The sequence below is a fragment of the Microcaecilia unicolor genome, chromosome 4 (genome assembly GCF_901765095.1).
Source record: "Microcaecilia unicolor chromosome 4, aMicUni1.1, whole genome shotgun sequence".
Lineage (NCBI taxonomy): Eukaryota > Metazoa > Chordata > Amphibia > Gymnophiona > Siphonopidae > Microcaecilia > Microcaecilia unicolor.
This window is the reverse complement of record NC_044034.1, coordinates 323,606,988-323,679,076: the sequence shown is the minus strand read 5'-3', so window position 1 is coordinate 323,679,076 and position 72,089 is coordinate 323,606,988. Positions and strand designations below refer to the sequence as shown.

Sequence of the window (72,089 nt, the reverse complement as noted above, 5' to 3'; positions counted from 1 at the left end):
GGCATTGAGCTCTGCTCTGTGGGCTGGGGGTGGAGGGGGCTCCTCTTCCAGCTCATCTGGGGCCTCTTCTGGTGGTGGCTGTGGCTCCTCTGGGAGAGGCTGTCCTCTGCGCTGGGCCAAATTGTGTAACATGCAGCACGCCACAAAGATCTTGGCCACCTTTTCTGGACTGTAGAGCAGCTCTCCTCCAGACCGGTCCAGACAGCGGAACCGGTTTTTCAAGAAACCAAAGGTGTGCTCAATGATCCCCCGGGTGCTGCGATGTCTCCTGTTGTAGGTTTCTTCTGCCCCTGGTTGTGGGTGGATCGGGGGGTCATGAGCCATGTCCTCTGCGGGTAGCCTCGGTCACCTTTGGAGAAAAGCAGAATGAGATAGATGAGTGTGTATTGCTTGGAGCAGGTACACTGGGGGCGGGGGGATTTGGATAGTGGGTTGTGGAGTGAGGTGGAGGAAGCCAGGGCGGAGGGTTGCCCAGTGGAGGAGGTATAGTATGGGTACATGCATGTTGCACTTACCTAGTAGCCATCCACCAATGAACTCTCCTCGCTCGAACCTGCGGAAGATGCCTGAGTGCTGTAGGATGTAGGCATCGTGGGTGGAGCCGGGGTACCTGGCACACACGTCTAATATCTCCCCCTGGGCATCAAATACAACTTGCATGTTCATAGAATGAAATGCCTTCCTATTTCTGTAGGTGGCTTCGTGTGCCCGGGGGGGTCTGAAGGCTACGTGTGTGCAGTCTATCACACCGATGACCGAGGGGAATCTAGCAAGAGCATAGAAGGCGGCCATGTTGTTGTGCAGGGCCTGGGGGGTGGTGGGGAAAGTGATGTAGTGTGAGGTGTGAGTTATAAAGGCATCCAGGAACTGGGTGAGACAGTGTGAAATAGAAGCCTGGGTGAGGCCTGTGTTAGCAGCTAATACGGATTGAAAACTGCCAGTGGCCAGGACAGAGAGAGAGGAAGTGATTTTGAGGTGGGCAGGGATGGGGTTATTCCTACATGTCTGGGGCTGAAGGAGGGGTTTCAGCTGCTCACACAGCTGACGAATGGTGGCCCTATCAAACCTGAACCTTGTTAGACACTGCTGGTCAGTGAGTTGTAGGAAGGTGGTGCGGGGCCTAAACACTCGGGGCCGTGAATACCTCCTGCGGTGGGTGGCCTCTTCTTGTAGCATGCATGCCACAAGTGCATTAAGTGCATCCATATCCCCACCACCAGTGCAAGTATTAGGACTAGTAGTCAAACACCAACACACACAGATCTGTCACTTCCAGCCACCACGCCCTCTGGCCACTCACTCGCCAAACAGTACAGGAACACAGAGACAAACGGAGGTCAGGGAATAGAGTATACACGTGGGAAGAGTGAATGGGGAGGGATAGGGGGAGGGGAAGGGGGCGATGGAGCAAAGGAGTAGGAGTAAGGAAAGGTCAAAGGGTAAGACACAAAAAGAGGCAGGGCACACAGACGAACATCACAGGTACTCTACACGCTCGGCTTTCTCTCTGCAACCACCACTTCAACTCTTCCACCAACGATGTCGCCACTCTCCAACTACGCACAATCGCTAATGGGTCTAAAGACGATTTCCCCCTTGCTCTGGTCGCTTTTATTTCGGGTCCATCATATTACGCCCATCTTCCCGCTCAACCAGAGCCATTTCGCTATTCGTTATACGTTGTACACGTCCACGTCATATCACCACCCCAACACGCCCCCGACACGCCTCTTATTTGGACGTTTTTACGTGAACATACGAGTGACACGGACGCACTGAAACATTCGTTTACATTATATTGATTTACTCATTTTTGTGAGATAAACGTCTATCTCCCGATTTAGGTCGTAATATAGGCGTTTTTGTCTTTCGATTTTAAGCTGGATAGTCTACCCAATTTGCCCATCCATTCCAGCTACTAAACTATACAATCCCTTCCTCTCCCTCAGAGATCCTCTGTGTTTGTCCCATGCCTTCTTGAATCCAGACATTGTGCCCAACTCCATCCACTATCCTTTCTAAAAAGAAATATTTCTTTATATTACCCCTTTCATCTTCATCTTATGACTCCTCATCCTAGAGCTTCCTTTCCATTGAAAAAGACCCATCTCTTAGGTATTTACAGTCCGTTCTCAGTATTTGCGTATTCGGCAGTCACAATCACGTCACTTATCCATGGAGGTGCAAATAGAGGCAGCCATTCGCCATTTATGGCATTGTGTTCGCGTATTCGCAAATATGCACCTTTCACTTTCGCTTTCGCATTTTTGGCATTTGCTTCTGGAAACTGCCACCAAGCATCCTAGAGTAGCTAAGAAGGATTTTCTTCATTGCCTCCAAAACTTACTTGCATTTATTTGCTTGAAACCCTTTTCTGCTAGTTCTGGCTGGCTTGTGAATTTTAAAAGGCGATATGCACTTAAAAATGTAAGTCTTTGTGAAGAGGCAGGTTTAGCTGACAATGAAGCTGCAGAATAATGAAAATGGCAGCCAAAGCCCCTGGTTTTAAGGCATTTAACCCTAGAACGCATATTGGGGGCCTTTTAGGCCCCCATGCTTACATTTTTGCTATTATCTGCAAAATTACTTTAGTTAGAATTTTGAAACTCAAGGTATTCCTCAAGTATGTCATTGTTGATAATATCCAGTTGTTCATATAATTTTTTTTCATAGGCATTATGGTGTAACAATGCTTGTTTGGTGAAAACTACATCTGTACGAATTGGGGGCCTTTTAGGCCCCCGCTGTTTTTATCATGTTCTCAGAAGTGTTTGTGTCTCAAGTTACTTTATTTGTACTCAGTAATGCTGGTGGAGGGGCCAGGGTGTGGATAATAACATGTGAGGATGTCATGTGATTTTTGGAGGGAGTGATAAGGCCATGACATCACCTCAGGTCCTCTGAACACTGAGGACAGTATACACTGTGAGCTAATTGCTGAAGGACCTGTGATAAGATAAGCTGTTGAGAGGAAATCTGTTTCATTTTCTAACATCTAGTCAGCAATGGCACAGTCTTCCTCCAAGTGTCTGACTGACCAAGAGATTGAAGCGATTATGTTTCAAAGCGATGATGAAAGTGAACTATCTTTGTCTGATGAAGAATATCTGCCACCAGCTAATCAAACATCCTCATCCAGTGATTCTTCTGATGATGAAGAAGTGAATCTAGTGGATCCTCAAGAAGTGATAAGTAGAACATCCAAAACGAATGTTTTTTGGGACAGTAATCCTACATTAGTCGGACGTACTCCAATACACAATATTGTGAGACAGGCTCAAGGAGCTGTGGGAAGTCCCAGTTACTTTACCCCTAAAGATGTATTCTGTACTTATTTTTCTGACAATATTGCAGAAGAGGTCCTATTATGTTCAAACCTAGAAGGAAGATGTATCGCTTCAGCAAAAAATAAGTCCTGGAAAAATATCTCAAAAGAGGAACTTTATGCATATATTGGACTTTTCCTGCTGGCAGGGAGTCAAAAATCGTATGATGTCCCAATACGAGAATTATTTCTGGACCCACTTTCTGATCCACACTATAAGGCGACAATGTCAGTGGGCAGATATGAGGAAATTAGAAGGATCATTCGCTTTGATGATAAGCGAACTCGTGCAGCGAGGTTTGAAACAGACAAATTAGCCCCTATCAGTTATATCTGGAACATATTTATCAAAAATTGCACAAAACTTTACAATCCTAGTACTAATGTTACTGTAGATGAGCAACTTGTACCGTTCAGAGGACGCTGCAAATTCATACAATACATGCCCAGCAAGCCAGCCAAGTACGGTATAAAAATCTTCTGGATGTGTGATTCTGCAAATTATTATGGCATAAATGGCGTAATCTACTGTGGCAAAGAGGTTGGTGCACCAGTACAGAAGGATCTGGGGTCTGAAATAGTCAAAACTCTTGCTGTTCCAATATTCAATTCAGGTAGAAACATCACCATGGACAATTATTTCACCAATGTTGAACTAGGCAATTTTCTGCTTGCAAAAGCTATTACACTTGTTGGTACTATAAAGCAAAACAGACGAGAAATTCCAGCAGCACTCAAACACAATCGTCAGCGAGCACTTTATGAGAGTGTCTTTGGATTCAATAACAAAGCGACTTTGGTATCTTACAAGGCAAAGAAGGAGAAATCTGTAATTTTACTCAGTACCATGCATCACGATTGCAGTGTTGACAGCAATAACCAAAAATTGAAACCAGAAATCATCCTGCATTACAATGCAACAAAAGGAGGTGTAGATAAAATGGATGAGATGGTGGGAGAATATTCGTGTAAGAGGCAAACAAAACGATGGCCTGTAGTACTATTTTCAAATATGCTTGATGTAGCAGCCCTAAATTCATTCATTATTTATACAGAAACTCATCCTGAATTTCATGCACAGAGGAAGGACAGGAGACGCTTATTCTTGAAGGACCTTTGTCATGAACTTGTAATACCTCACATGACAGAGCGAAGCGACTTGAAATGCTTGCCAAGAAAACTAAAGAAGCAATGAAACGGTGTGGCGTACAGTTTCAGATTACTCCAGAGCCAGGAGAAAGAAAACGAAAGCGTTGTTTCATGTGTCCAAGAAACATAGAGAGGAAAACTGAGCGATATTGTTCCACTTGTAAGGAAACTGTTTGCAAAGAACACTCTTCTGAAAAAATAACATGTCAGAATTGTTTGGAAGACTAATATAATAGAAAAGAAAGTTAGAATAAAATGTAGTTGCAGCTAATTTGCTATAGATTTCTATGCATTTTTGTGTGTTTTCATGTCTTTGCGTGAAATTTGGGAAAAAAAAGATTTTTTGGTGTTTTCTGTGAAAAATTATAATTAAAATGTTGTCCACTATTCATATTTTATTGAGCAATTTTGAAATAAACTTGTGAAAGTTATTTAAGTGTGTTTTTCTACATTATGTGCATGGGGGCCTAAAAGGCCCCCATGACGTTAATATGTATATTTTTAACGTCATGCGTTCTAGGGTTAAAGATTGGGCCACCCTGTTATTGTGCACAAATGCCAAGGGTGGTTTCAAATGTAAGCCTCTTATGGTGTACAGAGCCCAAAACCCTCATGCTCTTAAAGAAAAGAACCTGAACTGCATGCCAATCCATTGGAGATAGAACCGCAAAGCTTGGGTAACATCAGAATTGTTCTGGAATTGATTCAACAACTGTTTCGTTCCAGAAGTTCAATGGTATCTCCACCATAAGAACCTTGCCTTTAAGGTACTACTGATATTGGATAATGCACCAGTACACTGTCGTGCAGACCTCGAAAATGCACACCCTGAAGTTGAGGTTCTCTTTATTCCCTTGAATACAATGTGCATCATCCAGCCCCTCGGTCAGGGAATAATAAAGGCTTTCAAATGCCACAACATATGGGAGCTTTACAGCAAGGCTTGTGAAGCTCTAGATGCTGACGAGGAAACCACTATGCTGGACTACTGGAAGACAGGGACAATACACAATGTAATTGACTATGTTGGGATAGCCTGGAATGGCACCACACAGGCTACTATAAACAACTGTTGGAAAAAAAACTTGGCTGGACTGCGTAATGAGGCAGTGGCTATATGTGAGAAAACTATTTGCATGAGAGATGCTTCACACTATATGCACTGCCTTGTGAAACCCAATATTTGCATTGTACTAGATTAATTATACACTCATCCTGTTACTATACACTCATCCCATTTTTGCGCTGTCCATCTAGCATTGCAATTGATAAGAGTTTGTATGGACCCCTGATACAGGTGGACCAACTGCTGAAATTTGGCCCCGTGTTGGGTCTTGATTTGGTTCTTCAATAAAGATCTTCTGTTCTCCATTCACGTATGGAAGCCATGAGTAATTCTCTACTTCTCTAGTATTTCATATGGTACAGTACCATTTCTGTAACTTCTGCAAGGACTGGAAAATATGGTGGCAAAACCCATGGTACACTATTAATTTTCCAGCACTGTTCTTTAACTTAAAAATGTTACTACATACAGTATGTTCTATAAGTGGTTCAACAAATAAAAACATATAGTGGCAAAAACCATAATACAGTAATTGCTTACTGTTGTGCAATACTGTATAGTATTTTTTAATTTGAGAGTGTTACTACAATACTGTAATGGTTCAGCAAATAAAAATATATATTTTTTGCAACACAATCCAGCTCATTTTCGAAAGTGATCGCCGCCCATCTTCCCACACAAATCGGGAGATGGGCAGCGATCTCCTGAATCCGCCCAAATCGGCATAATCGAAAGCCAATTTTGGGCAGCTTCAACTGCGTTCCGTCGCGGGCCCGGTGAAAGTTGAAAGGGGGCGTGTCGTCATGGTAGCAAAGGTGGGATGTGGGCGGGATGGGGCGTGCGTTGAGATAGCTGGCTTCGCCCGATAATGGAAAAAGAAAGCCAGCCATCAGGAGAATTTGGTCCATTTTATTTGGACCCTTTTTTTTTAGGTCCAAGTCCCAAAAAAGTGCCCCAACTGACCAGATGACCACCAGAGGGAAGCGGGGATGACCTCCCCTTACTCCCCCAATGGTCACCCCCCCCCCCCCCCACACACACACACACACACACACACACACATAAAAAAACAGACATTTTTTGCCAGCCTGTATGCCAGCCTCAAATGTCATACCCAGCTCCCTGACAGCAATATGCAGGTCCCTGGAGCAGTTTGTAGTGGGTGCAGTGCATTTGAGGCAGGTGGACCCAGGCTCATCCCCCCCCTACTTGTTACACTTGTGCTGGTAAATGGGAGCCCCCCAAAACCCACTGTATCCACATGTAGGTGCCCCCCTTCACCCCTTTGGGGCTATGGTAATAGTGTAGAGTTGTGGGCAGTGGGTTTTGGGGGGGATTTGGGGGGCTCAGCACACAAGGGAAGGGTGCTATGCACCTGGAAGTAATTGTGTTTTTTTATTAATTTTTTAAGTGCCCCCTAGGGTGCCCGGTTGGTGTCCTGGCATCTCAGGGGGGCCAGTGCACTAGAAATGCTGGCTTCTCCCATGCTCAAATGCTTTACATTTCGCCGGATTTGAGATGGCTGGCTCCGGTTTCCATTATGGCTGAAAATCAGAGTTGGCCATCTCATCTAACCCCGGCGAGCGATTTGGCCGGCGCCAAGCGTATTTCGAAAATATGCTTGGCTCCGCCCCTTTGCGGAGCCAGCCCCGAAGATGGCCGCCCATCGATTTGGCTGGTGCCATTCGATTATGCCCTTCAATGTGTTTCTTTGGTTTTTGTTATGTGTTGTCCGATGCAGGAACCAAACCCTTTATTTCCAATAGGGATACGTGTTCACTTTTCACGGTTTTGAGGACAAGTTGGTATAGCTGGAACCTAACCTCTCTTTCCCAAAAGTACACTCTTCCAGTATTCATGGTTTTACAGTTTGTGATAGGGAACCATACCATTGCGAATACAGAGAACGGACTGTGTATCTTGGAGGTATTTGAGTATCTCTATCTTAGGGGCCCTTTTACTAAGCCACGTAGATGCCTATGCGCACCCAATAAACGTCATTGTTGAGTTACCGGCTGGCTACTGCGTGGCCCTTGCGGTAATTTCATTTTTGACACCCGTCCGCAAGGTGCTCCAGAAAATATTTTTATTTTCTGGCATGCGGGTGGTAATTGGGCGGTAATCGTCATTCTACATATGTAAACTATTACTGCCTGGTTACTGCATGAGACCTTAACGTTAGCTCAATGGCTGGCGGTAAGGTCTCAGACCCAAAATGGACGTGCGGCAATTATCATTTTGCCACACGTCCATTTTCTGCAAATATTAAAAATGATTCTGCGCACACCCAAAACACACGTCTACACTACCATAGGCCATTTTTCAGCACGCCTTTGTAACAGGCCCCCATAGTTCCCTACCACACATTTCTTTCAAAGTATACATATTTACATCTTTAAGTCTATCCCCATATGCTATATGAGAAACACCTTTGAACATTTTAATAGTGATTCCAGTGCAGCAAATGCGACATAGGAATTGAATGGGCTTTGTCACACTTGCCGCATCTGAATCACTAGTGCAGCTTTGAAAAAGGAGCCTATAGTGAGCCTATTCTATAAGGACCCTTGGGTGTTAAAGTGTCCTTATATAATACTAATGTAAACCAGGGGCTTAGCTACGGGGGGGCCAAATTTCATCCGGGCCCCTGGTTTGGCTGGCAGAGGTCCCCAAGCCCCGCCAGCCGAAGCCTATTTCAGTGCGGTCTCTGGCGCAGCCGTGTTCGCTGCCTGCCCCCTGCTCTTCTTTCTTCTTGCTCCTCTTGTGCACGCTGTCCCTGTCCCTATACCCCCTTCATGCCCAACATCTCTTATCTGTCTCCCTGTCTCTTCTCTCTCTCCTCCTTCCATATCCCATACCCTGGGGCAAGTATCTCTCCCTCTTGGATCCAGTATCTTTCCCCCTCTTTCCCTCTAGGATACAGTACCTTTCCCCCATCTTCTTCTCCATCTCAGTCTCTCTCTCTCTCTCTCTCCCTCTCTTCTACTCCCTCTTGCCTCACTGGTCCAGCATCTATTCCTCTCCCTCCAACTCTTAGGTCTAGCACCTCTCCCTGTCTGTCTGCCCCTTCCTCCCATGTCCAGTAGAGCAGCACCTTCTATATCTCTCTATCCCTAGGTCCAGCATCTCTCTTTCTCCCTCCATTTTGTAGGTCCAGCGTCTCTTCCCTTTCTTTCCCCCTCCTCTCAGTTCCAGCATCTGTCCCTCTCCCTCCCTTCCTACCCTTGGTCCCTCTAACTTATTTCAATTGCTGTCAGTTACAACATTGCATCAACTAAATCAGCTTCCTCAGGGCTTCAGACCAGTGATGCGTCCCACTCTCACAGAAGCAGGAAGTTGCATCAGAGAGGGCAGGATGTGTCACAGGGAAGGCTGAAAGCCCAAGGAAGGCTAATTTAGCTGATAAAATGTCACTACCGGCAGCAATTGAAATAAGTTAGAGGGACCACGGAGAAGGAGAGAAAGGGACAAACGCTGGAACCAGGAAGGATGGGGGGGGGGGGGGAGGAAAGGGGAGAGATGCAGGCATTTACCACTTCTCTTTGTCTTCTCCTACTCAGTTTCTAACCTAGTAAGTCACTTTGGTACTCATGTCAATGGCTCAGTTTATGTTACCTATGTCAAAGGCTTTGCAGAAATCTAAGAACACTGTATCTAGTGCTCCCCCCCCCCCCCCCCCAGTCCAACATTCTGGTCAACCGGTCAAAGAAAGTAATCTGATTCATCTGACAAAAGCTACTGAAATCTTAGTGCCCTGGTCTCATAGCTTTCTGCTTTATTCTCTCATCCAGTTTGTTGCCCCTGTCTCCCTTTGGTAACATATTTGTAGGATGTCTGAAACACCTCTGATGCAAAAGAATTAAAATAGATGTTTATTGGATAAAAATCACTTCCTCTAATACTTCCTTAACCTTCTCCTAGCTTGTCTTATATCCCCCTCAGTTTTTGTGCCTTTTCTGCACTGATATTTTAAGTGATACAGATGTACATAGCTACCTATTTTTTATATTATTTTATTTATTTGCATTTATACCCCACCTTTTCCTACCTACTGATAGGTTCATTGTGGCTTACATGTGGCAAGCGTAGATTGGTTACACTTTATTTCATATAAATGGGTTGAGAGTTGTCTTTCATGGTGGAAGTCTTTTTGTTGTCTTGTTTATGTAGTATTTTCCGGTGATCTGCTAGGTTGGGTCAGGTCAGCGGGAAGGAATGTTCTGAATAGATGGGCTTTCAGGTGTTTTTGGAAGGTTAGGTAATTGTTCATGAATTTTAGATCTTTTGGAAGTGTGTTCCAGAGTTTGGTGCACATATATGAAAATCTGGAAGTGTAAGCTGATTTGTAATTTAATGCCTTGGCATCTCAGGAAGTAGAGGGTAAGGTAGGATCTCGTGGACATAATGGTGTTTCGGATTGGTCTTTCTATTAGTTTGATCATGTAGCCTGGTGCCAAAGATTATTCCGTAGACCATACAGCATATCTTGAAGGATATGCATGCTTTGACTGGTAGCCAATGTAATTTTTGGAGTAACGGTTTAGCGCTTTCGAATCTGGTTTTTCCGAAGATGAGTCTAGCAGCTGTATTTTGTGCTGTTTGTAATTTTTTAAAGATTTGGTCCTTGCATCCTGCAAAGACTCCATTGCAGTAGTCCGCGTGTAAAATGAATCCTTAATTTACTGGAAAATAAATGCCTAATGTTACAGCTTATAAACCCTGGGAATAAAAGTTTTTGCTGTGTATCCTCCTAGGGCATTCATTGAATCAACTTATTGTGGGCCAAGTTATCATATCTGCATTTGTGCAGCCCTTGGATAATCTCTTTTGTAAGTGGATTTCATTATCCTATGAGAACATAAATTTTTGGCCTGTGCTTCCAGTGTAACAGCTGGCCCCATGCACTTCAAATCAGTGCAGAGGGAATGCCAGCACATCAGGGCCATTGCATTAAATAGGAGAGGGGGAGAGATACAATCATAACTCAGACAATACAAGAAATCCAAGTCTTCTAATATACCCTAATACTAATATTTTCTTCTGTGGTGACAAGATATACCACAAGAAAGGCCCAATTGGATCTCTTCTTCCATGTGCTGGGATAGAATTCAGTAATAAATATTGGTGCATGGGGAATACCCCCACTGTGCATGGAGGGCACATCCCCTTCAGAAGCAAAGAGGTATGATCATGGGAACCACCTTTTCAAAATTATTGGTGGTGCTAAATCTAATGGAAATTACCCCTTCCTTGTCACAGACAAAAGATTTGTTCAATATTGGGGGTGCTGACACCCCACAGCACTCACAGAGTTGGCGTCTATGGGTGTGATAAATAACTTTGTGCCAGTGCAATACTTTGCTGAACTGGCCCTATGCTATGTGTCTCTTTTGTGGCTTTCAGATGTTCAACTGTTGTTTGCATTTTCCTCCTCTGGCAGCTGCAGTTGTGGGGGACACAGCACTAATGTGAGTCTCCACCACCCAGACACATTCTAAACAAAAACAGACATCCAGGAAGTGGTCATTGCATGCCAAGAAAAAAACAAATCAGGCAGTCATTTGGGTGTCTGTACAACAAATGCCTTTCTTCTTTTCTTTTCTCTTACATCATGCTCTTATCTTTTGGAAGTTATTCATGTCCATGTCCTGTTTTCTTGGGGAGGAGGAGTTTGTGTGTGTGTATTAAGTGATAAATTTTATTACAGCAGCTTGTGCTCAGTGTAAATCACTTCTCTACTCTGATTTATATACGCCTGTGTTAATGGGAAGTAGGTAGTCCGATTTTGCCGGCTTTACAAATTAGTACACTAATCCCTGAATAGTGTACTAATCAGAGATACAATATGGTATCTGCCTCTACAACTGTCCTACCACCCCGCAAACTGTCCCAACTCAAAACTGTCCCTCCACCCCAAAAACTGCCACCGGATAATCATTAATAGCACACTACTAGCCATACAAAGTGCTGTACAGTGAGGACAGGTGTTCAGGTCCAATATCTCCCTGCCTTAAAGAGCTTACATCTAAGTAGGTACCTGAGGCAATGGGAAATAAAGCGACTTCCCCAAGGAGCCCACCAGCTTGCAAACTTCCCCACCCCCAAAATACTACCCTCTGCAATTGCCCCATCACCATGCACACTATCCCAACCCTAGAAACACCACCTGCCACTTCTCAGCAAATTACTTCACCCCAAAAAGAACTCCTCCCCTACAATTGCCTCCACTACCCCACAAACTAAACCAACCATAAATACTATTCCCCTGCAACTGTTCCACCATTCCACAAACTGCCTCCACTCCCCAAAACTACTTCCCCCATCAACCTGCAAATTGCCCCTACTCTAAAAACTATACCATGCAACTGCCCCACTACCCTCACATCCAGGTTACCCCAATGCAATTACTCTATCATCCTTCACACACCCCCATCCCTCCATCACCCCCCCCCACACACACACACACACACACATACACACACACACATACACACACACACAGGCCAAAACAACTCTCTTCTGCTACTATCACATCATCCCCAAAACTTCTCCCACCACTAGGAGTGGCCTAGTGGTTAGAGTGGTGGACTTTGGTCCTGGGGAAGTGGGTTCAATTCCCTCTGCAGGCACAGGCAGCTCCTTGTGACTCTGGGCAAGTCACTTAACCCTCCATTGCCCCAGGTACAAATAAGTACCTGTATATAATATGTAAGCTGCATTGAACCTGCTATGAGTGGGAAAGCACAGGGTACAAATGTAAGAAAAATAAAATAAAAAATTTCCTAACAACTACCTCACCACCCCCAAAATGTTTCATCTGCCAAATTACCCCCAACAGATATACTGTAACACATGCAAACCACACACATGGGTGGACTGTAAATAATTTCCTATCATTCTGATGTATATTTCATATTCTTTGTTGTTACTGCTACTATGAAAACTACTGTCTTATTAGCTGTTATGTATCGCTATTAGATGGAAGGTCAGATTAGGGCACTATAGGATGTGTTCAGGACTTAGAGCTGATGCTGAAAAGTGGTAGAATCCAACTGTACTCCAAAATCAGCGCAAACAAATTGCCGTGGTATGCTCAAACTAGTGGACATGCAAATTGCTGCTACATTAAAATCGCAACAGTAACCTAAGGCTTAGCGCAAAATGTTAACTTTCCTGTCAGTGCCTGAGTTCTTGACATTTATTTTTTTTAAACACAAGCATGGGGGAGGCAAGTTGGCGTCTGAGTAGGACATGTGGGGAACACGCTTCTGACTCTTTCCTTACTATTGAGAAGGATCGCTAATTTTATGCCGAAACGATGGGGCAAGGTTAAGGGTTCTCTTCCCCCTTCAGTACCTCTTTCCTCCACACACCAGACCGCAATTACCTCCACAAGCTCCATGCATGGCTGCTGTTGGAGTAAGGAAGTACTGCAACTTGGCATGTGATTGGTTGCTGAGTCTCTTAGGTCCTGAACCGTCTCCTCAACCCAAGGACCCTGCACTGCAGCTGCCACGATTGAAAGAGGCAGGATTAGTTTCTAGCAATGCTGGCCAGGCAGTGCTGCAGATCTCCGATCCAGTTGATCACACACTGATATCGACAGTGTTGGGTGAGCTGACTATAGAGTTGTCTAACGTCAGTGTCCAGGGTCCAACGGACATCATGATGCAGGCTTTGTGCGTTGTAATTCATGCCTTAGCTATTCAATGGCTGGATTACTGTAATGTTCTATCTAGGAGCATAGGTCAGAGAGAGAGAGAGACCAGGCGACTGCAACTGATGCAGAATATAGCTGTAAAGCTACTTTTTCATGCTACAAAATATGACCATGTGACTCCCTTTCTTGAAGCTGAACACTGGTTACCGGTGGAGCATCACATTACCTATAAAATATTGCTTCTGGTTTCAAGATTTTTTTATACAAAGCTGCCTGCTTTCTTGTTGCCTAGTTTGCAGCCTTATATGCCTGGATGGCTTCTCCGCTTTAACCAACAATCACTACTGTCAGTTCCTTCGTTGAGCACCATACCATCTTCTATAGTTCGGAAGATGATGTTCAGTGTGGTGGGATCAACACTCTGGAACAATCTACCCAGTGCTCCTTTGTAGAAAAAAAGGTGCCAGTACTCATACAGTGTCAACCTTAAGGACAGGATGCCTATCTATGACTCCACCCCTACAGTAGCCACACCCCCACAATAGCCACACCCATTTTACCAACCATGGAGCATATAAAAAGGTATCATTTGAAAATAGTACACGTCCCTAGGCCCAACAAAACTAATAAAATATGTAGACAAAAAAACATCAGCTGAAATCCCACAAAATCAGACTCTGGCGTGCAGGATAACACCAGAAAAACAAAAATATTTTCCCCGTGCTATAAAAATAGAAGACATAAATTTCAAATATTCCATTCACTATATTACAAATTAACGACTACACATAAAACAAAAAAAATTAGCACAGCTACCACACTACTTTAACTTAAAATAAAAATAAAATTCTTTTTTCTACCTTTGTTGTCTGGCCATGTACTTCTTTTCATTTGTGTTGGTCCCAGTCTGTAGTTTCTATTTTCCTCATCTTCTCTTAACTCTATTGCCAGGATTTCCTGTTTGTCATTTTTCTCTCCTCCTTTTCCTTTCAGCTTTCGTAGATTTTATTTTCTGCCTTTATCCTCATTTAGTTCTTTCTTACTATCCAGTCTTCCAGCATTTCTCCCCTTGCCCTCTCTCTCCAATCAGCATTTCTTTCCTTGTCCCTTTCCTCCCCATTAGCATTTCTCCCCTTGCCCCCTCTCTCTCCCCATCCAGCATCTCTCTTCTTGCCCCTTTTCTCCTCATTAGCATTTTCCCCTTGTCCCCTCTCTCCACATCCAGTATTTCTCCCCTTGTCCCCTCTCTCCACATCCAGTATTTCTCCCCTTGTCCCCTCTCTCATCCAATATTTCTCCACCTGCCTCCTCTCACCCCATCCAGCAACTCTCCTACGGCTGCTGCTGCTTCTTCCAATCAGCAGCAGTGGTGGGAAAATCAAGAAGTAAAAGGCATGAGGCCACAGTGCTCAGAGTGTGCTGTTGGCTCTGCTGATCCTTTGTCCTTCTGACATCAGCTTCCTGTTCCAGTGCAGGGGATCAGCGGAGACAACAGCATGTGTCCCAGCACTGCAGTCCTGTGCCTGCTATTCCTTGCTGTGCCTGCGGCGCTGATGCTGTTCATTGGGAAAAGCAGCTGTGGCCACAGGAGAGAGGCGGGAGCTGGAGGAGATAAGCGGGGATGGGGAAAAAAAGATGACAGTAAGCTCTGGCACAAAAAAAGCCCTGAATCTACCCATACTCTTACGTACAGAGATTTCTCTTCCTTAAAACCCACTTCTTCCAGTTGGCTTTCCCTAACTAAATTTTGTTTCTTTAACGGTTGATCTGCCTCAGCCATAGGAAGGCAAAAGAGAAAACTGATCCATTGGATGTCTCGGCAATTTTTGAGTTTTCTTCAGAAGAAATTAAAAATAGACCTACTTTGCTGGTCTCTTTTGTCTTTTTACAAGACAAAGAGGCAGTTTTGAAACTCTGTTATCATGATAGAGACTAATTTTTACGGTGTTAAAGTCTCAGTTTTTCCAGATGTTTCTAAGTGGACTCAGCATAGGAGAAGGCAATTCCTTGAATTGAAACAGCATGTTTTGTCTATAGGAGCCACCTTCCAATTGTGATTCCTTGTAAATATTTAATTTCCTTACAAAATACTCATTATGGGGCCAATATTCAGCAAGCCTGGCAACCTCCCACAGTTGGTGGTCAGCCCGGATATTCAATGCTGGACCGTTTCTGGTGTCCAGCATTGAATATCCAGTTTATTTTTAGCAGGTTTAAAGTTAACTGGCTATGTCAATATTTGAAGATAACCAGTTAACTTTAAACCGGCTAAAGATATAGCAGCTATTTAAGCAGCCCCATGTAGCCGCTTACAATAGCTGGATATGAATTGTATATTCGGGGATAGTCGGATATATAACACACTATAGCCAGTTATCTCTTAGGCACTAACCAGGAATATTTCATGGAATGTGGTGTATATTTTTTTTATGAACCTGAACATCTGTCTGCTTTAGTGTCCTCAAAATCTCTTGAGCTGCAAGTAGCTACTTCCCCTGCTGAAATTGCTGCAGCTAGCTTACCTCTAGGTTAGGTTGCTTGTAAATTGTATTCAAAATATTGTTTGTTCTGCTGACTATGAATATAATATTTTTCTTCATTTAATTGCCCTGTAAATTGTGAAATGGATCTTTTATATTTGAGGACTAGTGATTAGAAGTTATTATTTGAATATCAAACAAATTTTTCTTCTGTATATATGGTGAACTTTAACTTCTTTGCTGCAGCAAGTTTTATTTGCTTGTGAATTTATTAAAACTTTTCAATATAAATTTTAAAAAATAATAATTGTATATATTGAAATTTCTAGGAGTGGCCTAGTGGTTAGAGCATGGGTCTTGACATCCAGAGGTGGCTGGTTCAAATCCCACTGCTGCTTCTTGTGATCTTGGGCAAGTCATTTAACCCTCCATTGCCTCAGGTATAAACTTAGATTGTGAGCCCTCTAGGAACAGGGAAATACCCAATGTACCTGAATGTAATTCACCTTGAGCTATTACTGAAAAAGGTGTCAGCAAAAATCCAATCCAAAAAATAATAATAATTGACCAGTTATCTTGTACTGTAATTCACAATGAGCTGTATGGTATTTAGCAGAATTCAAGTAATAATATTGTATTGTACAAAGAGAGACACTTCCATGTAAAAATATAATCCTATATAATAATTCTCACCTCCAACGTTCTGAGGCTGCCTGGAACCGTGGATCTCTCGAAGGTGGTCTGGTAGATGGAGTAGATCATCCCACTGATTGGCTGTGTCTCGGATGACGTCACCAGCCCGATGCACAGCAACAAACCGTGACCCAGGCAGGGGGAGCCCTACTCCTCCCCCTGCCAACTGCCCTAAAAAAGCCACCGCCTCCCTCCCTCTCCTCTCCTCTCCCGAACCGCTGCCGCTCTCCCGAAACTCCCCCCAGCTGACGAAAAAAACGCCGCCCCTAGGAGCCTCAGTTGTGCCTGCCTGCCTCCCGTTTCATTTCCATCAGAAACGGGTGCGCTATAGCGATGTGGGTAAGCAAAAGTGAAAGATGATGCATGTCACTGTACAGCTATGCAACCATGCTTGGAAGGAATGGAACTTGGAGGGATGGAGGGGGGGATGAGGACCCTGGGAGGGAGTGGGGGGAGGACCCTGGGATGGAGGGAGGGAGGGGGGTGAGGACCCAAGGAGGGAGGGAGGATGAGGACCCAGGGAGGGAGGGAGGATGAGGACCCTGGAACTGGAAGGGAGGGAGGGGAGGCCCTGGCACACACTCTCATTCTCACACACACACTCTCGCACCCAGTCTCAATCTCTCTGTCACACACACTCACACATTCACTCTCTCTCTCTATCACACACTCATTCTCACACACACTCTGTGATACACACACATAAGTACATAAGTACATAAGTAATGCCATACTGGGAAAAGACCAAAGGTCCATCAAGCCCAGCATCTTGTCCATGACAGCGGCCAATCCAGGCCAAGGGCACCTGGCAAGCTTCCCAAACATACACACATTCTATACATGTTATTCCTGGGATTTTGGATTTTTCCAAGTCCGTTTAGTAGCGGTTTATGGACTTGTCCTTTAGGAAACCGTCCAACCCTTTTTTAAACTCTGCTAAGCTAACCGCCTTCACCACATTTCCCGGCAATGAATTCCAGAGTTTAATTACACGTTGGGTGAAGAAAACTTTTCTCCGATTTGTTTTAAATTTACTACACTGTAGTTTAATCGCATGCCCCCTAGTCCTAGTATTTTTGGAAAGCGTGAACAGACGCTTCACATCCACCTGTTCCACTCCACTCATTATTTTATATACCTCTATCATGTCTCCCCTCAGCCGTCTCTTCTCCAAGCTGAATAGCCCTAGCCTCCTTAGTCTTTCTTCATAGGGAAGTCGTCCCATCCCCGCTATCATTTTAGTCGCCCTTCGCTGCACCTTTTCCAATTCTACTATATCTTTCTTGAGATGCGGCGACCAGAACTGAACACAATACTCAAGGTGCGGTCGCACCATGGAGCGATACAACGGCATTATAACATCTTCACACCTGTTTTCCATACCTTTCCTAATAATACCCAACATTCTATTCGCTTTCCTAGCCGCAGCAGCACACTGAGCAGAAGGTTTCAGCGTGTTATCGACGACGACACCCAGATCCCTTTCTTGGTTCGTAACTCCTAACGTGGAACCTTGCATGACGTAGCTATAATTCGGGTTCTTTTTTCCCACATGCATCACCTTGCACTTGCTCACATTAAACGTCATCTGCCATTTAGCTGCCCAGTCTCGTAAGGTCCTCTTGTAATTTTTCACAATCCTGTCGCGAGTTAACGACTTTGAATAACTTTGTGTCATCAGCAAATTTAATTACCTCGCTAGTTACTCCCATCTCAAAATCATTTATAAATATATTTAAAAAGCAGCGGTCCTAGCACAGACCCCTGAGGAACCCCACTAACTACCCTTCTCCATTGTGAATACTGCCCATTTAACCCCACTCTCTGTTTCCTATCCTTCAACCAGTTTTTAATCCTCCTATCCCATGACCCTCCAATTTCCTCTGTAGCCTTTCATGAGGTACCTTGTCAAACGCCTTTTGAAAATCCAGATACACAATATCAACCGGCTCCCCTTTGTCCACATGTTTGTTTACTCCTTCAAAGAATTGAAGTAAATTGGTCAGGCAAGATTTCCCCACACAAAAGCCGTGCTGACTCGGTCTCAGTAATCCATGTCCTCGGATGTGCTCTGTAATTTTGTTTTTAATAATAGCCTCTACCATTTTCCCCGGCACCGACGTCAGACTCACCGGTCTATAATTTCGAGGAAATCCTTTCTAGCGCCCGTTTCCTTTCAAACAGAAACGGGCCTTTTTTACTAGTAATAATAACAATTCACTCCCTAAATTTTTGGGCCTCAGGAATGGGGAAGTAGAATCCTTATTAACTCCACCCATGCCACAGTGAGGAACCTGGATATAGTCCAATGCATCTGAAAAAAATATTGCATCTTATAATTTATAACAGCTATAGAATTCAGTCTTATTGCTCTCAGTTTTCAGAGTTAGGGTCCTTTCCACAAAGAGCTTAAAGCCTTTGCTAATACACAGAAAGGTCAAAGGGCTTCCCAAAGGAACTGAAGTATTGGGATCCAACCAAATTTTATTTATTTATTTGTTACATTTGTACCCCACACTTTCCCACTCATAGCAGGTTCAATGCGGCTTACATAGTAGTAAGATTAAAAAAGTATAATGGAGAGAATACAGTCTAAGCTTAACAGAGTAAAGGAGATGTGTAGATAGGTAACATTATAAGGGAGAAGGGTATAAGAGGTAGGAGGAGGAGCTAGTTTTAGGCTAGATTGAGATAATAAGGTGATAGGGTTGGATAAAACATAGGGAAAAATTGGAGGAGGTGTGGTCTGAGACATTGACATTGTCACAGGGTCAGGTGAAGAATAGGTGGGTACATAAAGTTAGGTCATGGCGTTTGGCTAAGCTTCCTTGAATAGATGGGTTTTCAGCGATTTTCTGAAGGGTAGGTAGTCTTTGATAAAGCAAATGGGTCTGGGTAGGACATTCCAGAGTTGACTACCTTTGAAGGAGAGGTTCACCAGCTCCAGTTGATTCAGAATGCAGCAGCAAGACTCATAGAAGGTTGCAAGTGACGTGACCACATCACACCATTTTTGCAAAAACTTCATTGGCTACCAATACAATACAGGGCTAACTTTAAAACTCTATACCTGATCTTCAAGGACCTGAAAGGAAATGGCCCCAAGTATCTGAAGAATAGGATGATCCTGCACACACCGCCAAGGACACTAAGGTCCTCCCAAGGACTTTCACTAACTACACCCTCTCCAAAAGACATTACGCAATGTGATACCGGCAAGCGAGCCTTCTCCGGAGTAGCCCCCACACTCTGGAATGCATTGCCTGAAAGGCTCCGCTTAACACAAGACTATCTCTACTTCAGGAAGCAGGTGAAAGCTTGGCTCTTCAACCAAGCCTTTAATGGAAGAAGTAACTAACTTGATAGTCTACCTCACACACAAAAGGATTGACTCGGGCTGCACATACTGCAGCGGGACATGTTTATCTACTCCTAGCCTAACTGAGATAATATTTAACCATCTGTCTGACCTCATGTGCAACTTTCTTCAAATCAGTCACCTTACTTTCAAATTCTTCCTACTTTCTTACTCATCTATATGTTACAACTTTGCCTTACCCTTCACTACCAGTTATAATGTTCTATTATGTATTGTGTTGTCATTGCAAGTAGTATACCATGCCATATTTTGTATTGTTACTTGAATATTTTTACTGCTGTAATTGCCTATTGCTCATGTTTGATCTATTCTTACTGTACACCACCTTGAGTGAATTCCTTCAAAAAGGCGGTAAATAAAGCCTAATAAATAAATAAATAAATAAATCCTATTAATTAATTAATTAAGGTTGCAGGTCTTTTAAAGTAACCCCCAAATCTCTCTACCAGCCCTCCTGCAGATGAGTGCTCTGTGTTGCACCAAACATTCCTGGCCTGGCTTTGATTGTTTCCTTGTCTTTCCTTCTAGTTACCCTGCCTTCCAGGAAGAGGAAGGAGGGAAGGAAAAATTCCAAACCCAACCTGTTCCTGTGCACTTGATTGTGGAACAGATGCCAGTGGAGGAATGCAGATGAAAACTGAGAGGATGCAGCAGCACTCAAAGGAAGCACCGACTCCAGTTTGAGTTATAGGCTGTTATTATAAACATTGGGAGGAGGTTGTCTAAAAACTTTCCACGAGTTTCTATTGTTAAACAGTTTGCTACATTATTGTATGTATGCTTGCTGGAACAGACAGAATCATATAGTCCAGGTACATTATTGATAAAGGGGGGTGGGGGTGGGGAGGGAGATGAAGGGAGAATTATTTTGTGCCTATGCAAAAACTCTGGGATAAGTTTGGTCTTATTTAAGACCAAGACTATTGATTTGCTGGGTTATGCTTCATGTACTTTTCATTTCTGGTTAGATTAATTTTCCTTTGCTGTTCTGTCACTAATTAAATATATATGTACCGTAATCAATAAGCACTTTCAAGAAACAAAGTATCCTGCATAAAGAGAGAAGGAGAGAAAGGGAAACTATAACAAGAAACATATATCACCAATTATACATTACACCTACAAGGGGATCTAACAAACATCGTCCACCTAAGATAACAAAAGCCTTTCTAACTGATCTGGTTTATAAAAAACATAACTAGTATTTGAAAAGGTAATTAAACACATTAAAGGAATTTTTTTTTTTTAAAGTAGCTCTTAGACAACACCCTACCCTTCAATTGCAAAAACTGTCCAAGTTGTGTAGCCCTAGAAACATCTGGAAATATTTGTAACTTCTTCCACAAAATAAGTAACCTTTCTTCTTGAACTAATTTTTCAAAACTAAGGCGTCCTTTTACAAAGGTGCACTGAAAAATGGCCTGCAGTAGTGTAGACGCGGGTTTGGGGCGCACACAGAATCATTTTTCAGAACACCTACAAAAAATGCCTTTTTAACATTTTTGCTGAAAATGGACGTGCGACAAAATGAAAATTGCCGTGCGTCTATTTTGGGTCTGAGATCTTACTGCCAGCCATTGACCTAGCGGTAAAGTCTCACAGGGTAACTGGGCAGGAATGACTTATGCAAGCCAAATGCCACTTGGCGCATCCGATACGTGCGGCCAAAAATAAAAATTATTTTCCAGATGCGCGTATCGGACACACGCCAAAAATGAAATTACTTCAAGAGCCACGCAGTAACTCCCTTTTTGGCATGCATTGGGTGCGCTTTAGACTCTTACGCGGCTTAGTAAAAGGGCCCTTAAAAGTTTTTCAAAATAAATGATACCAGTAGAGTGTTCAGGAAAGTTGTCTTGAGTTGTTGCTAAAAAAGCTGTTAAATCTGAAATCTCATTTCTCTTAACACTACTTACTACTATTTAACATTTTTTTAGCGCTACAAAGTGTACGCAGCGCTGCACAAACATAGAAGAAAGACAGTCCCTGCTCAAAGAGCTTACAATCTAATAGACAAAAAATAAAGCAAGCAAATCAAATAATGTGTAGAGGAAAGAGGAGAGGAGGGTAGGTGGAGGCGAGTGCCTCCCTCAACCTGACTTATCTTAAGGACCTTCTTTGGCAAATAATAACATTTTATAACACCAATAGTACCCGCATTAGTCAGAACCACAATTCCCTGAAATATTTTCTCAATAAAATCACAGCAGATAAGGCACAAAACGTGAAAATTCAAAAATCTCAGATTAGAAGACCTAATCTGATTTTCCAACACCTCTAGCTGTCTATGCAACAAAAAGACTATCTGTTGTACAGACCCAATCGGGGTTTCAGATTTTTTAATAGCATTGTCCAGTTACTGAGTTTGCTGTTCAAATAATTCCATTTTTGTAACAACTTCCTGGGAAAAATGACAGAGCTTCTGTACCAGGCCCTGTAGCAATGCTTCAGTCCGTTTCACCACTCTCCAAACATCTAACAAAGATATTTAAGAAGGTTCCACTTCACCAGTAGGGACTTCCTTATGCGCTTACAAATTAGAACTACTGCCTGGCTACCACGTGCCCCTGGCGGTAATTCTAATTTCTATGTGCGTCCAAAACGCACGGCAGAAAATAATTTCTATTTTCTACCGCATGGCGTTAACTGGGCGGTAATCAGCAGTGTACGCATGCTGACAATTACCACCCGGTTAACGTGTGAAACCTTACCACTATGTTAATGGGTGGCAGTAAGGTCTCAGGCCCAAAATGGACGCGCACTGATTTTTATTTTGCCACACATCCATTTTCGGCAAAAAAGACCTTTTTTGCAGGTGCGCTAAAAATTGGCCTGCGCCTGTCCAATACACATGTCTACACCAGCACAGGCCGAATTTACCGCACCTTAGTAAAGGGCCCCATAACTGGGTGTGGCTGTTCAGTGGAGGACCCTTTACAAAGCATCGTTAAGCTCAACATGAGCTTACCGCACACTAACTCAGGACTACCGCTGGTCCAACACGGCTGCCGGTGGTAGTTCCGCCTCGAGCACCCCATTTTTGGCCTGCCAGAAAAAAATGTTTATAGCATGGCACTAACCTGGTGGTAATCAGGCATCGCCACATACTGCCTGGTTACCGCCAGGTTACCGTAGGACCCCTTACCGCCACCTGAATGGATGGATGGCGGTAAGTGCTCCCCGCCGCATGGCCATACAGTAAAAGTTATCATGCCGCATAGCCATTTTTGAGGGGAGGGCTTTTTACCCGCTGCAGTAAAAACATCCTGGCATACGGCAAAAATGACCCCTGCCTCTACTGCAGGGCCCTTTTTCCCCGCAGCTTATTAAAAGGACTCCTAGATGTTGCAAAGTGGGTATAGGCAACTGTGGCATAGCTGAAACTCCCTCAAAGGAGGAAAAATCTTCTCTGGACAAATCCCTTGATGGGGACAGATTGGAAGAATTAGGCAGGTCAGGGCAACGCCTTTCCCCTGACCTCTACTGCTTATTTCTATGGTGCTACAAGACATATGCAGTGCTGTACACATTATACATTGTACTTTCTCTGTCTCTTGTGGGCTCACAATCTGAGGTGTTGTTTTTTTGGGGTGGTTTATACCTGGGACAATGGAGGGTTAAGTGACATGCCCAAGGTCACAAGGAGCTACAATGGGAATCAAAACCAGTTCCCTATGATGTCAGCTAACTTCATTAAGGGAAAGGGAAAAGGAATGGGACTTGATATTCTACCTTTCTGTGGTTTTTGCAACTACATTCAAAGTGGTTTACATAGTATATATAGGTACTTATTTGTACCTGGAGCAATGGAGGTTTAAGTGACTTGCCCATAGTCACAAGGACCTGCAGTGAGAATTGAACCCAGTTCCCCAGGATCAATCTCTGCAGCACTAACCATTAAGCTACTCCTCCACTCAAGCAGAGTCAAGATTTCATGTTTATAATAGATGATTATTGCATCTTGATATTCCCTACTTACAAAGTGCAACCAGGTCACATGTTAGAAACATAGAAACATGACGGTAGATAAAGGCCATGTGACCCATCCAGTCTGCCCATCCTCTGTAACCCCTAATTCTTCCTGTTCCTAAGCGATCCCACATGCTTATCCCCTGCCTTTTAAAATTCTGGAGTACAGAAAGTGGGAGGACGACCAAGGATCCCAAAGACTAAGAAGATGTATAATAAAAGCGAAGTTTATTGTGGTACGGAGACTCGACACAACGTCGTGTTTCGGCCGTTAGGCCTGCATCAGGAGTCTGTAGCCAAATTTAAAAACATAAGAAAATAAGGAACAATACAACAAATAAAAAACATATCAAAATGTACAGGGATGTATATGTGAGATAATAAAGGTACATTACATTTTAATTCTGGAACGGATGTAAAAATAGACAAAGATTAAAAACTAAACAATGAAATAATGGCACCAATTGTATAAAAACAAAATCATATGCATTTTAAATAATAATACAACAGATAATATATTTTTTAAAAAACAAGAAATTATGTTTTCTGTAAAAAATATATATATGTGTATAAACGATATTAAAAGCACTCTATATTTTTATTCAAGAAACAAGCATAAAATGAAAAATTAAGAGTGGCGTTTAAATTTGAACGAAATGGAATAAAACCTAATAGATAAAAGACAAAAACGTATACATTATTAAAATAAAATACACCAGGAAATATATATTAATATCTTTTGTTAAAAAGTTATATGACAGATGGTAGATGTGCATGTACAAGATAAGTTTTATGTTAAAATGCAAACTATATCAACAGCAAATACAAATCATAATACAAAACATGTATATGGAAATTTGAAAGTAGTCTTTGAAATCTGAAAATGATATACTGTGAATAAAAAATAGACTAACACTATGTAAAGAATAGAATAAAACAAGAAATATTGGCAGAGAATAATGAATGGCAAACTCAATGGTATGATTGAGGCAGAAAGGGCCATGGATATAGATGTATGTTAATTTAATGACACTGACCTTAATCGTAGATAACACTTGAACAGATGATGATTAAAAATCTTCTTATAAGATAGTCTGATCAGAAAATAAAATAATGAGTGGAGGAGTGGTTAGAGTGGTGGACTTTGGTCCGGGGGAACTGGGTTCAACTCCCACTTCAAGCACAGGCAGCTCCTTGTGACTCTGGGCAAATCACTTAACCCTCCATTGCCCCAGGTACAAATAAGTACCTGTATATAATATGTAAGCCACACTGAACCTGCTATGAGTGGGAAAGCATGGGGTACAAATGTAAGAAAAAAATGTGTCTGAGTGTATATTGATAAAGCATATTTGAAAAATACCATATAAAAAATATATGTAAAAAATCCTCCAAATACTAGTTTAAAAAACTTTTGAGAATATAAATTGAAAAATATATAAATAAAAAAATTATAAATTAAAGAATACAAAATAAAAAATAGAAAAATAATGTTACATAAACAAGGTGGCACGGAATGGGAACAAAAACAACAATAAAAATATAAAAATATTGCAAATCAAATATTACAAAAAACTAGAAATGTATTAGCAGCGTAGATAATGTATAGAAAACTAAAATATAGTGCCTTAAAAAGACGGTTATGGGTGTGAGCGTGCTAATCTGATTTATTGGACTACACTCTTACAGAGAAATGCTTTGCAAGAACAGCAGAGCATTTTAAACAGGCACAAAAAAGCGTAAAAGAATATAAAAAATACCATATGAGATAAAAGACAAACTAAAAGGACTAGCAATGAAACAAATAAGAACAAATGTTAAAATATTAGACAAACCAAAATGCTGTAAAAGTGAAAACGACAACAGCAAAAAACGTGAAACAAAAGAAGGTGTGTGATATGTAATAGAATCCAAGTGCTCTTTTTAAATTCTGGAACAGTCCTCGACTCCACCACCTCCACCAGGAGGCCATTCCACGCCTCCACCACCTTTTCTGTGAAATAATACTTCCTTAGGTTGCTGCTAAGCCTATTCCCTCTTAACTTTGTCATATGCCTCCTCATTCCAGAGCTCTCCTTCATTTGAAAAAGGCTCTCTTCCTGTACATAAATGCCCTTGAGATATTTAAACGTTTCTATCAGGTCTCCTCTCTCCCTCCTCTCTTCCAGTGTATACATGTTGAGGTTCATAAGCCTGTCCCTATAATTTTTGCATTCAAGACCGCTTACTAATTTCGTAGCCACCCTCTGGACCGACTCCATCCTGTTTATATCTTTCCTTAGGTGCAGTCTCCAGAACTGCACGCAGTACTCCAAATGGGGCCTCACTAGAGACTTATACAACGGCACTATCACCTCCTTGTTCCTGCTGGTCATGCCTCTCTTTATGCACTCAAGCATCCTTCTGGCTTTGACCGTCGCTTTTTCTACCTGTTTGGAAGCTTTGAGGTCATCAGACACAATCACCCCCAAGTCCCGCTCGTCCTTCATACACTGTTAAATATACAACTATAATTCAGCTCACTGTCAACAATTTAGAAACAGTTACCCTGCACATTCTGCATGGAGCAGCAAATACCACTCTAAGCCATCTTACTGGGCAGACTCGAAGGACCATGCTAGCCCTTAGCTGCCATTGGTTACTATGTTACTCTGTCTGTTCGCAACTTGCTCTCAAAGTCATGCAACAACAGAGAAATGAATTAGAGAATGACACAGGGACAGGGACCCACGGTAATCTTGAGGAGGGGGACAGGGACAAAGCCCATGGGGACAGGGTGGGGACAGATTCCATGGGGATGGGGCAAGGACGGGGATGGGGACAGAGCCCATGGGTTTGTCCCTGTGTCATTTTGAACTTTGAAGCCTGTTAATGAACTGGACTGTTATTTATGTTTGAGTGATGCAGACCATGATATTTTGATGTTTGGAAAAACATGCAAACATGCTGGCCATAACTAGCAAAATTTGCATGAGGGAACCTGTACATTCCTGCTACCAGCACATCTTCTGAGAAGACATTTTCTATTGCAGGAAGGATTGTAGAAGACAGGAGAGCTAGACTGAATCCTAAGATTATTGATGCCTTTTATTCATTCACAGATTAATAAATCAAACCAGTGCTTCATAGGGCATATTTCTCCCCCATTAAGACATACAAAAAGGGTTGTGTTTTGTACCCCTGGACATTTTAACAGGGTGGATTAGGGTTCCTTGAGGTAGTAGAAGTCAGCTATTGTTGGGGTTGGAAGGGTAGAGGGTGATGGTTGTGGGGGTTATTATAGTTGTTTGTTGTTGTTATTATTGTTTTCTATTTGTGATTTATAAACAACAGTTGCACAGCATATTGCTCCTTTTTATACTTTAACAAAAAGATTTAAATATAAAATCATAAGTATTCAAGGCTTCTGCAGATGAGGACAGAAGCCACGGGGATGAGATGGGGACGGGGACAGAACCTGCAGGGACAGGTCATGGACAGAAACAGAGCCTCTGGGGAGGGGAGGGGGACGGAGACAGAATCTGCTGGGATGGGGTGGGGATGGAGACAGAACCCATGAGGATGGGGCAAGAATGGGGACAAACTTTGTCCCCTTGTCATTCTCTAAGATGAATCTCTGACTACACAGGAAGTGTTGTTTCAGCTGAGGTACTGTGTTTTATACAGTATCCCAGCAACAGAAAGATATGGATTTTACATTGCTCTTTGAAAAAATCCACACACGTCTGTGTCTCAGTCATTGGGAATGCAACCCGAGAGATGGGAGAAAAGTAAACAGTTACCAATCTGAGGAATAAATGATTCAGACACTGTGAAGCAGGCTCAAATTGTCTGGATTCTCCTGAAAAGATTATTATTATTATTATTATTATTTATTGCATTTGTATCCCACATTATCCCACCTATTTGCAGGCTCAATGTGGCTTACGTGATAGTTTTGTTAACATAGTCAGTTGCAGATTCAATGTGGCTTACATATTTTGTTAGCAAAGTCATTGCAGGGTGACAGATACATTTAATATTATGTCGAGGTTAGGTAAGGGTAGAAGGAAGTAGAAAGGGGTGATTAGGTAGTTATAGTGATTGGTAGTTATAGTAGGTGAGTGTCAGGCGGATTTGTGTGGCCGTTAGTTCTCATTGTATGCCTTGTTGAAGAGATATGTCTTTAGAGATCTGCGAAAAATGTTTCGTTGATTGTTCTCAGGTCTGTAGGCAGTGCATTCCACAATTTCGTGCCCAAGTACAAGAATGTGGTATCGTGCATCTGCTTGTACTTTAGTCCTTTACAACTGGGGAAGTGCAGGTCGAGGAACTTGCGGGATGCTCATGTGGCGTTTCTTGGAGGTACGTCTACAAGGTTTAGAATGTAGATTGGGGCGTCTGCGTGAATGATTTTGTGTATAATCGTGCAGATCTTGAACGTAATGCGCTCCCTAAGTGGGAGCCAGTGAAGCTTCTCTCTTAAGGGTTTTGCATTTTCATATTTAGTTTTTCTAAAAATGAGTCTTCAGTTTTCTGTGCCAGCCTCATCAAAGCTTCCTTTAAGGAGCTCATTAGTCCATGCATAATTTTTTGGTGTGCGTTTGCTGTAATTCCCACCAGCCATGCTTTCTCCCAGATTTTACTGCTAATGGCTCGCTGTCTTCTTGGAAAAGCTTTTACCAGGTTTTGCCCATCTGCATGAGTGATTATGTTATTAAATCCTACTATGGAAGTTGTTGTGACATCATAGTGACCATGAAATTATTCACAGGCCAAAAACTGCACTTTTCATACATCCTTTAGCAAACACTTGTCAACCTGTTTTGACAATGACCAGTCCGTACTTCTGCTCCACTTTCCACCTATGGCCCAATGAGTTTAAACTTTCCAACACACAGATAAGTACAAGGACCTGTTCTCTTTTTTTGCCTAAGGCATTGTACATTATGCCCACAAACCAGTACATCTAACAATGTGATGCACTTCGGCTACACAATGCTCTTTGTAACCAGTCAACAAACTAATTTATTACACACCAGAGAGCCGAATGCTTCTTGTGTGTGGGAAATACAAGAGCAAAAATGAGTGCAGAGGAAGGACTATTGTTAGGATAGATGGGTGGACCATTCCTCAACCGGTTTTCAATTGTCTGGGGCCAAATTCTTTTTTTTTCTTTTTTTTTTAAGGTCCATTGCACATACTAGAAATATGTTGGGGTAGGAACTAGAAAGGAGCAGTGAGCTTTTCCCCTGCCACCCCCTCTCTCTGTATCCAACCCAACACAAAATTCAGAAGAAAGCCACATTTGGGAGATTAAGAGTAATTCAGGAAAGATTAGGCATGGAAACAAATGTTATCCAGTGCAGAAGCATTTTAACCACTTATGTTGCCCTGGAGAAAGTTTTGTGGATAGATCTTCTCTGACTTTTTCCAGATTTTCCCCCTCCCCCCCCCCCCCCCCCCCCCCCCCCCCCCCCCCCCCCCATACATACACATTCCACTCATGCCCCCAAATCATGTATACAGTAGAGTAGGAATCACTTACAGAGGCACAATTAATATTAATGCCTTTGCTTGGTCATATAAAAAATCATGAGATGATAGAAAACCAGACAAATATACCAAGAAGCATTAAGCACGTCACTTACTTTACATGAGAATGAACCCTGAGGTCTATGCAGAATCGGAGAGAACCTTAGTACAAACCCCGCAAATCCAGGTCTGTAAACTCCTCCCCCAATGTTAGTAGGTACAGAGCAGAATTATGGTATTTCCCCTTTCTATTCACTATGCAAAAAAAAAAAAAAATTCTGATGGCACCTTAGTGACAGCAACACGAACTCCACATTACCAGGCACATTCTGGAGAAATACAAAACTCTGCTCATCCTTCTTCAATATTGCTTTGAAAATGTTGAAAAGAACTGGACCAAAAACCAGTCCTTGTGGTCAGAGTGAACTCCATTTACCATTACCCTTTGACACCTCCCATTCAACCAGTTCCTAACCAATCACTTATGGGTCATAAGTACATAATTATTGCCACACTGGGACAGACCAAAGGTCCAACAGTGGCCAATCAAGGTCACAAATACATTTTATGCTGCTTATCCCAGAAATAAGCAGTGGATTTTCCTTAAATCAATTTAATAATGATCTATGGACTTTTCCTTTAGGAAGTCGTCCAGACCTTTTTTAAACCCCGCTAAGTTAACCGCCTTTACCACATTCTCTGGCAACAAATTCCAGAGTTTAAATACACATTGAGTGAAGAAAAATTTTCTCCGATTCATATCGCATACCCCTAGTCCTAGTATTTTTGGAAAGAGTAAACAAACAATTCATGTCTATATCAAGTGTGGTTTTTAACCAGGTAGGAGTCACTCCTGATTAGGCCATGCTGTCCCGATGCAGAGCTGAAATTCAGCAGCTCTTAATCAGAGAGTGCACTAAATATGAGATCTGACTATTCTGTACCTAGTGCTGGGGTGGGCAGATATGGGGTGAACCTGGAAGTTATCAGGGCATCAGACAAAAAAGAGGATGAAAGCCTATGTATACAACAAATCCCAACCAAGTCCTCTTTCATATAATATGCAAAAGTACTTTATATACTAAATTCTCCCTTGCAGAGTACAAAACTCGCCTCCACCCATATAAAGAATCTAACAGGGTGAAAAGGACTTTAAACAGGGTCAATTATCTTCATAGGCATAAAAAACCCTTTCACACAAAATATTGTTAAAGCTCCACTTGGAGTTCAGTTTCAACTGGATCCACCAAACTGAACAAGACAAAATCATAAAAATGTCAAACACTTAGCTTGTGTCTTAAATGAAGACACACTTAAAATTCCGTGAGTCAGTCACACCGACTGTGGCCAGAGTTTTGCTATTTCAGCTTTCTCAAGGCGTGAACAAATAATGGGATTCAAGTGACGTGAAGATTGTTCACACTGAAATAAGCTGATTGTTTGTTCACGCCTTGAGACAGCTGAAATAGTGAAACTCTGGCCACAGTCGGTGTGACTGACTCACGAAAGTTAAAGTGCATCTTCTTTTAAGATACAAGCTAAGGGGCCCTTTTTCATGCCTATGCGCGTCCAACACATGTCAAACTGGCATACCGCCCGGTGGTAATTCCATTTTTGGCGCGCCCAAAACACGCGGTAGAAAATATTTTCTATTTTCTACCGCATGGCACTTACCTGGCAGTATTCGGCAATTGATGGATGCTTACCACCCGGTTAGTGCGTGAGACCTTACCCCTAACTCAATGGGGTGGCGGTAAGGTCTTAGGTCGAAAATGGATGTGCGCTGGTTTTCATTTTGCTACACGTCCATTTTCCAGCACATTAAAACAATCCCCTTTTCCAAGATGCGCTCAGGAAATGGACCAGCGCATGTCCAAAACATGCGCCTACACCAGCTCAGGCCACCTTAGTAAAAGGGCTCCTAAGTGTTTGACATTTTTATGATTTTGTCTTGTTCAGTTTGGTGGATCCAGTTGAAATTGAACTGTAAGTGGAGCTTTAACAATATTTTGTGTGAAAGGGGTTTTTATGCCTATGAAGATAATTGACCCTGTTTAAAGTCCTTTTCACCCTGTTAGATTCTTTATATGGGTGGAGACGAGGGTGCTGAGGCTTTTTCCCTATTATATGTTTTGTACTTGGTTTGGATTAGTTATCAAGGCATCGCCAATAGTTTTCTAAAAATCATTCAAAGTATACCTCACGTCTCTTCCTATTTGTGTCCGTTTTCCATGGTCCTATTCCTGCTCCTTATTTTAGGGGTCCTTTTACTAAGTTGCACTAACAGATTTAGTGCGTGCTAAATGATAACACACCCATAGGAAATATAATGGGCATCTTATCAGTCAAAGCGTGCTAAATCTATTAGAACGCCAATCAGAAATATGTCTAGGAAACTCTGCTTTTAACTCATCCGCCTCCACATATCCCTTCCCTTCCCTTTTGACTGTGGCAATGCAGCTTTTGCATTTCTGCCACTAGCATTTCTATAAAAAAAAAGAAAGAAAGAAAAAAAGTCTTATCCCCATTTTGTGTCATATGCAATTTTTTTCTTCCATTTTCATCTTTGAAACCTGATTATTTTCACAGCTGCTCTTAGCCTTTCCAGATATTGTTATCCTCTTTCTGCATCTCTTTTAAGTTATGAATGTTAACCTTTTTTTTCCCTCTCTTATCTTTTTAGCTGCTTCTTTTCGAAACCATAGCAGCCTTTTTCTTTCTCTTATTTATTTTCCTAACAAAGATGGTTTGTTGACTTTACATTATCTTTTTTTAATTTTGCCCACTGCTCTTCCACATTCTCCTAAAGCTTCTCGCCCAGTTGACCAGTTAGTTTTCCTGAACTCTATACAGGCAGTTTGAAAATAGGTCCCTAAAGGCCCCTTTTACCAAGCTGCGGCAAAAGGGGGCCAGCGCTGGTGTTGGTGCTTGCTCTACACGCGTGCCGAGGTCCCCTTTTACCACAGCTGGTAAAAGGGAAGGTCTCGCTTTCCTGCAGGAAATGGCTGGGCAGCAAGTAAAGCACTTGCTGCGTGGCCATTTCAGGGGTGTGCCCTTACCTCTACCCATTGAGGTGGCAGTAAGGGCTCCCACACTAACCCGGTGGTAATTGGGTATCGTGCCGCACTGCCCAATTACCGCCAGGTACAGTCCGGTGCTACAAAAATACATTTTTTTAGCATCGGAAATAACGGTGCAATAGGGGTGGGAAGTACCGCCGGGCTGCTGCAGTAGCCTGGCGGTACTTCCGTTATAGCCAGCGGTAAGCCCGCATTGGGCTTACCACCGCTTAGTAAAAGGAGCCCTAAATGATTGAGAATGAGAAAAGACAGCATAACTTCCCAAAGCTAGGCTATGAAATATTATTGTATACAACATCAACTTGTCACTTACAAGCTTTATTAAGTCTCTGGAAATATCAAATATTTCTATTTTGTGCAGGCTTCTTTCCCCCCTGCTCCTCTATGCTCTCCCAAGGGAGGTGCTGAAGACGAAAACAGCAAAGGAATGCAAAAAAAAAAAAAAGCATGGGATAAGGACACAGGATCCCAAGTGGGAAGGAGAAGTGGGGGGGACAGAGGGTGGACTGAGGTCTGTGGCTTTCCTCTAGGCATGAGGTGAGGTGGACTGGGTGAACCTAATGATTTTTACCTGCTGTCCTACTGTATGAGACTGGTAAGAACAGGTCTGGGAGTATTACAAAGTAGGAATGAGCAGCCAGAAAATTTTCACATCATTTACAGGAATTTTCATTTGGCCATTTTGTAGGGCTGCACTGAATATTCATATTCGATTCAATTCAGCCCCATATAGTGCCCCACATACATTGTTCGTATTCGGCCGAATAGTGATTTAAATTCGAATATGAATAATCCGGGACTCTACTGTGCTAAATCCTACTGAAATAAACCCTTGATCTCTGATTTCACATTGCTTCTTTTATTATTTGTTATGTTAAAGCTCAATGCCCATTATTTGTATTCGGTAGACGTATTCAGCCGAATAATATTTTGCATTATTTATTTATTTATTTATTTATTTATTTGCATTTGTATCCCACATTTTCCCACCTATTTGCGGGCTCAGTGTGGCTTACAATACATTGTAAATAATGGAAATACAGTTTGTTACATTACGATTATGGGTTACATTGTGAAAAGTTAAGAAGATAGAGTCAGATCAATCACCTTTGGGGCGTAGAAACTATAGGATAAGACGTTGGGGAATTGCTACGGTGATCGAATAATAGCAGGAGCGCGATGGGGTAAACAGTTTTTATCTATGGGTAGATTGTTGGAAGGGAGAGAGTACGTGGAAGTGGAGTACGTGAGGTAACGTCTTGAGGCATTGTTGTGATGTATATGGGATTTATATGTTTTGATCCTTGCGGTATGCTTTTTCGAAGAGATAGGTCTTCAATCGTTTGCGGAAGTCTGTCAACTCGTAGACCGCTCTCAGGCCGCGTGGTAGTGCGTTCCAGAGTTGCGTGCTGAGTTCGTATTCGGCTGAATAATAAAATATGCTATTCGGTACAACTCTACCATTTTGCCAGTTTCCAATAAAGGGGGGGGGGGACATTGGAAAGAGTGTGCACTATGTGAAAAGAGGATGCACTCTTTTCCCGATAGGGTGTGCATTCAAACATGCACAATTTTTCTTATGTGCACTAGCGTGCACGTGTGCAATAGTTCATACATGCTTAGTAGTTCTGCCATCAGGAAAGAGTATGTCCTCTTTCTGAAACAATGCACCCCCTTTCTAAAGAGTATGCACTATTACTGACCAACGACAAAGCATGAAATGCCATATTGTTTTCTGATCATTTTTGTTTGGGAACGATATAGGATATCTCATTTGACATTTCTTATATCATTGCAAACAACAGCCCATTCCTATTGCAAACAAGCTTGAACACCAAAGGAAGCAATCCCACCTTATGTTGCAGATCATGGTTAGGACTATTACCAGGGTACACTATGCCCTGGGTGGTCAAGGAGTAGGTCCCCTCCATTGACATGGCTGAGGGGGCGGGGTCTGCTTCCAGTGACAGAATCACACTGGAATAGCTGCATAGGAGCTATCAGTTAATCTCTGCAGCTGTAATGTCCATCCTAGCATAGTGCCCATCCCACCTTCCCCTTCTGATAGCTCTTGCCAGGACATAGCCAGGTGACTACCAACAGGCTGCAATGCTCCAGAAACCAACCTTGTTAGTGTCAGCAGGATGGTTGTAGCCTGGCCTGCAGGATTTTTAGGACTAAGGTCCTTCTTTAAGTATGCAAATTATCCTTTAGAGCAAGGGTTCTTAACCAGTGGTGCCCACACCCGCAATGGGTGTGAGAAGAGATCAAATAGGGTGCAGAGAAGGGTCTTGAAATCTGGGGCAATTTAGTGAAACTTTCTAGACAGAGTGAAGGCAGTTACTAGGACAGTTATTGGTAGCACAACTGTGTATTACTGCAATTTTAGTGACAAGTGTACATTTAGCACTGTTAAAAGTTATAGCGACATATGTAGCTGTCAGTAGTCACTAGTGGACATGTGGTTTAGAAAGGGGGTGCAAGGGTTTCATTGATCAGTTAAAGGGGTGCAGGAACCAATAAAGGTTAGAGCAGCAGTTCTCTGCCTAATCTTTGGGACACTTCTAGCTATTGGCATCCTAGGGCAGCCAGTATATCAGGCTGCTGCTGCTTGGTTAAGAGAACTCACTCTGAGTAAGTTTTATTCTGTGTGCTGCACTGCACTAACCAGACAGGGAAAACATTGCACTACTCCTGCTGGTTTTATGTTAAGTCCCTGACGCGGCTCTTGTGAGGGTAAAACATGGCTATGTTGGGCAGTTAGAGGAACCACATGCTGTTTTTGTGTATCTGTATTGAATAAATATCATTTTATTTTACTACATGGGTCTGCTCCTCTTTTTTACTATTCTGGATTTTGCAGACCACTTGCCTGTATGCTTTTTGGTAACCACAAGGCATTTGCATGAGATAGATTTGCATACAATGGAGGTAGTGCATGCAAATTTATGCCACTGTGGATATGCTGAAAACCTGACTGGCTGGGTGTGTCCCAAGGACTGGGCTGAGAACCTCTGCTTTATAGTTTGGTGTACATTGATTCTGCTGCCTACAGTAAATCACATTTATAATGTATAAATACTGCTCTCACTTTAGTTCTTTGGTGCCATCTGCTGGACCAAGTCCCAAAAAATGAGGTGACAGCATACATCTGAAGAAAATTTCTTTACATGCACACCCACTGTATTTCAAAGCCCTGGCAATGAGATCTGCTGGCACTGAAATGAATGGAACCTCTCACCCCTGATTTCGAAACTTACCTTTAAAAGGCAAGAAGACCAGCACAGTTGATTAATCCCCTGCCAGCTGCAAATCTTCAACTGCCAGTTCGCATTTTTCTTCAGCGTCAGAGTGGGTTTTGCACATTGTTAGTTCTAGTTTATAATGATCAGAGCCGTAATGACTACACATTATTATTTTAATAAAGTTATCATAAAATGTCAGGCAGCTAATTAGGTTAAAGAAAGTTAGAACATAAGAACATAAGCATTGCCATACTGGGACAGACCGAAGGTCCATCGAGCCCATTATCCTGTTTCCAACAGTAGCCAATCGGTCACAAGTACCTGGCAAGATCCCAGAATAGTAAAACAGATTTTATGCTGCTTATCCGAGAAATAAACAGTGGATTTTTTCTAAATCCATCTTAATTATAGTTTATGGACTTTTCTTTTAGGAAATGATCCAGATCTTTTTTAAACTCTGCTAAGCTAATTGCTTTTATCACATTTTCTGGCAATGAATTCCAACATTCCCTTAAAGATATATCAGAAGCAATGAATCAACACTGCTTTTGGCACTGAAATAACACTGCAACATGTGGTGCAAGAATGACATTCAGACATTCGGTGTTGCTGGTACAGTACTATAGCCCTATGCCTGTGGAACTGCAAATGTCACTTTACCTCCATGCATTCAAAGCAGCAGCGTAGCCAGACCTGCCATTTTGGGCGGGCCCCGCATTAACTTGGGTGGGCTGTTCCCAACCCCACCCCTACACAGTAATTTTAAAATATTCCCTCCCCCCCCCCCCCCCCCCCCCCCGGCATTTTCTTCTGTCTCTCTCGGCCTACCTTGGCAGCGCTTTCTCCCTTCGCCATCTCCTCCCTCTCTTCTGACGGCTCTCCCCGTCTGCGTGGTCTGTTTATTTTTAGTCCTTGAAGCGCCGTTCTCCCTCCAGCACCGCACCGGCGATTCCGAAAGCCTTTTGCCAGCGTGCGTCGTCGGGGACGGGGCCTCTCAGGCGCGTCCTGAGGTGGGATGCGCCTAAGGAGAAGCCCCGCCCCCGACAATGCACGCTGGCAGAAGGCTATCGGAATCGCCGGTGCGGTCCTGGAGGGAGAACGGCGCTTCAAGGACTAAAATTAAACAGACCACGCAGATGGGGAGAGCCAGCAGTAGAGGCAGGAAAAGATGGCTTGGGTTGGGGCTTGTTAGGGTGGGCGCTGGGCGGGCCTGAAGGAAAAGTGGCTGGGCCTGGGCCCGTCTAGGCCCACCCGTGGCTACGCCCCTGAAATTTCAAAGTCTTCAGGTTAGCAATGGCAAAGCCACCAGGAATATATTAAAAGGGAGCTACTGTTTGCATTGCAGCATGCTCCAACTGAGAAACTTGAAATGATTGCACAGGAGATGGCAGGAACTCCAGCATGTTTTCCTAAGTGCCATTACAGTCACAGGGATGGATGTAAGTCTGTCCATGTCTACAACTGAGGGAGTCCACTATAGCTCAGATTATTGTGGTCATTTCTCAAATTAAATCTAAGCCATTTTGCCTAGTTTGCCAAAATCTGAACTGGGGCAGCCAGTTTGCCTAGTTTATTTATTTATTTGGATTTTGCTCACACCTTTTTCGGTAGTAAATCAAGGTGAGTTAGACGCAGGTACACCGGGTATTTCCCTGTCCCTGGAGGGCTCACCATCTAATTTTGTACCTGAGACAATCTAATGCTTAAATTGGCCCTGCACCAGTACAAGCCGTTTGGATTATTATCCCCATAGGGGTGATTCTATAAGTAGGAGCCAGTCTGAGTGGAGGAGTAACCTAGTGGTTAGTGCAGTGGACTTTGATCCTGGGGAACCGAGTTCAATTCCCTTATTAAATTGTGCATGCAAATCAGGAACACGCTTAAACTTGTGTGTGTGTGATTTTTGGCGACCTTTATAGAATCAGGGAGATAACTTACAGCACAGCTTCTTAAACTTGTATGACTCCTGAAATTTCACATGACCTCAGATGATGATGAAAACAAAATAGCAGATTCCAACCCCTGCCCTCCTTCACCCATTTCCTCCTCCTCTAAAACAGGACGATAATGGCAGCAGTGGTGGCAATCAGTGCAGGGTTTGAGCCAGTGTGCATTTACAGACCCCGGTACTCTGCATGAATGTCCAGTCTAAGAGGGGGCAGGCCTGCAAATATTGACTGGCTGACGGGTCCAATGATCAGTGCTGCTGAGAGGGGGGGTGCAAAATTCCCCAGGCCCTGCCTCCAAGGGGGGGGGGGCCTGGTGCCAGCTAGCTTCTTTCTGCCTGCCTGTTTCCGGGTCTGTCTCTCTCCTGATCCTGCGTGCCAAGAATCGGATGATTGTATTAACATAATATTGCATTAATGCAATCATCTGGGTCCAAGCATGCAGGAGACAACAGACCAAGGCCGGAGGAGTCAGACACAGGCAAGGAGGTACCTCCTTGGACACAGTGACAGGAAAGTGTTGAGGCGGCACGAATGTGGGGGAGTGGCCTGTTGAGGGGGGTGCGGTGGCTGTCCAGCGGGGGGGGGGGGGGGGGTCCTGCCCCAGGCCCAGCTGTGTCTCTTGGTGGCCCTGCCCATGATGTCTACCACTACTGGGCAGAGACTACAGTGAAGGCTGGAGAGGGGCCTGTTTATGTGACCCCATCCACTAATGATGTGACCCTGTTTGGGATCCTGACCAACAGCTTGAGAACCACTGACTTAAAATATTCTGTCAGTTACATGCTTAACTTTGGAACCCGCACACACTTCACCCAGATTCTGCCTGTATGATGTGCATAAATTTACAGAATAGCCCTTAGGAAGAACTGTGGCATTTCTGCATGCATGTGCACATATATATTCTAATTACTTATGTGCATAAGCAGCATGTAGCTGTAAGCATGTACTTTATTGTGGTCCTAACGTCCTAATAGAACCATTTTAGGGAACTGTCACAGAATATAGTAACCTGCCTACTGAAGGTGTGTGACAAGAAAATGTTTAATATAAATGGAAAAATGGTTCTTTTCCTCGACAAGGTGTGTTAGCTCAGCTTATCTGTGGTTCCTACTGAGAGGGATGACTCATAAATTGAGTGGTAGAATTCAAGCACATGTAAGGTCAGTGAGCATCAGCAGCCAGCCTGAGGACAATTAGGTAGAAGGTGGAAAAATTACAGTTTGTAAACCTACAGGTACAGGGTCTCACTGTTGTATTAGTGAAAAATACACAAAAAGCTGAAAGGGAATAAAAATAAAGTTTGTATGTTGTGTTTGTGGACTATTACACCCAATTGACCAATTCTCTCAGCTCCAACCCCCGTCGTCTCTTCTCCACCCTTAACTCCCTCCTCAAAGTGCCCTCCGCTCCCACCCCCCCCCCCCTCGCTCTCTCCTCAATCACTGGCTGATTACTTCCGCGACAAGGTGCAAAAGATCAACTTTGAGTTCACTACCAAGCTATCTCTTCTTCACCCTTCAACCCTCTCCCTCAACCAACCAACCCAGGCCTTTTTCTCCTCCTTTCCTGTCATTACCGAGGAGGAAACCGCTCGCCTTCTTTCCTCCTCGAAATGCACCACCTGCTCTTCTGATCCCATCCCGACCAACTTACTTAACATCATCTCTCATACTGTCACCCCCCTCCATCTGTCATATCCTCAACCTCTCTCTCTCCACTGCAACTGTCCCTAACACCTTCAAGCACGCCGTAGTCACACCTCTCCTCAAAAAACCATCACTTGCCCCTACCTGTCCCTCCAACTACCGCCCCATCTCCCTCCTACCCTTCCTCTCCAAAATACTTGAGCGTGCCGTTCACAGCCGCTGCCTTGATTTTCTCTCCTCTCATGCCATCCTCGATCCACTTCAATCCGGCTTTCGCCCTCTTCACTCGACAGAAACAGCACTCTCTAAAGTCTGTAATGACCTGCTCTTTGCCAAATCCAGAGGCAACTATTCCATCCTCATCCTCCTTGATCTATCCGCCGCTTTTGACACTGTCAATCATGACTTACTTCTTGCCACACTGTCCTCATTTGGGTTCCAGGGCTCTGTCCTCTCCTGGTTCTCCTCCTATCTCTCCCACTGCACCTTCAGAGTTCACTTGCATGGATCTTCCTCCACCCCTATCCCCTATCTCTTGGTGTTCCCCAGGGATCTGTCCTTGGACCCCTTCTCTTCTCAATCTACACCTCTTCCCTGGGTTCCCTGATCTCATCTCATGGTTTCCAGCATCATCTCTATGCTGATGACACCCAGCTATATCTCTCCACACCAAACATCACCGCAGAGACACAGGCAAAGGTATCAGCCTGCTTATCCGACATTGCTGCCTGGATGTCCAACCGCCACCTGAAACTGAATATGTCCAAGACCGAGCTCATCGTCTTTCCACCAAAACCCATGTCTCCTCTTCCTCCACTTTCTATCTCAGTTGATAACACCCTCATCCTCTCCATCTCATCTGCCCGCAACCTCGGAGTCATCTTTGACTCCTCCCTCTCCTTCTCTGCGCATATCCAGCAGATAGCCAAGACCTGCCACTTCTTCCTCTTTAACATCAGCAAAATTCGCCCTATCCTCTCTGAACACACCATCCGAACTCTCGTCCATGCTCTCATTACCTCTCGCCTTGACTACTGCAACTTACTCCTCACTGGCCTCCCACTTAGCCATCTATCCCCCCTTCAATCTGTTCAGAACTCTGCTGCATGTCTCTTATTCCGCCAGAACCGATATACTCATATCACCCCTCTCCTCAGGTCACTTCACTGGCTTCCAATCAGATACCGCATTCAATTCAAGCTTCTCCCTCTTACCTACAAATGCACTCAGTCTGCTGCCCCTCACTACCTTTCTACCCTCATCTCCCCTTATGTTCCCGCCCGTAACCTCTGTTCACAGGACAAATCCCTCCTCTCTGTACCCTTCTCCACCACCGCCAACTCCAGGCTCCGCTCATTCTGCCTCGCCTCACCCTATGCTTGGAACAACCTTCCTGAGCCCTTACGCCAAGCCCCCGCCCTGCCCATCTTCAAGTCTTTGCTTAAAACCCACCTCTTCAATGCTGCATTCGGCACCTAACTCTTACCGTTCAGTAAATCCAGACTGCCCCAATTTGACCGCCCCTATCGGACTGACCGTTCACTTGTCTCTTAGATTGTAAGCTCTTTGAGCAGGGACCGTCCCTCTATGTTAAATTGTACAGTGCTGCGTAACCCTAGTAGTGCATTAGAAATGTTAAGTAGTAATGTGTATCTCATACCAGTGCCTCACACTTACAATAACATTGTTACTGATCCCTTTACCATGATTTGCCCTAAGAATAAGACTAAAATATCCCCTAATTGTGGGCCCCTTTTACCAAGCTGCGGCAAAAGGGGGCCAGCGCTGGTGTCGGCGTGTATTTTACAGGTGCGCCGAGGCTCCTTTTTACCGCAGCTGGTAAAAGGGAACATCTCGCTTTCCTGCAGGAAATGGCCGGGCGGCAAGTAAAGCACTTACCGCGCGGCCATTTCGGGGGGGGAGGGGAAGCCCTTACCTCCACCCATTGAGGTGGCAGTAAGGGCTCCTGTGCTAATCCGGCGGAAACCACTGCCCGATTATTGCGAGATACAGTCCAACGCTACAAAAATAAATACATTTTTGTAGCGCTGGAAATGACTGTGCGGTAGGGGTGGGAAGTATTGCCAGGCTGCTGTGGTAGCCTGGCGGTACTTCTGTTATAGCGTGCAGTAAGCCCGCATTGGGCTTACCGCCGCTTAGTAAAAGGAGCCCTGTGTGACATGTTTCTAGTATGTACAGCTAGACCTTCCAGGCCTATTGTACTATCGCAGGGCCCCTGTATCTCTTCTACTGTGATGTCACAAATCAGGTATTCAGCTCCAATTCCAAAAATGCTTTAGGAGGAAAAGTGTTAGGGAGGGTGCAGGAACCCCCTGGATAAAAACCAAGAGAATCAGTCCTGGTTTTACAATATTTGTGGTAAGGCTCTTCCAGAACCAAAACAGCAAGTTTCATCCAACTTCTTTCTCCCTGTTTCTGCCACTTTCTGTCCTTTGAAAATGTAAATAAAGGAAAACATGTTTCTTTTCAAGAGAAAGCGAAGAAGGAAATAGCAGAGATATTAAACAATGGTGTGATGTGACTGGTATTTTCATGCAAGAGGAGCCTGGAAAATTGCCTAGATCCAGGATCCCTGTATCAGAAGAATGAGGCAATCAGAGATGGTGAGATAGCATCAGATGACATTATTAAAATACAAGGGCTGGCTTAACCATTGGACCAGATGAGGCTCTGGCCCAGGGTGCTGGCGATTAAGGACACCAAAATATCCAGCCTCTGACCACACCTGGTCGGCAGGTTAAGCCATTTGTTCCCTCCCCCCTTCCTGTCCAATCTCTCCTCTTTTCTTGTCCCTCCCCACCCCCACCCCACACACACACAGTCCTGTAAAGTTTATGCTGGTTGCCTGCAGCAACAGCATAACAAGCTGTCTTCAGTCAGCCCCTGGGTCTTCCCTCTGCCTTGTCATGCCTCCTCCAATGCAATTTCTTGAGGAAGGCTGAGGACGGGATGTGACTGCTGCAGGGGCGTAGCCAGACAACAGATTTTGGGTGGGCCTAGACAAGAAGTGGGTGGGCACCAAGTGTTCTCCCCTTCACCCCCACCAAAAAAAAATCTCCGCTGACGGGAAAAACACTTCTTTCCACCTTAGCAGTCTGCAGCAGGCATGCGCTGAAAACTGAGCATGCGCAGGTGCTGGTATCGTGGAGAATAGAGTTTTCATTACCATCAGGGGGAAGTCTTCAGCTGGCGGAGCTTGGGATCCCCACCTGCTACCACTAATACGTGTGCTACTGTTGGGTGGGCCTGATCCCTAATTGGGTGGGCCTCGGCCCACCCAGGCCCACCTGTGGCTACGCCACTGGACTGCTGGTGACTGACGTAAACTGATGTGAGTGAGGGAGTAGTGTCAGATCCATCAAGAGGGGAACAGAGGAGGGGGAAAGAGAGACTGGACTGGGCTGGGGGTGCCAAACCCGTGGTGGGAGAGGGAGGAGCACCGGAAGTGATGCTATTGGGGGCGCCAACAAAGCAAGTTGGCTCAGGGTGCCACTATCTCTTGAGCCGGCCTTTTAAAATACTAAAAGGCTTTTAGGAATTCTTGAGGCATCCAGGTGTAGGGTGGACTCCAGACACTTAGGAGGAATTAGGAAGTACCATTCCTAGCAGAAGGTCACTCTGGGATAAACAATCATTTGAATGATGGGAAGTTGGCAATCAAAGACCCAGGAATTCAGATCTACTAAGTTTCATTTGGATTAGTTAGGTCTGGGGAAACATATTTTTAAAATGCAGTTCAAAGGTAAGGTTCATGTTTGCAACATTTGAATTGATTTGGGATGTGCATCATTACTGCTCATCACATATAGTTTGAAATTTGCAAACTGCAGAGAAGCTACAGAGAGACAATGCCTCAGATTCATTGCACATGGGTTTTTCAGTTGTGTTTCCTCACTGCTGAAGTCATTTAAGGCATGGAAAAATATGCTCAGGAGGACCTGGATTTCATGCATTCCATAAGAAAACACAGCGGGGGTGGAAGGGAAAGAAGGTCCTGTATAAAAACACAGAAGAAGGATTGAACACGGGAGGATTAATGTGGAGGTTGTTTAAAGGGCAGCTGAATACGGTATGTGTTTGTAGTACACAACACAAGCTCAGCTGTGCACCAGCGCAGTCCATCCCCTAGAACACACATGAGTTCCTTCTGGCATGCAACTCCTCTGCTGAATAAACACCAGGTCTGCTCATGTTCACTCACTAGGGCACAGCCTGCTGTGTGCATCTGTTGACAAACCCAGCTATATGAACCAGCAGAATAAAACTGGCTACTGGAGCCATGATGAAGAAAGCTGGGTGATTCACTTGTTTTTATGTTATTTCTTGTCTTTATTTTATTTAATTTTATACACCAAACATAGAAGTGAGGCAAATAGAGAGGACCTTTATTGTAGTCACAGAAGCAACATGGCCGTGTTTCAGCGTGTGAGCCTGCCTCAGGGGTCATCAAACCTTATAGAAATAAAATCAATATGTATAAATTAAAAAGTATGTATATAAATAAAAAATATATTATTAAAACACATAAGAAAAAAACATAAATGGAAAATAAAAAATGAAAGTTAAGCACCCACAAAAGATAAAACAAAGTGGATGAAAACATTAGCATAATGTATACTATAACTTTAAAAAGGGTCTTCTATGTATTGCTACTGTGACTACAACAAAGGTCCTTATATATTGAAAATCCTCTCTGCATTCGCCTCACTTCTGTGTTTGGTGTCTACACATCTGTGAGGATTTGGATTTTTTTTTCCTCCTTGCTTGTTCCCATTTAATCTTATACTGCATGGTCCAATGTCATTCTTCTTTCTATGGGGGTCATTTACTAACAGTCTGTGATATTTGCCAGAGAATCCATAGGAATAAAATGAGCCCTGTGGCAGGTGGTGAGTGCTAACTCCGCTAGTACACACTGAATATTAGCAAATGATCCTCATGAGATTTATAGAAGTTGGTTTTCATTTCTGAATTCTATTTATTATTGCTATTATCTTGTTATATTTGCATGTTTTATGCCACTCAGAGCTGTAAAAGAGCTGCAGGGAGTAAATTTCGATATTCTCAAAGTACTTACACACTTGGCGCCATGCCAAATATCTAAGTGCTATTTTTAAAAAAAACTGTCATGTTGCATTATATGAATGTACTGTACAAGGGGCATTGTTAGGGCATGCCAATGGTGGTACCATCTATAAATTTAGGTCAGTCATATAGGTACCGATATTCAGCTCCTGCATGTGTAGCTTATACAGATGCAGAAAAACAAGTATAACCTGGGGTTTCTGAGCCAGGTGTTTGAGCTTTAAATATAAGGGTTGATATTCAAAGCAATTTAAAGGCCTTTTTTACTAAGGCACGCTAGCCTAAATATTCTCTTTCCTGGGTACTCGACTGTGGAATGCTCTACCTAAACTAGTTAAATCAACCCAAAATTATCTAAAGTTTAGAAAATTATTAAAGTCCGTACTATTCAAAAAGGTTTACATTCCAAATTCAACATAATCAGCTTAACCTCTTTGGTTTCAAATAATCCAGAAACATTTGAATCTACTTTCTTTACCATTCTACTGCTGTATATTATACCAAACTTTAATTTACTGTTTGTACTGTTTAATATGCCATTAATACTGTATTCCTGATTTAGCTTATGTAAGCCACATTGAACCTGCATCCAGTGGGAAAATGTGGGATATAAATGCTTTTAAATAAAATAAATAAATAAAACCGCTAGCGTTCCTTAGTAAAAGACCACCTAAATCACTAATGAGGGGCTAACCGCTGACCTTCAGTGGCAATTAATTGGATAGTACTGCTGAATGTCAGGACTAACTGTGACCCTCAAAGCCAGTGATTTTCTGGATGGTCAGGTCTTGATATTCAGCACTTAACTGCATAAGTTAACTGGACAAATAGGACCACATAAATCTCAGTCCTATCTTTCTCCAGTTTCAATCAGGAAATCCCCTTTATTTATCCAGTCTAATTCTTCCCTATACTCCCATTCCCTCTGTTCTTTAGATTCCCATCATTTGGTTCTCTCCCGACTCACATGGACTTACTATGAATCTAGCATCTGACCACACCTGGTCTGCAGGTTAAGCCTTTTGTTCCCTCCCTCCTCCCGATCTAATCTGTCGTCATCCCCCCCCTCCAGCCCCCCCCCCCCCCCCCCCCCGCACAGGTTGAGGACTGCTCCCTCACTTCTTTCACTCCTCCACTGTCCTGTTAAGTTTATGTTGGTTGCCAGCAGCAGCATGACAGGCTGTCTTCAGCCAGCCCCTGGGTCTTCTCCCTGCCCTGACTTGCCTCCTCCAATGCAATTACCTGAGGACAGGATGTGGCTGCTGGTGACTGAGGTAAACTTTATAGGACTACAGGAGAATGAGAAATTTTCTTACTATGAATCTACCAAGCACTCAGCCTTTTTGTCCTGGGTCCTAAACTTTGGAATGACCTCTCCCCAAGAATTTGTGGTGAACTCTCATTTACTAAATTTAAGGAGGCATAGAAAACACACTTGTTTTGAAGAGGTTTTCTGCTGAACGATTCTTGCAGGGAGCTTGCAGAGTATAATATCATATGCTCTTTTATTAATCTCCAGTGGGGACACATTGATTTTAGCCAAGCTCTGTTGCATTATATCTGGCGGGTTTTATTTTTCTGTGAAAGTGAGAAAGCTGCCTATTTTGTTAGAAAGAACCCAAGCTAAAAGTGATGCGAAGGAGCAATACTGGAAACCATAAGAAACAGATTATTTCTCGAGTTAGCGCAGGGCAAAGAAATATGCTGGCATGTGCTTTCCTATCTGTAATTGCTTCATTCCCCAGTCTTGTCCATGCCCTTCCTTTACCCACTCCCTCCTTCATGTGAGCCCACATATTAAGGCCTCCCCTCCTGCAAGCGGTATGTATGGATCTGAGCCATGGACAGTGTGTACAAATTCATAGGTACCAACATTTCAAAATGATTGTGGGTGCCAAACACAATACAAATGCCCTTTCTCGACAAAGTTAAGAGGGAATAGGCTTAGGAGTAACCTAAGGAAGTATTATTTCACAGAAAAGGTGGTGGAGGCGTGGAATGGCCTCCCGGTGGAGGTGATGGAGTTGAGGACTGTTCCAGAATTTTAAAAGGCATGGGATAAGCATATGGGATCGCTTAGGAACAGGAAGAATTAGGGGTTACAGAGGATGGGCAGACTGGATGGGTCATATGGCCTCATGTTTCTCTGCCGTCATGTTTCTCTGATTCTATGTCTCTGGACAGAATGAAGGAGCTTGCTCAATACTGGGGGGTGCTCAGCACCCTCTGACACCCATAAAGCTGGCTCCTATATGTACAATCAGGGGCATAGCCAGACCTCGATGGGGAGGGGAGCCAGAGCCCAAAGTGGGAGGGCACATTTTGGCCCACCTCTCCACTGACACCCTCTCCCCCCCCCCCCCCCCCACGCTGCATGATGGTACCTTGTCTGGCGGGGGTCACCAACCCCCATCAGCTGAAGCATTTGTCCCGTGCTGGTCTCACATTGCCTGCCCTGCTCTGTTCTCAGTCATGCCATGCACGCTCATTTTAATGAAACTGAGCATGGGCGAAGCGTGTATGGCGCAACTGAGAAGAGCAGGGTAGGCAATGCAGCGAGACCAGCACAGGACAAATGTTTCAGCTGGTGGGGGTTATGGACTCCCACCAACCAAACCAGGGGCCCCAGAGCCAATTTGGGGGACCCAGCTCCCGTGGCCCCCCATAGCTATGCCACTATGTACAGTGCTACATATATGTGAGACAGGATGAACAGCCAGACTTCAATCAGCAGGATAAACAGAAAAATAGAATTATACAATACTAAATAAATCCCAGAATAGCACTAGAGTTATATAAGAACATAATTATAGCATATTTTCTGTCAATAACTGCTGGAAAGCCCTGCCAATTCTCATGAATGCAGAACCAAATTACATTTCTCCTTTAACAAGGGGGGACCTTAGTTCTTTCCAGAGATTAGCATATGTAATTAGCATTCACCAGCATAATCTCTCACTGTGCCAGCTGGTTTCCAGCAACGTTAGAGAAAGGTGCTGCCAAGCAATGGGAATAAGGTATTCTTGGGCCAAAGTCTGAGTGGATGTATTTTACAGAATAAAGCACATATATTGAAATGATTTGTGGCCAGACAGAGAACACTGTCAACTCCAGGCTGAGCCCTGCCACTAGGTGGACTAACCCCCGGATTCTATATAGCGCGTCTAGAGATCCACGCCGAAATCCCAGCATATTCTGTAACAATGTGTGTAACTTAATAGGCTTAACAAGCCAATCAGCACTGATAACAGCACTTAACAAGCAATAGTGAGCACTAATTGGCAATAATTATAATTTACACACACAACTCGCTAAGCGTATTCTGTAATGCAGTGTGGCCAACTTTTAATGTGTGCAACCCAAAAGGTTATGGGCAGGGAAATTGGCATTTGGTGGGTGTTCTGAAATTTATGTGCATAGTTATTGAAATATGAAATAAATGAAGTTTTAGCAATCTTTTCTGAAAAGGGTTTTTTATGTCTATTAGGAGTATAAACCTGCTAGTGATCCTATCACCCTATATATGAAAAAGACTGGGAAGAGGAACGGGAACTGAGGCTTTTTCCCTTTTCAAGAAACGTTTTTTGATTGCATTTCATGTCAACATATTTAGTAAGATAATTCATAATATTTTGAAGGATATTAAAAAGACATGAAATATTTGGGTCCCTCTGGAATAGGAAAGAAAAGTAAGATTATTTTTAGCCAATACAACAAATTTCTTATATTGCAATGCAACATTTTTAAACAGCTACAAGTGAGATAGAAAGTGAGTTTTCCACCACTGACATTCTAAGTGTCAAAGCTGTTGTTTTAATAGTCTGAGGGGCCCTTTTACTAACAGGCTTATTTTCGAAAGGGATCGCTGGCGATCTTCCAACACAAATCGGGAGATCGCTGGCGATCTCTTGATCCCAGCCAAATCGGTATTATCAAAAGCCGATTTTGACCAGCCCCAATTGCTTTTTCGTTGCGTTGCCAGCCAACCTTCAAGGGGGCATGTTGGTAGGGTAGCGAAGGCGGGAAGGGGTGGGGCATGGTTACAAGATGGCCGGCTTCCCCTTTTAATGGAAAAAAAAGGCCAGCTTGAACAAGCATTTCGCCAGCCGGACTTGGTCCATTTATTTTTAGGACCAAGTCCTAAAAAAGTGCCCCAGCTACCAGATGACCACCGGAGGGAAGCAGGGATCACCTCCCCTTACTCCCTCAGTGGTCACCAACCCCCTCCCACACACAAAAAAATTTAAAACATTTTTTGCCAGCCTCAAATGTCATACCCAGCTCCCTGACAGCAGTATGCAGGTCGCTGGAGCAGTTTTTAGTGGGTGCAGTGCACTTCAGACAGGTGGACCCAGGCCCACCCCCCCTACCTGTTACACTTGTGGTGGTAAATGGGAGCCCTCCAAAAAACCCCAAAACCCACTGTACATGTAGGTGCCCCCCTTCACCCCTTAGGGCTATGGTAATGCTGTAGAGTTGTGGCCAGTGGGTTTTGGGGTGGATTTGGGGGGCTCAGCACCCAAGGGAAGGGTGCTATGCACCTGGAAGCTAATTGTGTAATTTTTTAAATTTTTTAGAAGTGCCCCCTAGGGTGCCCGGTTGGTGTCCTGGCATGTGAGGGGAGGCAGTGCACTTCAAATACTGGCTCCTCCCACACCCAAATGCCTTGCATTTCACCGGGTTTGAGATGGCTGGGTCCGATTTCCATTATGACTGGAAAACGGAGCCGGCCATCTCATCTAAACCCGGCGATCCGCCGGCAATCCTATTCTAAACCCGGCAAGCGATTTGGCCGGCGCCAAGCGTATTTCGAAAATACGCTTGGCTCTGCCTGCTTATGGCGCTGGCCCCCAAGATGGCTGGCAATCGATTTTGCCAGTGCTGTTCAATTATGCCCCTCTAAGCCACGTAAGTGTCTACGCATGCCCAACATGCACTAAAATGGAGTACCGCCCAGCTACCGTGTGGCTCTTGTAATTTCATTTTTAGCGTATGTCCGATACGCACGTCCAAAAATAACTTTTATTTTCAGGCACATGTATTGGACATGCCAAGTGGCATTTGACGTGCGTAGGTCATTACCACCCGGTTACCACATGAGACTTTACCGTTAGGTCAATGGCTGGCGGTAAGGTCTCAGACCTAAAATGGACATATGACAATTTTCATTTTGCCACACATCCATTTTTGGCAAAAAAATTTAAAAAGGCATTTTTTTGCAGGTGTGCTGAATAATGATTCTGTGCGCACCCAAAACTCCCGCCTATACTACTGCCGCCTATACTATTTCAGGCCATTTTTCAGCACACCTTAGTAAAATGACCCCTGAGTCCATAATGTGAGCGATGGTAATGCAGTGTCATTTACATATAGGAGCTGACTTATCCAAAGCTGTCATAAGTAAGTTCCAATTGGATATTTGTTCATCAAATGGAAGTGATGCAAAATTGGAGGGGGGGGGGAGAATACAACAGGCAATCAGCTGATCTGGTGGAAGAGCACCACTTCCTAAATTGTTTATGAAGAGGTGAGGTATGATGAGAAGCAGGAGACAGAATAAAGTAGGTAAATGAAAGTAAGTAAAGATCAGACCATGGAAGCGAATAGTTAGATATGTCTAGCACCGAAAGACGCAAGGTGATAATAAAATCCAAGATATGACGTGCAGAATGAGGGGGTAAAAGTACATGCTGAGTCAAATTAGAGTCAGGAGGGATATAAAAATTTCTAAATATTATTGTAGACTTCAAAATTATATAACCCTTTCAGCCTAGGAAGTTCCATCAAGAATATACATACCACCTCATGCAGTTACATGCACTGTCATCTGCCACCTTCAGCCATCCAGCTAGTTGATGCCAGAAGGAGTGTATAATTAGTATAGCTAAGCCAGCCAAAACTCTTGCGATGATGCCAAATTGAAGAAGTCAGTAAGGCTTTTGATCAGAACAAAGTCCCATTCGACTCCCTGGCAGTAACCTAGAAAATCTTGGGTGCTCTCAAGCCAACATTCAAAGGCATTTATTGTCCCTATACTGGAACTAATGGGCTTGCATACCCAACTTCATAGGCTACAACAAACCACCCATTCCCAATCAATAAAATCCACCAACATCCCACCACCATGGGGAGGGAGGTTGTACAATCACCACCTCAGATGAAGCATAAACTCCTTCCTGCCATTGCTCCCACTCACCAGCTCATTGCCCTACCCTACCTCCCACATAAGATTACCCCTGCCACAGCGATTGTGAAACAAGGTTAAACTTGGCACACCGAGAGGAAGACAGTACACTGTGTTTTGCTGTATTTTGAAACCCATTTTAAGACATTTTCTATGCAGTTCATATGCAGTGCGTCCAAATCAGAAGGGAGTGGGTCGAGAGTGTTGAGGGCGGGACTTAGGTGTTCCCAAAGCTTGGACATTTTTCTGCTGTAATGGAACAAAGCAAAAACATCCAGGGCTAAAAGTTAGATGTTTTGGTCTAGACCTGTTTCAGTCACAACTAAGTCACAAAACGGATCATCAAATAACCAAATGACCACTGGAGGAATTATGACTTGACCTCCCTTTACTCCCCCAGTAGTCATTGACCCCCTCCCACCCCCCTAAAGTTGTGAAAGAAATAGTATATACAAGCCACTATGACAACTTCAGATGTTATGGCCAGTCGTATAAGAGCAGCAAGCAAGTCCCTGGAGTAGCCTAGTGGTCAGTGCAGTGTACTGTGGAGAAGGGGATCCAGGTCCATAATCCATTCTAACTGTTACACCTGTGGAGCAAAGTGTGAGTCTTTCAAAACCCATCAAAAACCTACTGTACTTACATATAAGTGACACCTGCAGCCATAAGTGGTATACCGGAAGATTGGAGGGTGGCCAACGTAACGCCGATTTTTTAAAAAATTATAGACTGGAAATTATAGACTGGTGAGTCTGACGTTGATGCTGGGCAAAATGGTAGAGACTACCATAAAGAACAAAATTTCAGAGCATATTCAAAAGCATGGATTAATGAGACGATGGGTGAGAAAATAAAAAATATGAGTCATGGCCCTAGATCCCCAACTTGAATCTAGGTACCTGCCAGCAGGCAATAGGGATGTGCATTCAATTTCTGGTTTCATTTTGGAAAATGTTATACATTTAAGAATGTGCACTAAAACTAATTTATCCGTATAAAACCTCCAAATTAATGTGTGAAGAGTTGATGCAAATGCACTAAAAATGTTATGTTCATTAATCTAATTTTACATGCATTAATTTCTGAAACAAATGAAAAATATCTGAAAATCAGCCAAAAAAAATGATCCAAAATGAACCAAAAATATTTTTCATGCACACCTCTAGCAGGCATGGTTTGATTAACTGCTACAACCAATCCATAGAAGTCAGAGAACAGCCCCCAGTAAGATCTTCTCCTGAGTGATAAAAGCAACAGTGCTACACATAACAGGATTAGAAGCCAGTAATGAACAAGCCCTCTTATTCATGTGTACAACTGGGTATCTGCATTTGACTGAATGTATTTGCCTTGGCACCTTTGGCTGTCATTCTACAAATGAGAGTTTGCATCTGGGCAAAAAGCTTTTCCATGTTTCCCTTGTAATTTGCATTTTGAACAGACCACAGGAAAACAACATGTAAGAGATTCGAAGAAAACAGTCTTTGTTCTTGAGTGCACTCACACAACTGGCTCTAGAATCTAATGTTAGCTTTTTGGTTGAATGGGTTTTTGACACAAAATTTCAGGTTAGTGAAGTACTATACCTTTGTCACATCTTCCTGCCAGCCCCTGCATCATGATATTTCCCAGCTGCTGTTTTTCAATTATTCCTTCTGCCAGTTGGCTGCTAGTCCTGCTTTAAAGGAATCAGACTCAGTCTTGAGTACCATCATACAATCATGTATCTATGATGAAGTTCCTATCAATGGGTCACTACATTAAGAGAAAAGTCTGTTAACTGTGAAGAATCTACATCTTGTCCAGGAGATAGGCACAGCTAAGAGGTCTGCCACGGGAATCACAAATAACTCATAAGAACATAAGAGTAGTCATACTGGGTCAGACCAGTGGTCCATCTAGCCCAGTATCCTATTTTCCAAATAGTGGCCAAGCCAGGTCACAAGTACTTGGCAGAAACCCAAATCATGGCAACACTCCATGCCACAAATCCCATGTCTGTCTCAATAGCAGACTATGGACTTTTCCTCCAGGAATTTGTCCAAACCTTTTTTAAACCCAGATACACTAACCACCGTTACTACATCCTCCGGTAAAGAATGATATAGGAAGAGATATCTGTTGGTGAGATATAGAAAAAGATACCTGTTTATGAGAGCGAGAGCAATTATTAGAAACTGCAGTTTCTAATATTCAAATGTGGCATTTGTATGCCACACTGGTATCATTTTTCAAGGGTTGACCTCCTCCATTTTGAGGAGGTCAACAAGTCAACATTGTGCAATTTCTTTTGATGAGGGTACAGATAGTGATGCTCCTTGAGTGGACCTTAGATGCCTCAAAGATGTGTAGAAGGCTAACTTATTATTTAAGTATGCTGGCCCCATTTTGTCTGAGAACCTTGGAAATCAAAGATAGAGTTTTATATTTGGTCCTGTAAGATACCAGTTCTCAGTGCAGTCTTCATAGAAAGGATGTGATGCATTCACTCTACTTGAAGCCCTCTATCAGTTGTGCTGCAGCATTCTGAATTAGTATGCAATATACACATCTGAATGATGGTTTATGCTTTTTGTTATGCACAACCCTCTCTGTGGAACATGCTACACTTGACATCAGAACAGAATTCAAAACTTGTTTTTTTCCAATGCACTTGCAGCCAACATTAGATTGTCTGTTCCTTGCTCGCCACTGTCTCTGATGAGAGACCTCTTTATTCCCTCTTTCTCTCCCCCTTTTCCTCTTCTTACCCCTCTCCCTTCTTCTCTGCTCCCTGCTCTCGTCTTTCTGCTTTTTCCTCTGCTGTTACACTGTGATTTTTGTAAACCACTTAGCAGCACTGTGGTGGCATATCAAGTCTTTGTAATAAATAACATAAAAAGTAAAATGCAGCGATCCAGGGAGAAGGGCTGCCAGACTTCATGTATAAGGCCAATGTCATGGTTTTGCAAAAGGAAGGGAAGCCTGCTGACCTCTGAAGTAGTTATAGGCCTATCACCCTATTAAACTGTGATATGAAAATCATTTGCCAAGATCTTGGAAGAAAGCAGTAGCATAACCACCGGGGGGGGGGGGGGGGGCTAGGCCTATCCACTTTGAGCTCAGGCCCCCTAAAATTGTAGCACTGTTGCTATGGCTAGGCTATCGGAGATCTCCAAGTCTTGCCAGTGGAAGAGATCCTCATCCGACGGCAAGAAAACCCTTTGATCACAGTCAGCGGCACTTTCCATTGGTCATAGCCTCACCGCCCCACCACATGCATGCTCAGTGCTCACACATGCACAAAACTGGGCATATGTGGGGAGGTGGGGTGGTATGGCGACAGCCCATGGAAAGTGCCTCCGACTGCGAATGGAGGGAAGGCTCTGGCTATTGGAGAAGGACCTCTTCAGTTATCAGGGCTTGGGGATCCCTGCCAGCTCAGTTATTTACCATTTGAGTTGGGGGTCAGGGGAGGGGGACATGAGAGCAGGGTAGGAACAGAGAGAGGGGGAGGTCCAGGGCAAAATTTTATGCAGCCCCCCCCCCCCCAAATTGAACATCTGGCTATGCCACTGGTGGGAAGGCTGGAAAATGTCCTTCCAGAGGTGATCCATCCAGATCAGACCATACTTGTTAAAGTGCATTTGTTAACAAATAATGCTAGGCAGGTGATTAATATAATTCACTGGGCCCATTGAGAGAAAGCCCCCCTAGTTTGTATGTGGCTCTAGATTCTGAGGAGGCCTATAATAGAGTGGAGTAGGAATTCTTGTATATGGTAATGGAGTGAGTGGACATGGGAAAGCCTTTTCTGCACAGCATTAGGGCACTATATTTAAATCCAAGCTGTAGAATAGTACTGAATGGAATCCAATTGGAGGAGTTCATGCTCCACAGAGGTATGCAACAAGGGTGTCAATTTTCCCCAATGTTGTTTGCCTTGGCTACAGAGCTACTGGCAGTTGGGTGGATACAGGTTTGAAGTATGTGGCGGTGGTGATTTCCTCAGACATAAAGGAGTTATATGCCTTGAATTAACCTCTGTTACTAGAGAAGGTAAATCAGGACCTACAGAAATGGGATTCTTATCTATTGAGTTGATGGGGAAAAATAGTGACATATGAGTTGATGATCCTCCCTGGGTTTACATTTCTGTTTGTTTAGTTGTCCATCAGGCTTATTTTCAAAAGAGAAGGACACCCATCTTTCGACACAAATCGGAAGATGGATGTCCTTCTCACAGAAACGTCCAAATCGGTATAATTGAAAGCTGATTTTGGACGTTCCCAACTGCATTCTGTCGCAGGGACGGCCAAAGTTCAAGGGGGCATATCGGAAGTGTAGCGAATGCATAGCAAAGGTGGGACTTGGGCGTGCCTAACACTTGGACGTCCTTGACCCATAATTGAAAAAAACAAGGACGTCCCTGACAAGCACTTGGACGTTTTCATCCGGACCTGTTTTTCTTACGACTAAGGCACGAAAAGGTGCCTGAAATGACCAGATGACCACCGAAGGGAATCGGGGATGACCTCCCCTTACTCCCCCAGTGGTTACCAACCTCCTCCCACCCTCAAAAAACATGTTTAAAAATATTGATTGCCAGCCTCAGATGTCATACTCAGGTCCATGACAGCAGTATGAAGGTCCCTGGAGCAGCTTTAGTGGGTGCAGTGCACTTCAGACAGGCGGACCCAGCCCCATCCCCCCCTACCTGTTACGTTTGTGGATGAAACAGCGAGCCTTCTAAAACCCACCACAAGCCCACTGTACCCACATCTAGGTGCCCCCCTTCTCCCGTAAGGACTATGGTAGTGGTGTACAGTTGTGGGTAGTGGGTTTGGGGGGGCTCAGCACACAAGGTAAGGGAGCTATGTTCCTGGGAGCAATTTATGAAGTCCACTGCAGTGCCCCCTAGGGTGCCTGGTTGGTGTCCTGGCATGCCAAGGGGACCAGAGCACTACAAATGCTGGCTCCTACCATGACCAAATGGCTTGCATTTGGAAGTTCTTGACATGGATGTCTTTGGTTTCGAAAATCGCCAAAAATCAGAAACGTCCATGTCTAGGGACGTCGAAATCTAGGGACGGCAAAATTTAAGGATTTGGACGTCCCTGACGGTATTTTCAAAATGAAAGATGGTTATCCATCTTGTTTCAAAAATACGGGTTTCCCTGCCCCTGGATCGGGACATTTTGCGAGGACATCCAAATCAAAACTTGGACGTCCCTTTCGAAAATGCCCCTCCACATATCCCAGCAAAAAATATTAGTCAGTGGCAAAGGAGGATTCAAAAGTTCATTTGGTAGTGATGGTGGTAGTGGGGGGGGCAGGTGAGAAATAGTCAGACCAGATTAGCCAGAGAGGGTATTGTAAAGCTGTGATTCTGAGGGCAGCAAATATCACTGTGATTGCCCAAAGGCAATCTCTTGGGTGCAAGTTGAAGGATCCTTTTTGAAGTCCCTCTTGCCATTTGAGATGGCAGATCGGGACAGGGAAGCGTTTCCCTTTAATGCAGTTGAGGGATTTTGAGCGTTTTTCCCAGTGAGCTTTGAAAGCTATTAGGGAAAACTTGGGTGAAGTAGTTAGCAAAAGGAAAGGGGGCTATCTTATCTATTATCTTATGACGCAACTTAGTTTTTTCAGCCACTCTAGCTCAAAAGCATCTAGTCAAATAAACACGATTCCACCAAATGGTACTATTAAGAGATACCACCTATTTCCAATTTGATAGGACCATCTGGAGACTAATGACAAGAAGAGAAGAATATCTAAAGACTTGGGATTACATATCAGATTATAAAAGTCAGGATGCAGCAATCTCAAGATAATAATATCAAATGATAAGGCTATTTTGCGTTCTATGATCTTCTGAATTATTTCCCAGATCTCCAGCCAAAAACACTGGATCAGCAGGCCGGCATAAAACATATGAACCATATCTCTCACATTAGAAGAACAATGCCTGCATTTATTGGAGATAGCCAATCCTGCTCTTTTTTTCCTCCAGGGCTTCCAGGGGTTCCTATGTATATATAGAAAAAAATGACTGGGACGTCCCACATGTTAATAGAGGCCTATTGACTGAACTTCAAATATGGGCCAGTCCAAATCTGAAGTTGTACTTTGTAGATCCGATTGCCAAATCTTTACCAAACTTGTCTTGTCACGTAGTATGCAATATAAGGTTGAAATAGTTTTGCCTTCAATCCAGATCTAGTCACTCCATCTTCTAACATTAGCCTGTTGGTGTAAACTTCTAATATCTATCATACAATTATTAATACAATGAGTTATTTGTTCCCACTGGTATGTATAGGAATCTAAAACTAGTACCTTATTTTATGCCTCTGTAAGTGAGAGAACCCACCCTTGATCAAGCAACTGACCCACCATTCAGATCTGAGTAGCTTGCCAATTCTTCCAGGAAATTACCTTACCCTCTATTTTTGATTTATGATTATGCCATAAAGATAGATATGGTTCCTCCCAAACTGTAATTTTCAATACAGAATCTGTTTCCATTACAATAATATCATTTTGGTATTACAAAATATGAGTCAAGTCTTGGAGGGAGTTGCTTTATTCCCAAAAACTTAGCAGGGAAAGGTTACAATAAGGTCTGCTGTATCCAGCCAGGATATCCCTATTCTGGATACTTAATAGTCTTCAGCCAGAAGGCTCCATACCATGAAAGAGAAGCTAAACAATACCTATAGAAATCCCACTATATTGTAGCTTGGTGACTTCTCCCTGGGCAATGCCCTATACCTACATTTTATAGTTTCCTGCACTTCTCAAGGAGCCACTGCTATTGAGCTTTTGTGCCAGCATAGACCACCTCCTCACTGCCACTACTCTGGAGCAGGGGGGACCCAGAACATTCCTCCTGCCACCGCACAGGAAGGCATACTATGGCCCCTGCTACATCCACAAATTGAAAACTTCCCAATTATTAAAATATTAAGAAGCATTTGTCTGAATGTTGCAGAAAGAGAAAAATCTCGACTCTGTTTCAACGCTTTGGAACTGGAACATTTGATTTTCACTGAATGACCTTGCATCAGGTGTCATTTTCCTGTTCCAACAACAGAGGGCAGCATTGATCTTGGTATTTTCAGCATCACCTGAAACAGCCAATGATGACATCAAAGGTTTATTGAGGTTTTTCTACTTATGACTTGAATCACATAGATATGAATGCACTTTGAGGGCTGGGTGGAAAGCAACCTGCGCCCACAGAGAATACAGATGGGCTTCCAGAGATGGAAAGGCAATTCTGCTGTGCATCTGGGGAATATATGTATGTTTGTAGTGATCAGGGGCAATCTTACTCATAGGGCATTATGATCATGGTCTTTGTGCTGGGGAGGAGTAGATGGGAGGGGTGATGGCATATGAGCTGATATATGATACAATTTACTGAAAATTTATCAACTGAAGGGCTTATTTGGAGTTCTAGGAATAGTCCTTGACTCAGAATTGACTTTTGAACCTCAAATCCATGAGATTGTGAAGACATTTTTCTTCAGCCTTCAGTGTTTAAGAGTGACTTTGAGGGGCATAATCGAACAGAAACGCCTATCTCCATGGGCGTTAATCTCCGAGAACGGGTCCGTGAAGGGGCGGAGTGAACCGTATTTTCCAAAAAAAATAGACGCCCATGTTTTATTCGCCAAGGTGTGAGCTGGGCGTTTTTGCTTTTCAGCGATAATGGAAAATGAAAGCGCCCAGCTCAAAAACGAATACATCCAAGGCATTTGTTCATGGGAGGGGCTAGGATTCATAGTGCACTGGTCCCCCTCACATGCCAGGACACCAACCGGGCACCCTAGGGGGCACTTTTACAAAAACAAAAAAAAAGGTAAAAGAGCTCCCAGGTGCACAGCACCCTTCCCTTGGGTGTTGAGCCCCCCAAATCCCCCTCAAAACCCACTGCCCACAAGTCTACACCATTACTATAGCCCTAAGGGGTGAAGGGGGGCACCTACATGTGGGTACAGTGGGTTTGGGGGGGTTGGACGACTAAGCATTAAGCAGCACAATTGTAACAGGTAGGGGGGGGATGGGCCTGGGTCCACCTGCCTGACGTCCACTGCACCCCCTAACAACTGCTCCAGGGACCTGCATACTGCTGCTTGGGAGGAGGGTATGACATTTGAGGGTGCAAGTAAAAAGTTGTGAAACATCATTTTTTTGTGGTGGGAGGGGGTTAGTGACCACTGGGGGAGTCAGGGGAGGTCATCCCCGACTCCCTCTGGGGGTCATCTGGTCATTTAGGGCACTTTTGGGGCCTTATTCGTGAAAAAACAGGGTCCAGGAAAAGTGCCCTAAATTCTAGCTACAAGCGCATCCATTATCGGCGAAAGGCGCCCATCTCTGTTCGGGTGATAACCACGCCCCAGTTCCGCCTTCACCACGCCTCCGACACGCCCCCGTCCACTTTGTCCGCATCCGCGACGGAGTGCAGTTGAAAGCGTCCAAAGTTCGGCTTTCGATTATACCGCTTTATTTGTTTTTGTGAGAAAAACGCCCATCTCCCGATTTAGGTCGGAACTTGGGCGTTTTTCTCGTTCGATTATAAGCTGGTTTGAGTCCTACAGGTTTTAGAACTGTTGCACAGGCTATATTAATCCTTCATTTAGATTATTCAATTCTTTATATTGCTCCACTAATTTAAAATTAAAGAAAAGGATGCAATTATTGCAAAATACAGCTGCAAGATTGATTTTTAGAGTGAGAAAATTTCACAAAGCCACTGTATAAGTACATACATTACATTGGCTTAAAATTGAATCATGTATTAATTTTAAGATAGCCTGTTTGGTTTTTAAGAGTTTTTATGGATTTTGTTCTGAAAATATAATCAACTCTTAGTATTCCCAGTTAATAGATCTCATTTGAGAACTGCCCAAATTTATAGGGTGTCCCTATAAATTTAGATTTTCCTTCAATGAAAAATATAAGATATGAGTCTATTTGGGTACTATCATTTATCGGAGTGCTAAAATTTGGAATGGAATTCCTGTATAGATTCACCTAATACCATTGTAGATTCTTTTTTGAAAGGCGCTTAAAACATACATGTTTTCAAACCAATGGTTGCAATTTATTGTTGGGTTAAGAATAAAAGAATAACCATACTGGGTCAGACAAATGGTCCATCTAGCCCAGCATCCTGCTTCCAACAGTGGCTAATCCAGGGCACGAGTACTTGGCAGAAACCCAAGTAGTAGCAACATTCCATGTTGTGGGATTTATACTGATTTCTAAATATTGTTTGTGTAATGTTTTTACTTCTGTAAGTTCCGTCTGATGTGAAGCTGTTCTTTTATGTAAGCCACCTTGCATCCTAATGGTTAAAGGCAAACTATAAGCACTACAATACAATACAACCCTCTAAGTCCAAGGCAATTAATATGGACTTGGCAGGTTTTAGAAACAAGCCCTTCAATTATATCATCCACTGAAAAGTCTAACAATATTTTCATCTATTTCAGTTTCTCTGAGATGAAAAATTCCCTGCAGCAAAAGTTCCAGATGTCTACCTGCCCTTTATAAATGAGCTATTCCACTCACGTTCATAGGTTACATTTATTTTTTTTAATAACACCTACACATAATTGAGCTGACTAACACCAATTTTGTTTTTTTCAAAAAAAGATGCATATTTGCCATCAATTTAGCAGACACTAGGTTACTTCTGGGTAACTTCGCATAAGATGGCTGACCTAGGCAGAGTTAGCCAAAAGAAATAAAAGAACATTATCCAAGAAAAGCAAAAACCCAAATGAAATAAATAAATTAAAGCAGAGAAGAAATTACATGAACCTTTTCAAAAGTCTGAAAAAGTGGAAAAGAGAATGAAGCAGCCAGAGATTGAAACCACCAGTTGCAGCAGTGGTAATATTAGACCTGTGCAGTCACAGACAGAGGATTGTGGTAGGATGGCTCCTGCTGCAGTACAAGCATGGGCTGTAACCTCTAACAGTCACTACAGAGGGAAAGGGAAAAAGAAAAGAAAGTCATTGATCAAATATTTGAAAGGTATTAATCCACAAACGAACCTTTTCCAGAGATGGGAAGGTGGTAGAACTAGAGGACATGAATTGAGGTTGAAGGGGGGCAGACTCAGGAGTAATGCCAGGAAGTATTTTTTCACGAGAGGGTGGTAGATATGTGGAATGCCCTCCTGCGGGAGGTGGTGGAGATGAAAACAGTAATGGAATTCAAACATACGTGGGATAAACACAAAGGAATCCTATGTAGAAGGTATGGATCTACGGAATCTTAGCGGACATTGGGTGGCGATGCCGGTATTTGGAGAGTAAAACTAATGCTGGGTGGACTTCTACGGTCGTGCTCTGATCGTAGCTGAATAGATATGGGTGGGCTGGAGTGGAAATTTTAAGGGGCTTCAACGTTAGCTTCAGAACTTTTAGTACAGGAACAGTGCTGAGCAGACTTTACAGTCTGTGCACTGAGAAAGGCAGGGACAAATCTAACTTGGGTATCCGTATAAAGTATCACATACCATGTAAAATGAGTTTATCTTGTTGGGCAGACTGAATGGACCATTCAGGTCTTTATCTGCCGTCATTTACTATGTTACTATCATAGCGGTATCAGTCCTAATTGACTAGTCTGTGAATCATGTAGAGAGAGAAAAAATCTTCAAGTACCAAGAGGTCAGTCAGAGACCTGGAAAATGTGGCAGAAAGATACAGACATATTTCCCATTTGGGGTGCCGTAGACTTGATTAAAAGGAATTTTCAAGCACATAGGGATAGGTTGCCTATATATAGAAACAGAAAAAAATGAAGGCAGATATATGGTCTATCCAGTCTGACCCAGGGGCATAGCCAGACACCGAATTTTGGATGGGCCTGAGCCCAAGATGGGTGGGCAGAAGAACCCCACCCCATCCCACAGGTGATTTGGTCTCTCCTTCTCTCGCCTGTATGCCATATGGTCTCTCAAATATCCCCCCTCTCCTGCACACCTTTTATATAGCAGATTTTCACCGGCAGTAAGCAGCAACTAATACACAGTATTCATGTTGGCCCCACATCCTTCCCACTGATGCAGCTTCCTGTTTCTGCATAGGCAGGAATATATCAGAGGGGAAGGCTTTGGGGCCGGTTTGAGCAGTATGTATCAGTCGCTGCTTCCTGCAGGCGAAGATCTGCTATTTATAAGATATGCAGGAGAGACAGTTGTTGGGAGTTTTCAGCTTGGGAATCTCTGCCAGCCACATCATAGGTGTGATGCTACTGGTGGGCCTGAGCTCAAAGTGGGTGGGCCTGGGCCCACCCAAGCCCACCCTTGGCTACGCCACTGATCTGACCATCCATGCCATCTACTCTCCCTATCACTCCCATAGACATCCTATGCACTTGTCCCAAGCTCTCTTGAATTCAGATACTATTTTTGTCTCTACCATTTCCACCGGGAGGCCATTCCACAAATTCACCACCCTTTCTATGAAGAAGCATTTCCTCAGGCTACTTCTGAGTCTATCCCCTTTCACCTTCATCCTATGTCCCCTCGTTCCAGAGCTTCCTTCAATTGAAAGAGGCTCGCCTCCTGTGCATTTATGCTGCATAAGTACTAAAATGTCTCTATCATATGAACTCCAGAAAGAAGCTCTCTGTGTACAAATGAAAGTATGACAGAGAACATTAGCAGTCAGTCTGAGAGACTGAGATCATACTCCATAGTCCCTGGCTTTTAGCAGTGACATTCATTAATATCATGGTATGTGCAAAACTATATACAAAGTTTCAAATTAATTATTGTCTAATAGAACCTCAATGCGTGGTGCAGTGCTTCCCAAACGTTTTCAGTTCACGGCACCCTTCGTATCCGAGCAATTTTTCGTGGCGCCCCCTCCCCTCCCAGCCACACAGTTCTCCATCTTTTTATCGGCACAAATATATCAGTGCTAGGGTGTCCCTATAACCAGCCCCTCCAAATAACACACTGATTACGATTTATAACAAATTAGTAATCTACCTATGAAAAGTTATTCCATTATTATACTTCCTCTTTGTACTTCTGTATGCTGAGCAAGCCAGCATGTTTAAAAATATAAGTAAGATTAAATTTAAAAATGCTACCAACAATAAAGAATGACAACTCGGATGCAGCAGCTCATAGGTTTGCTTGCTTTTTTTTGAATGGGAATGGAAACAGTGACTACTGACCTATTGGCTTCAATTTTTTGACTTCATCCCGTCTCCTGTTTTCATCCAACCTCCTTAGCAGTCGTCTCTAAGTCCCGAATGCCGTCTACTTCCTGTCCCTATTGACCACAACAAAAAAAATTTTTTAAACACAAGTGCGGACCACAGCAGCCTTCAGGCATGCGCTGTCAGCTCTGCTGGTCCTCTGCCCCCGCTGACGTCAACTTCCAGTTCCGAAGGCAGAGAACTGGCAGAACTGACAGCACATGCATGAAGGCTGCTGCAGTCCTGCGCTTGCTTTTTTTTTCTTGTTGATGCGCTTCCTCTTGCAGTAGCAGTTTGGACAGGAGGGTGGTTGGGAATTGCCGCGGCACCCCAGAGAGATTGCTGCGGTGCACCGGGGTGCCATGGCGCACAGTTTGGGAAACGCTAGTGTGGCGTTTACTCGCTCTGCTATATATCACCATAAATAGTGGAGAAAAAAAGCCTCAGATTCATGTCTTGAAATACAAGACGCTACACGCATCAACCTTTTCCTACATGAGCACGCAGTATTGGAATAAACTGCCGCGCAACTTGAGAACAATTCACGAGCAAGCTTCCTTCCACAAATTACTGAAGACCCATCTTTTTGAAAAAATCTACGGAAAGAGCCAAAACACATAGAGTCCACACTCACTGTTCTTCAATACACCATACATCCACTTCTAATCTCTCATCCCCCATAATCTCACATCACTCACACACCTACTCACAGAAATATGTACGCCATACGTCATCGTGTCTTAACTCTGCCCTTTAAGCTTCCCACTGTCTCCTTCCAATGTTTCATTGTTTATGTCCCATTGTTATATTCCTAACGACACTTCGATTGTCTCACACAACTGTGCGCAATGTAATCCATAACCAAGTTGTACTATATTGTATTTCCATTATTCATATCTTATTGTAAGCCACACTGAGCCCGCAAAGAGGTGGGAAAATGTGGGATACAAATGCAATAAATAAATAAATAAATGTGACAGCCTTTTACAAGACACAGTTCACTTGTTGTCATCAATACAGTCGTAGGCATTAAAAAAAAAAACTATAATGGCATCAGTGAGTAAACAATCCACCACATTGATTTTGTGCAGTCAATAACCAGTCACTTATCTGCAGCAGCAGCAGCTAAAACTCTGTATCACTCAAAATACTCCCTTAAGGATCCTAGTTTCACCAGACACCCCAGCTGCCTCAGGGGATCTTCATTACTGGGCTGCAAAGGATGGACATATGACAATGGAAACAACTTGAAGAGGCAAAAACAAGGAATGTGGAAGAGAATGCAGTATCTGAAGAGGCAGCCCATGGTACATGCCAGATTACATCCTACTCCTTTATTGTCCTAGACCTGCCCTGCTTATTTGAACCACATAGGCCACCATACAGTATATATATATATATATATATATATATATATATATATATATATATATATATATATATTATATATATATATATATATATATATATCCTGCTGGAATTCTGTGCCAAAAAAAATTCTGCTCAAATAAATGTTAAGTTCTGTGTTCAAAATTTGCAAATTCTGCAAGTTTCTTTGTCATAATGTAACCAATATTTCAGCCTTCTCCCTGTACACGGATACCATCTGTATTTTCCCCAGTGTTTCTGCAGTTTCCCTAGTCTGTCTGTGCAGACATGAGTCTACTCCCCCTATAGCTCTACAAAAAGGGGTGGGTGCAAGGAGAGAAGGGGACTGTAAAAAGGTTGATGCTATGTGTAGGAGCAAGGAGGGAGGGGAACTGTCAAAAAGTGGATGCTATGTGTAGGTACAGGGGGGCTGGAAAAAATATGGATGTGTGTGGGTGCAGGGAGGGGACTGTAAAAAAGGTGAGTGCTATGGGTGCTGCTGGGAAGGGGGCTGGGGAAATATGGATGGTATCTGTATACAGAGAGGGGGCTGAATTATTGGTTAAATTATGACAAAGAAATTTGCAGAATTTACAAATTTTGAACACAGAACTTAACATTTGCACAGAATTTTTATTTTTTTGGAGCAGAATTCTGGCAGGATATATATATATATATATATATTTTGCATGTTAAGAGTTAGAGTAGTTGTCTCAGGTAGGAGAGGTAAAGAGTATCTATGTGGTCTATGCACTTTCTGCCTCACTTGCTTGCTCATTTCATGGTAAGTTCATGAATGAGTAAAATGTCTCCTTATCTGACACCCTTATACAATGTTTAAATGCTTTTTTTCTATGAAATGTTGATGGTAAATTCAGGAGAACTTTTGGACATGTAGCTGCTTCAAAAACACAAGGAGATTGCAGCACAGAATTAAATCTTGCGGTTTAAAATCAAAAATTGTTTCAATGAGCTGCTAAAATTGTACTGTGAGTACATTAGCTTAATGGATGCATGTATGTGTATAGGTAATGACTCAAGTTTGTGTATATTCACTGTGTTTATTTAGCGTGAATCTGCTTGCTAAGTAATGCATTATATAAAATGATAGGATCTATTATGTTTAATTTAAATTCAGACAGGGTACTGAAAGTTTTGCTTTAAAAGGAGAAGAAATTAACAGAGAAAGATTTGATTGAACATAGTGTTAAAATTAAAGTTACATTATGGGTTTTAAAGGCATTCCTTTGACATTCCTTAACCCTACCAGAGAATGTGGTAAAGGTGGTTAGCTTAACAGGGTTTTAAAACAAAAAAAAAGGTCTGCCCGGCTTCCTAAAGGGAAGTCCATAGACCATTATTAAATTGACTTGGGGAAAATCTACTACTTATTTCTGGGATAAGCAGCATAAAATGTATTGAACTTTTTTGGAATCTTGCCAGGTATTTGTGACCTGGATTGGGCAGTGTTGGAAACAGGATGCTGGGCTTGATAGACCTTTGGTCTGTCCCAGTGTGGCAATACTTATGTACTTATGCCCTAAAGAGACCCAATAAAAAACAGACTTAAAAAAAAGCCTTTTTTGTTGTGGCTGGTTTGTAATGTGTAAATGAATAGTATTCATGTATAATGTTCGTATGTTAGATTTCCGTAATCTGTAATTTGCATTGTGGTGTCCCCCAAGCTTTATCCCCACTACTGTTCAATATTTTTCTTAGTCTTTTGGCCCTTCTCATTCAAGAATGGAATTCATATATGCCAATGATTTTCTTGTAGTTATTTATTTATTGGGATTTATTAACCACCTTTATGAAGAGAGTCACCCAATGTGGTGTACAGTAGATACAGTTTATCTAGAAAGTAAGCAGATATCACAAAAACAAGCATCAAAATATCTGACTGAAAAAACAACAATCGCTGAAATCGTCAGGATGTTTTACAGAGGAAAAACCTCGAGAAGCCCCCAGTGTAACTACAAGCTTCGGGGGCTGGGCTTCATCATTGGCCAGAAAACCTCTGTGGATATGTCTGTTTTTCAATTTTTACTAAATCGCTTAGTGCATTTGAGTCCACACCAGATATTACTTATCAGGTGTTTAAACGTGCGGGTCCTTTTTACGCTCCGACCACGACCACGTCGGAGTGTAAGAAGGACCCGCACGTCTAAACACCTGATTAAGTAATATCTGGTATGGACTCAAATGCACAAGGAGGCATATTTTCAAAGCACTTAAGTTCCATAGAAACGATTTAGTAAAAATTTAAAAACAGACATATCCACAGAGGTTTTCTGGCCGATGATGAAGAAGCCCAGCCCCCGAAGCTTGTAGTTAGGCTGGGGGCTTCTCGAGGCCTTTCCTCTGTAAAACTTCCTGACGATTTCAGCGATTGTTGTTTTTTCAGTCAGATATTTTGATGCTTGTTTTTGTGATATCTCCTTACTTTCTAGATAAATATTCAATTGATTAGGGAGATTACCTCTTCGTTATATTTACAGTAGATACAGTTTAACATCAATCTTACAATTTTGTTAACAGCATAACAATAGTAAAATGAACAAGAATAAACATAAATACGATGAAAGAGGAAAACATGAAAATAGCAAATTGAAACCTAAAAATAGGACTACCATGAAACAGGATCAAAAAATATACATATTTAACGGCACTGGAATTCAAATAACAGAGATGCAATATATGATGTAAGCATAATAGTGAGGAAATATCCAATAAGCACACAATTAGAATAATAACATTGCTATAATACTAATGCTTTTCTATAATACAGCTTGCCATATAGCTGAGGGGCCAAATGCAGATATATAGATGGGGACAAGATGAATGGTACAGAGTCAGTTGGGATAAATAAATGGGTGGCTAGTTCTTTGTATAATTAATCAAGATATAAGGAACTAGCTAAGTTACAGTGGGTGTAGCAAGTTAGTCCAGGTGCAGAATGGGTGTATATTTAGTCACCCTATGTATTAAAGGCTTGGGAGAAGAGTCAGGCTTTTACCTGTTTCATGAAGTAGAGGTAGACTCGATTTATACGTAGCCCTCTGGGAGTAAATTTTGAAGCTCGGGGATTACTCCTAAGAAGGCTGGCTGGTGGGTATCACATTGTATAATTTCCTTTGATGAGGGGACAGATAGCAATGATCCTTGAGAGGATCTGAGAGGCTTTAAAGGTGTGTACAGGGCTAAGTTTTTCTTTACGTACTGTGGCCCATTTTGTCTGAGGGCCTTGAAAATCAAACATAGAGTTTTAAATTTAGCCCTGTAAGGCACTGGTAGTCAGTATAGTTTTTGCAGGAAGGGTATGATGTGGTCATACCATTTGCAGCCTTCTATCAGTCATGTTGCAGCTCTTTTTGGTTTGACTAGTGTACAGGGAATTACAATAGTCTAGTCATCATGTTATCATGTTATCATTTCATCCCCATGAATGGGCTGTGTTGGCATTGTAGTGCGGCTTAGTAAACAGGGGGGGTTAATTTATCCAGTTTCACCTTTTGCCTCCAATTTGTTACTGTTACTGTCCTGCTTGAAATCTTGTTCAAGCTGGCTCACACAGCACAAAATGGTTCTCAACCCTTCAAAACCTACAGCCTGCTGGATCTCAGGTTCATTTCCCACCCTGTCTGTACCTCTTAACCTGTTCAATATTCAAATTTCCCCTGTTAATTTATTTTGCTAGCTCGATGTTATCTTTGATTCAAAACTGGCATTTGATCAACAAGTAGATTGTAAGCTGTTTGAGCAGGGACAGTCTTTTTTGTGTATGGTGTACAGCGCTGCATATGCCTTGTAGCGCTATAGAAATGTTAAATAGTAGTAGTAGTAGTATTTGAAGTTGGTTTTTTTAAATGGCTTTTACTGGATTCATCAAATCTGTTTTATCAGTCGATTTTTGGACTTCCCCACTCTCCACACCCTTATTCACACTTTTGTCATTTCTCAAATTGACTATTGTAACACTATGTACTATGGTATTTCTTCCCACCTTCTTTGTCATATTCAAATTCTCTATAATTCTGCTGCGAGATTCTTATATAAAGCAAAGGTTTGGGATCACATTAGCCCACTTTTAATTCATCTTCACTGGTCACTTGTTCATTTCAGATGTTGGTTCAAGGTTCTAAGCCTTATTCGCAAGGCTTTATACCTTGGTTCTCCATCGTATCTCTCCTCTGTCACAATTCCTTATACACCATCCCATTTGCTGCATTCTCTTGACTCATACCACCTGGTTCTCCCCTCTCCAAGACTCGCTCATTACGAGTCCACCCACAATTCTGCTTTTTACTTTTTTTTATCTCCATTTTAGTAAAACAACTTACCCCCTTATCTAAGGTCTGAGCTAACTTTTCCTAAATTCAAGGCCCTCCTAAAAGCACACTGTTTTGAATTAACTTTTGGTACTTTGCTAATTTCTAAGTCTTCTAAGGATTTTTCATTTCCCTGGGTACCGAGGGATCTGCACTGTCTCAACAGTCAGAATGTGGAATGAAGATAGTGGGTTGTGGGTACTTAAGTTGTGCTGTATGACTGGTCTTTTTCTGTCCTATTTTTATTTGACATTCTTTTCTAAGAATTTTGAATATTTTTATTTTATTGTAAGCCACTTTGGCCCATTTTCTATAATGGTGGGATATCAAGAATTTTAATAAACATAAAAATAATAATCTGTATTGTTTGCCAAGATTGATAATGAAGACAGAAAATTTCTGCTTCCTGCTTTTTACAAGATTATGGATTTTCTCTTGTATAAGTGATGGAACAGTGCAGCCACATCATGGGAGGTGTAACTGCTGAAAAACAAATTTGGCTTCAAAGTATTTAAATGTCTGTTTCTAGCAGTGACATCGAATCCTAATTGAACCTGTTTCTTGTTTTAGTCAACAATTGCATACTCTCTACCATCCACTGTCCTCAGGGAAGACAGAAAGAGTAAATGGTATATCAAGAACAAAATGACAGTTTTGCTCACCCTGGGTTGAGGCATTGCCTCTTGCTCTCATCATTGTATAGAGTACCCCTGCTGGAAAGCCCAGATTTCTCCTCATGACATCCTGTTTGGGAGACTCATGGAGAGACTCCCTCCTCGAGTACTGTATGAATTTATCTCTGTGTCTCCCTCTCTCTCTCTCTCTCTCTCTCTCTAAACATCACATTGAACCCATGCCTCCCCTCACAACCTAGTGACTGAATAGAAATCATGGTCCACCAGTCTTGCTCCTCATTGGAAGGGTCCCTACCAGGTTTCATTGACTACTAGAACTGCTGTGGTGTCTAATCATTACATTGCTCCTGAAAAGTATATTGATCAACCTATCACATCATGCATGAGGGGTCAAACCCCTCAGAGAAAAATTACACTGGCTACCATTAAACGATTGAATTACATTCAAAATCTGTACCCTGGTCCACAAAATTATTCATGGTGAGGCCCCGACATATATGTTTGACCTCGTCGATTTACCAGCAAGGAATACAAAATGTTCATCACGTACTTTCTTGAATCTCCATTATCCCAATTGCAGAGGACTTAAATTTAAATATATGCATCTAGTTTCTCCTACATTTGTACACAACATTGGAATGCACTGCCGAATGTCATAAAAACAACACACGATTTGGCAGCCTTCTGGAAACTATTAAAGACTAACCTGTTCAGAGAGACTTATCAAAAGGACCCTTCTTAAAAAAGAGGACATCAGAACTGTACCAGAATTAGTTAACATTGAATTATTCTTATTTTGGTTACTTTATCACATTGTCATTATTGAACGCTTTTCACTACCCTTGATTTCAGCACCTGAAATGTATTGATTACCGATTTTATTCTAATTTACTGTGTACTCTATATACTCTGATTGGAACATTCTTCTGTATTTCTTATTCCGGAAATGGCGATCGCCACTACGGTATTTGTAAGCCACATTGAGCCTGCAAAGAGGTGGGAAAATGTGGGATGTAAATGCAATAAATAAATAAATAAATACGTAAACCCCCGTGGAGACTGAGATCATACTCCACAAACCCCGGCTTAGAAGTGAGGTTCATAATTGTCATAGTATGAGCAAGACTAACCTATTTAGGGAACTTGCACCTGAGGAAATCTCCACTGAGGAACTACCATTTTTGTATTTTAAGGACTTTTGGGACTTGATTGACAACCAAATAGTTTAACATGATTGCCAAATATTTTGTTATTGCCATTTCTTTGATCCCACATCATAGGGGTTGCTTTCAAAAACAGTTCTTTCTTCCAGGTCTTGAATGCCAAAACCTTAGTCCTAATGCCACTAATTGTTGGATATGTGTTTATATTTCTTATAGTGTTGAAATAGGTAATCCTCTTATGGCTGTCCAATGGATTCTTGGTGATTATTGTTCCACATTTAAGATATCAACATGTTCACATTATCCTACAGATAGTGGTACAGATCAGCAGTGTACCATATATAAATCACTCTCGGAGCACTTCCCAGATTCCTCATGATTGATCAAACTATTTATTTCTTTATTTAGCCCACAATTTCCAAAGGTTCTCCCATTTCATTGTGCTGCAAAGGGTTTCTCTATGAATCTGACTGCCTATTTAAATTCATATTACGTGTGTTGTCATCAAGGAAAAATACTGTACCAATGCAAAACTTGAGAGGCTATAAAAGTGCTTCATTCACAGCTAGAGCAATGATCTCTATTTGGATGAATGGGTTTTCTGGAACACTCAATAGTAATGGAAATTGTTCAAATTGAATTTGTATTATTTTGTGATAGTTGATACCATTCTGCTGCTCAGATACTGCTCCCTTGAACTGATAAAATTTCCATGCAAATTTAAGGACAAGGCATTGAGGGGCATAATCGAATGAAAACATCTATTTCCATGGGCGTTTATCTCCGAGAACAGGTCCGTGAAGGGGCGGACCGAACCTTATTTTCGAAAAAAATAGACGTCCATATTTTATTCGACAATTTGTGAGCTGGGCGTTTTTGTTTTTCAGTGATAATGGAAAATGAAAGCGCCCAGCTCAAAAACGAATAAATCCAAGGCATTTGTTCATGGGAAGGGCCAGGATTCGTAGTGCACTGGTCCCCCTCACATGCCAGGACACCAACCGGGCACCCTAGGGGGCACTTTTACAAAAACAAAAAAAAAGGTAAAAGAGCTCCCAGGTGCATAGCACCCTTCCCTTGTGTGTTGAGCCCCCCAAATCCCCCTCAGAACCCACTGCCCACAAGTCTATACCATTACTACAGCCCTAAGGGGTGAAGGGGGGCACCTACATGTGGGTACAGTGGGTTTGGGGGGGTTGGACGACTAAGCATTAAGCAGCACAATTGTAACAGGTAGGGGGGGATGGGCCTGGGTCCACCTGCCTGAAGTCCACTGCACCCCCTAACAACTGCTCCAGGGATGGAGGTGGGTATGACATTTGAGGGTGAAAATAAAAAGTTGTGAAACATCATTTTTTTGTGGTGGGAGGGGGTTAGTGACCACTGGGGAGTCAGGGGAGGTCATCCCCGATTCCCTCTGGGGGTAATCTGGTCATTTAGGGCACTTTTTGGGGCCTTATTCATGAAAAAACAGGGTCCAGGAAAAGTGCCCTAAATTCTAGCTACAAACGCATACTTTTTTTCCATTATCGACGAAAGGCGCCCATCTCTGTTCGGGTGATAACCATGCCCCAGTCCCGCCTTCACCACGCCTCCGACACGCCCCCGTCAACTTTGTACGCTTCCGCGATGGAGTGCAGTTGAAAACGTCCAAGTTCGGCTTTCGATTATACCGCGTTATTCGTTTTTGTGAGATAAACGTCCATCTCCCGATTTAGGTCAGAACTTGGGCGTTTTTCTCGTTCGATTATAAGCAGGATTGTGTGCTAAATAGGGATGTGCATTCCTTTGGAATGGCATAGGAAATGTCAAGCAAAAAGCCAAAAAAAAAAAGCACAAGGAGCGTTCAGTATAGTCTCAGCTTCTCTTTATTCATCAGACCTGACACTCTCCATGTTTCAGCAATAATTGCCTGCGTCCGGGGGTCTATGAAAATA

The 72,089-nt window shown here is 42.9% G+C and overlaps 1 protein-coding gene across 1 annotated transcript; it reads left to right on the top strand.

Annotated features, from left to right (window-relative positions):
• Positions 1-12,944: 12,944 nt before the first annotated feature.
• Positions 12,945-40,349, top strand: LOC115469729 (the record flags this gene model as incomplete). The annotated part of the gene is made up of 3 exons (XM_030202518.1): positions 12,945-13,337; positions 39,532-39,648; positions 39,843-40,349. Coding segments are annotated over exons 1-3 (1,017 nt in total), but the record flags the coding sequence as incomplete, so codon positions are not given.
• Positions 40,350-72,089: the final 31,740 nt, after the last annotated feature.